We start from the raw sequence: 71,850 nt of genomic DNA, 5'->3' as shown, positions 1-71,850 counted from the left end.
ACAGCCTGTTTGCTGATAAAAGCCCTTTCTTTTTTTACTTGCTGGTTGATGAAGGTGTGAAAAGACAAGCGCCCGAGGGAACTCTGGAAGTATCTGAAATTAAAGTGATTATTTTCCACGATATATCTGGCATGCAGATGAAATGAGCGCCAGTTTATTTAGACAAAGGCTCTTTTGTGTCCCTGAAGGCAGCAGCAGTTATTTTGTTTTGTGAGCTGCAGGATGCCTGAGGAGTAAAATGGTGGAAAGCACCAATAAAAAAAACATTTCCACTGTAGTTAGCGAATGCTGGAGTTAGTGAGGGAAAGAGAGAGAGAGTGTATGTTCATGTGTGTGCGTTTGATGAAGCTGGATCTCAGTGTTTATCTCAACCTCACCGCATGAAGCACAATGACCCAGGAACATGTAAACAACATATGTTGTGTGCATGCATACATACATACATACATGCACATTTGTAAACAGTCTAACCAGCGCGGAAGAGCAAATTTTTGAAGCATAACCATCATCACCATTACCGTCATCCTCTGAACTTTTAAAGTCAAGGAATGCAGCAGAGGACAGGTGTGGCACTGTGGTATCATAGGAGATGCCAGCACCGGCTGCTGATGCCCAATATTGTCTCATTAAACTTTGATCAGTGACATGTCTGAGAAAGTGTTTCACAGAAATAACATCTGTTGCTCAGCTTGGAGGAAAGATACACCCTAAAAGATAACAAACGGACTGCTGCTCCAAGGCCTTAACGGAAAAGGGATCATCCATTTAATTTCCTCTGTTTTTCCACGATAACGACTTGATTTTAGTTTTCCATAGATAACGGGATAAATATCATTTAGGATAAAACATTTGTAAAGCACAAAACAAATGCAGAAATAGGCTTACCTGTATACATGAGCGTTCAAGTCATCCATCAGTCATTGATTGACAAAATAATTGATTGTGATCTCAAAGCAATTATCCCGTAACCTCAGGAAGACGAAGGTTTGTTATCTCGAGATAACAAGTTAATTACCTCCTTATCTCGGGAAAACAGGAAATGTATGATTCCATGTCCGTTCCGGGCTTCCGTATCCAATGATATTTCCCAATATCATCAATATCTAATATGTCAGCATATTAAGCATCATTACAAGGGTGTTTTTTGTACTACTTTTTTATATTATTTGAATGCAGAACTTCCATGAAATTTAAATGTGCTGTCCCGACATCATGCTCAATGATTTCTGAAAGGTGTTTATTAGCTATTTTGAATTGGTGGGTTGTAAAAACAAGCGAGTGTAGGTGAACTGCATCTACAGTGATGCATTAAAGAAATCTGATTACTTTATTTCAGTACTGGATTACAATTAATAATCCAGTAATCATGTTTAAGATACTTTTCCAACATTGTTCTGAAACTTTGGGCTTTGGCACGTGTTTGCATGGCACAGAGGCTGAAGGTGCATTTACTATAGAGTGTAAATAAAGATGGACGATATGACAGCTCTCCACACTGAAGCCAAATCATCTGGATTGACATCTGGTGGCTGGCTGCAGTATAAAACTAATCAAAATTCAAAAAGTAAAAGGACACGTTAAGCAATTTTTTCCCAAACATGTTTACGATTATGTTTTCTTTCAATTTAGGTCATTCTTATCACAGTGATATTTGTTCAAGTGCTTATGTTCCTGGTTTAAATCAGTAATTTGAAACATCATGAATGACAGCTGAGAATGACTCACGGTCGGTTTCGGTGGAACAGAGGTTACACAGCTCCGTTCCACGATCACTACTGTGCAGACACTGTCTCCAAATGACATCACCAGTGCAAGATGTCTGCACCCATATGTGGGATATTTTATACATAATTATCAGAAGAAAGCGGCAATGCGTTGTATAGGACAACACTTGACACTCCAAAACATAAAATGTTCGGCATAAACTTTTAAGCAACCGTTCTCTTCGAGTTGGGGGGGGGGGGGAGGGGGAGGGGGGGGGGGGGGGGGGCTGTATAAGATTTGGCCACCACCATTAACACCAGATACACATATGATCATCACCACAGTCTCTTTGCCATTTAACTTAAAGGGATATTTCACCCAAAAATGAAAATTCACTTATTATCTACTGACCACTGCGTCGACTATGAGTAGATAATGATCAAATTCGTTTTTGGGTGAACTATCCCTTTAAGGACGAGAAAGCACTACACCACACAAATGAAATGTGCAGTCTGTCTTAAGGTGAGTTTCCTCTCAGAAGTTTGCTCAAAGCCAATTGCTTCATCACTTATATCAATTGCAACACACCGTGAAGAATGATGGGCACGCTCAAGCATTGTCAACAGCCGGGTCAGACAAGGTCCACCGTTCACATAGTCGGTGTCTAGCGTTCACATAGCCGGCATGTTCTGGGTCAACCGAGGTGAAGTGCAGACATACAACCCTTTGCTGTTTTTGTTTGTGTACATAATAAAAGGTGCATGAAAGGTTCTGGCATGTATCTCAATTTGGTAATTATGCAGTACACATGTACCTCTGTCTCTTGCACATACAAAAATACTGTGAAGGTGGTGGGACGTCAAGTACTTGATGTTTGCTCTTCAGGCTGCTGGAGGGAAATAGTTTGCAACTGTCGAGACTTGTTCCTGTAAAGCTTATGTTAAAACCGCACCTGAGTGTGGAGCTGATGAACATAATTATAGCCATAAGTGTCTGAGGTGCTCTGTGTGTGTACTGAGTGAGAGGGAGAAGCTTCGGGGTTTTAAAAAACAAGGTCTCAAAGCAAAGTGGCGGGTCAGATGTGCGACAGGTCGACTTGACTCCTGCTGGATCTTTATCTTAAGACACACATCAACACACAGATCGTACGCAACTTCCTCATTCAGCAGCCGGCAAGGATAAAACTCAGTGGTCCCTTCAAGGATGTGCTGTCAAGACAGTAGAGAACAGACTGTATGTTCTGAGTCGGTGCCATTAGGCGATGAGTCATGACACTGAAACATTACATCTGTTCAGGCGTGGGAATAACTAATTAGGTTTATTCCTGTTTCTCCAACTGAACCGCCTCATAGTACGACCTGTCACTTTGTGGAGAGAAAATTAAGAATGGAAATTGTATTAAAACTACAGGTTGTGGCCGCTCCCTGCCAACACCGGAGCCCAAAACCAACAGTGGACAAATCGGTCAGCAAAGACGAGTCATCTGGCTTCACTTTGTGCTCAGTGTTTTGCAGTTTCTCATTCCTCTACATTCCTCTACTTTCGACTAACCAAATACATAATCTCAAAATCAGCTTGGCGATTGTTTACATTTTTTTGTTTTTTTTTTCTGTTTCATTTGCAGCCACTGTGCTTTAATCAAATTTGTCCTTTTATGTGAGTCCAGCTCTTCTGGTGAATTATTGGTAGCGTCTTCTGTTTGAGAATAGTTAAACATTAACATCACGGATTTTCCAGGCGTTTCCTTTACTTAGATACAGTAGATCAGCGTTGGTCTCTCTAGGAAAAACAAGCGCTGGACTTTTATTTTGTTATCACACCTTTGTGGGTTAATCATTCACCTTTATCTTCCTTTTAAAAAAAAAAGACATATTTACTTTTGTTCAGGACGGAAGGCAATAACTGGAAGTTGACATCCTCGCACGTCATCCCTGACCTTGTTCAAAACCTTGGTCTAAGTTGTGTCACTCCTCGGATGCATTATAACCAGATTCAGCCCCTAAATTGTTACATTCACTCAGCAGTTAATCAACTTTTACCAATAAACTCAAATAAAAATGAGTCATAGTATAAGACTACCCGGCTGCTATGTACCGTACACACACTTTTAGTTCATCCATTTGAGGAAGTAACAGAAATGTTTTGATCCAGACACTGTAAAAATAATGAAGGTGCATATTAGTCCAGGTATTGATTGACAGGTGTTGCTAGGGTCCAAAATGTATGAAATATTATAACGTGTCTTTCTATTTTCAAGTTGTTGCCTTTAATGGACGGGAATGGGACAGATGTTTATTACCTCTGCCAAGGTGGTTCTGTTGGTTTGTTGGTTTGTTTGTCAGCAGGATCACACATAAACCAATGAACACATTTTTTTTAAACTGAAGGATTGGCAATAAAAGAACTCATTACCTTTTGATGCAGATTTGGACAAAGGGTTGAAACCAGGACTTTTATCTCTCACTTTCTTTAGCAGAGAGATTTTTTTCACCAATTTACCAGAGAATAATGCACTGATGTACAGATGAAAGAAATCCGGCATATGTAGAGGACTGATATCAATGAGTGTGTGCAATCTGGTGCATCTTGATGGAATTTAATGGGACAGTTAGGCCTTGGCGGAGGTATACGCTCTGCTGAGCGCCATTCTAGATGTCATATGCATTGAAATGCCGGCGCTGTGTTTTCCACGCGATGGAACACAAACACTTGGTTAAAGTTAAGGAAAGATCTGGTCTGGATTAAATGAGAAAAAAAACAACAACAGTGACTTCAGACACGATATGTTTTCTTACATTCAACAAAAAACATGATTTTTCCATTTAACTTCAACCAACATGACAGAGTAGATGCCGTATACAGCCACATATGGTTGAATAGTATTGTCAAATATAAATAATATGATATCTGTTACCTGACTGTGGCAATAACACTGTACAATTTGAAATGGTGAACCCACTGAACAATAAGTCTTAAATGCTGTCCCTACTTTATATCTGCTGGTTCAGTTCAGCCGTATCTACTCAATTTTGTCCAGTTGCTTCAACAACAGCAAATACATACAAATTGTCCTGTTTGTTTCTCATCTCACTGTTCCTAACTGGACTCTGCTGTACTCTTCATTCCCCCGGTACAGCTGAAGGTGCTCTCCTCCCCCCCTCCCCCCACACACACCCTCACATCCTATCACCCGAGTTTTGCAGCCGTTGGTCTGACGTCGCTGACGTGGAAAAAACATGGATGCTTCAAACAAAATGTGTTGGATTTGTGTTTTAAACAACAGCCTCTTTCTCATATTTGTATACTAAAGAGAAGAAAAAAAGCATCAGGTGTGACAGGCATATGAATAATTTTATATACGCTTGTTGATTAGGAAAATGTCAATAGTGTCAATATTCACTCACCCCTCCATCGGCATAGTGGTGAGTAGATAATGAGTGAATTGTCCTTTTTAGGTGAACTATCCCTTTAATACCAGTTTTAGCTCACATCACATGAGTTGAATCAATTAGATAGAGAGAAATAAGTAAGTAGTGTAACATAAGTAAGCACAGGTAGGAAATGGCCAGAGTGAGTTTTGCTGTGTGTTATTTATAACTCAACTTACTTTGCAACTGACTCAGTTTAAAAGTTATTGTGTGCATATTTGCATATTACAGGGAGACTGTGGCTCAGGAGGTAGAGCGGGTTGTCCACTTACTAGACGGTTTGGGGTTTGATCCCAGCCTACCTCCATTCCGCATGCAGAAGCACACTTGGATTCAATGTATGAATGTGTAAATGGGAAGTTATCACAGATAGCCTCACAAGGTGATGACGATAAGATACATTTCTGTACTAGAATGGATAAAGTCACTGCTTTCATACGGTGTCTTCCTCACCACCTGTTTAAGCTGTGTTTACTTTGTACATGTTCGCCTGAGGGATATATCCTTCACCTCCATATCCTCTAAGCACAAATAATGCACAGCTGTACCTGCCAATTGAACTTACTGGTAGACAGTGACAAATTCAAAAATGAATTCTGGGGACACAGAGGTTATGATCATTGGGCCTGATCACCTCTCAAAATACTAAATGCAGCCACTCTTTGAGCTTATCTCTCCTCGTAACACAAAGTCAGGCACAAGAAAAAATCTGGGTATAAGCATCGAAATTACTTGAGTTGTGTTTTTAATCAAGCTGGGGAACAAATGTTATCATTTCTATCTTTAAGTAACACAGAGAAAACTGGAAATTCTCTTCGGCCCTCCCATTTCCAGTTCACTGGCCAGAACAAAACGTTTCCCAACAGTGAACACTTCATCCTGCTGCTCCCTTTCTTAACCCATTTTTAAGGACCATCAATCACATTCAAGACCAGAACAAACAAGCTATTATCATTGTTATCTCTTTTTTAAATCTCATTTGGAAAATACTAATAATCTGATGCGGTCAGGGAAATGATCTTTCCCACGGGCGCTCCCAACGGACCTTGGGTGCCCGAGCTTTCGAGGGTTCCCTTTGTCTCAAGTTGAGATCAGATTTTCACAGACAACAAAACTTGAATTACGACAGACAAAACAGAAATCAGACACCTTGTCTTTTCTATGTGTGGAACCGATGCTTCGTTATTGCTCAAGAAGAAGCAGAGCGGTGTTGTCGTGACTTGTTTCTCACTTTAATAACGACGTTGACACATGATTGTGCAGATGACTCGGTTGTCTGTGCAGAAATGTAATATGGCCTCATCGACCACCGACCAATATGACTTTGGCAAACTGATCCGATCATATACCTGATATTTTCAATCCATTTTATGGGTAATTTCATCTGAATGCTGCTGTGCTGTGATTGTGGTCGGACGGTATGTCGACTCGAGCACCTCTCCGTATCTCTTCAGCAGTTTCGATCTGATTACAAATCCTCGCCGCCTATTTCGTGCGACCACATTTCAATGTTGACATGTTGCGTTCAGATTCAGCGAAGACACGTTGCAGTGCTGTGTGTGAGCAGGACCCGAATAAACAACTGCAGGGGTTAAGAGGCATTTTGTAAGGTTGAAGCGATGACGTCCGCTGAAGCCTCTTGGTTTGTTTCAGGGTCGCACAACGAAGCCAACGCAATTAATTGTTTCTCCACTAATGTTTATCTTATTTCGTTGTTTATGGATTCTCTTTTAATCTCCTCCACAACAGCTGATCCCACTGCTGATATTACTTTCAGAATGTTCATTGGGGTTAAGTAGAGACGACATCCTTGTCCCACGAGTTCAACCTCTAACCCATGCAGCTTTACAGCACTGGGGGAGTAACCTGACTGCCCCAGGGGGACGGTTTACTCCTTATTAACGACATGGGAAGACTGTGTGGGATGTGTGATCAGCTGGAAACAGACATCTGGCCCACTCTGGGCTTCTCTAGACGTTTCAGATGGATGCAATGTCATTTCTTTCCTATGGAATCAACAATATTAACGGATTTGACAGAAGGAATTTGAGAATTCACAGATGAGAACGGACGAATCAGGACATGCCTTTCAGGGATCTGATGTTCCCTTATTTAGAACAGAGAGGAGAAGAGTTTTTGAATAAGGCTGTTGGCACTGAAGTCGGTCTGAGAGCAAAACATGCACAGTCATGGACTGCAACAGTAAAATAAACAAACAAAAAACTTCAAAAAGTAGAAAAACAAGAACACGTAAAATTAGGTGGGACATCCACACGCAGACGCACAGAAGCTGCTTTCACACATTAACTGGACACATTTTCTTGAAATTGTCCACAGGGGCTTCGGTAGGGAACTCAAAAGTCTGAGTCAGGTGCTCCGGACATTTTCTGGAACAGGCAAAGAGCCGATTGGAGAATAAGGCAGGACAATGTCTAAAACCACAGCGTAGGGCCGTGTTGATGATTACAAACACAAAGGAAATGTGAAGGGATACTCTGATAATCCGGACATGGGAGCACACCAGGGCCGGGTCTAGGCAGGGGCAAGAGGGGGCCTGGCCCCCTCAAATAAATGTTGTGCCCCCTCAAACTAAATAGGGTTAGGGTTAGGGTTAGGCACAGTGCCCCCTCAAGATTTGTGGCTGCCCCCTCATACATGCCTGTCTAGACCCGGCCCTGGAGCACACACTCACATAAACTGATAATGATCATTTTCTCTTTAATCTGAAGAAAAATGTGTCATACTCAGGAAGATTGGGAAAGGGCTTTCTCATAGTTTTCAGGAGAAATTTGTCTTTGCAGTAAGTGGTGTTTTCATTCGATCCTCGGGGAGGACCAGACTTCCAGTGAGGTTGAAACTTCTCTGGTTTTCCCAGGCAGGGACATACTTTCTTTTGACTGTTTAACTCCTGCAGAGTCAGCATTTATTCACTTCGTAAACAAGCACTGGTTCTATTTTCTGTAACGTTTTGGTTAATTATCAGTCTTACAAAAAAGACCAAAACTTCAGACCAACACTAGTATTTAAAAACTGCGGTATAAAATCTTTTATTTTTCGATAAATAAAATTATAAATCTAAAGACTTTGATATAAAACGTCAGTACAAAGCTCTGAAAATGCATCAAACGTTATAAAAGTGCGTGTTTAATTGATTATTTTTTCTTAGCAGCATCCAAGGGAGGGCATGTTTTTAATCATTAAATTGAGTCAATACCATTTAAATAGTTACATAAAATCATTTTATTTTGTTGTTCATTGTCTTTAAAATTCATCAAACTTTTAGTAGTGTCTCACTTCCATGGATCTTCGCTGTCCGCACTTGTCATCCCTGCAGTAAATCCTCCTTTTTACAAGATTCCTCTAGTGTCTTCAGCAGCATCGGTTCTTTTCCGGCTCCAGTTTTTGGTGCTGTATGGTGAATCATCGTATCCCAGAGTGCATTGTGAAAACTGTACAAACGATGGCCACTAATGGAGCAATACCATCATGCATTGCCCTCGTGGTGTTGACAGGAAGAAAAATGGAGAGATGAGAAGAGAGAGGGCAGCACGTCTCCGCTGTGTGATTTTAGAGTATGTGGCTGTGGCGATACAATATGTGTTATGAGCAGCGCGGTGCATCACAGCACAAACTGAGGCAAACAAGTTAATATCTACATTTAAACATGGTCATTCAACATGCTTTTCACCTACAAGTAGTCATACTAAAGAGTAAAATAAACGTTTAAAATGGATTATGGGGCTTTCCACTGGCTGATGTTGTTACGTCATAATCCTGCAACAATTACTGTAATTACAGTGGAAAGCGAAAATGCAATAAGCGTCCGAAAGTGTTTTTTTTTCTTTTGCTGATGAGCTCACAGTATAGAGGGCAGTGAAGGTGTGGGTCATTCTTACACAGCGCAGATGTGAGTTTCAAAATAAAACAGGAAATGAGACAACAAACTTGAGGGGTGACTAAAAAGGTAACTTAACTTAAGTCAAGGAACAAACAGCGAGACACAAATCCAAAAAAACAAAAGCCCACACACAAATAGATTCTGAGTGCACATCATGAATCAAAGTTTGAAAAACTAAAAGTCTCTAATAAGTCTCCCGAGCAGAGTCACGACAAGCAGCCATTGACACTTTCTTCCTCTCAGGTTGTGGCGCCCGATGACCTCTTTCTTCTTCTCCCATCGAATTAGCTTTCTGATTCATAATGGATATATTTGTAATATCAGGGTATCACATGACACAGTGGTAGGGCATTGCTCATTGTTTAGCGGTTTCACTCCTGCCACAGGCTCTTCTAATTTGAATGATGATGTTTTGCATTGTGGTTTCTTTGCTTTGCTCGTGTCGCTTGCCGTAGAAGTCGAGAAAAAGCTGGCAGCAAACGCACCGGCCAATCAAATCGGATAATAATAAACACTCAAATATAAAGTAATAGAGTAATTTGTGAAAGAGCCACATCAGAGATTCGGTTATTCTTCTAGTGTTATGCCACATTTAGGTTTTCACACCCTTGGGTGTTGGCAATTACTCTCATCATCTTGCCAAAAAGCCACATCAAGTGTGAATCAGAAGGCGTGTCATGGTGGGTCATTTTGTTTGGGCAGAGTAAGGTAGGTGCTGCCCTGAGGTGAAAACCATGAATAATGAATAACACAATGAAAAGAAGGCTGTATAACTAATCATAATCATGTATGGGCACAATTTCAAGTAAGGCTTCCACTCTGAGGTAAAACAATGCTCGTTTGTACATTGGCGGTGTAACTGGACGCTTCGAATATTGCTCTTGTTTATATGAAGAGATCTCGCTCTAATATGGTTTGGATGCAGGATGAATGCCACAGTTCATGTTCGGTGCATAATTATCTTTTAAAGATGAGCTGAAAGCTGATATAAGCAAATCAAGTTGGTATCTATCAATTATGGTCATTTTTGTAAATTCCTTTGTTTTCCCTTAATGCAACGCCACCGCAACTGGAAGAGGAAATACTGTCCAGGCATTTTAGTACTAAAAATACTAGATCTTTGGAGGAATTTGCAGTTCATTTGTCTAACTCAGGCTGCGGTCGCCCCTTATTTGATTCGGCTGAACTCTAGAACCCGTTTTTATAACGAACAAAGAATGCAAAGTTTGTCCCCGTCTCGTAAATCACATTGAGCGCATGTGTCTGCAGCCAGCTTTTTACCAAGGAAACATTTAGATTGAGTGAAAACTGTGTGCACATATGAACATGTGTGTATTGTATGTGTGTAAACATCATCCATCTTTTCTCACACACTTTCCTGCAAAACAGTTATGTCAGGGATTCTACATAAGAAGACAATGGTCTCAAGACAGAGCACTCAAACGTTCCTGCAAAGAGAAGGTGTTACATTAGAGGAAGTTGCACTTTAATAGAACATCTCCTGACGACATAAAGCCGATGTCTCAGCAGATTAAACCTTTCACTTCCTTCTCTCTCGTGAAAAACAAACAGTCAAAGAAAACTTGGTGACCCCACAAGTTAAATCTTGAATCAATATATGTGGCGATTATATTTCCCTCCACTGAGGACATGTCAATTATTCAATGTTACTGAATTATTAAACAGAAGAGATTTGCATGAAACTTGGGTCACTGATGAATCATGAAAGAACCAATAAAGAGTTGATGTGGATCCAGACATGAGGATCTAGTATTTTCTCTTTCTTCTTATTTTTTTGAAAGCTTCACAGTTTTCCAAGTCAATAATTCAGGAATCTTGATGAAAACAATTTGGCAAATTTAAGGGACTGGAATATGTGTGCAACACTCGTGCAGCTTGATTGTATTTAAGGCAACTGTTGGCTCCACTGAGTGCCATTTTGCCCTTTCGATTAATCTGGATTGCAGATAATGACATCTAATAAGAGCAGCGTACATTCCTACTGAGGTTCAGGTGCAGGGACTGGCACTGCTGATTCTTAGAAACCTCACAACACAGGGTAGCTCTGTGGAGAATCTGACGCTTGGGAGGAAAAAGCTGTCAGTGTTCGTATTCACAGCTCCAGAGATGATTACTCTGATAACAATACAGATACGGATCAGACAAGTTTTTTTTGCCGTGAAGGAAATAGAGTCGGAACAGGTGGTCTGGAGGAAGAGGATGAGAATGATATTTTGATGAGAGTTGTGTTCGCAACTGTGTTCTCCTGCAGCCCTGTTGACATCAGTCGCACAGGCATTGTGTTATCTTCACAGCTGAGTGTGGTTTTTACATCCGCAGATGCACTTTTGATGATGGTGTGTGCGGTGAAGGATTTCGTCACGAGTCAAACATGCGAACACAACCCACTCGGGGTCAGGGCGTGTATTACCTTGCAAAAGTCTGTGTGCATGAAAATAAAACTGATAGAAGAAAAATTCCTTGTTTGTGTCGACGTTAATTTGACTGAAATGATGACGTGCACAACAGATTTGGACAGGAAGTCTCTTCTGGCTCACACCAGCCACCTGCTGCTGCGCACACATGATCCCACCGATCACCCCACCTCTTGTAATGGTGTACCAACACTAACATCCTGCTCTAAATCATCATGTTTACAGGCCACAGACGACATAATTCATTCGTTAGTCACCCTCGGTTTGATTCAGCGTCGACTTCCTTGTTGACTTGGGTCCTAACAAACATTTACATATTTATCGGCTGCAGATGTTTTGGCCGAATTTCAATCCAATTAGCAAGTAAAACAGAACCAGGGCAAACCTAAATAAATAAATAAACGCAATGTCAGACATGCATTGAAGGCGCAGGAGGAAACAATGTTTATGCTTTAAAGTTGTGCTTTTACAATAATTTTAACAAAGTGTGGTTTTTATACTCTGGCACTTCACGGAGACTCGAGGCGACTCTGCAGAAGAGGTACACGCTGGAAACGGAGACGTGCATTTGATGCATTTGTGTGTTCTCATGTTGCTGACGTTGCGGTAAGAGTGGTTAAACTAAAAGAACTCATAAGGTACTAGTCACGTTTATCTGTGGTAATTTGCTTTGATGCTCTGAGGACAACCTGAAGCTACACAGGGCGTCACTGTCATGTTCTCAGCATCACACCTTTCACCATCATGACCTGTCGACCTGATCTCTTTTTTAGATGATGAGCTGTGAAGTGCAGCTTCGGTGTCTTTCTTTGTCCTGTATGCATGGACTAACATGCATTGGTAGTATAAGTACTCAGACCTTAAATGCAGCAGTGATGCAATGAAAAAAACGAGTACAAGTAAAGTTCCTTGATATAAAATGTCTTTTCAGTAATGCCCAGATGTATTAACATGAAAGTTTCAAACACAAAAACTGCCCCTTTTAATGATGTAGTGGTAGCTGTAGTTTATTGATGGCTAAATCTACTCGATTACTTGAGTGCTCCCACTTTGCATTTCTTGATTCTAGTAATATTTGTACATATAGGCTAAAATATGACCTGTTGTAGATTAAACTATCCAACAAAATAGATAGTACCCCAAAATGTACCTCAACTGACATAATAAACAAAACATCGTAAAATGTTACCAGTCAAGTGATTTTAAATTATTCCATCAAGTGATTGTAGAATGGAAGATGATATACAAATGTTTTGTTCTACTTTACACTTTAACATAATGAAGTTATTTAACTCTACTCAACTTCTTGTCTCCATAGATTGCATAACAACCTAGACAATATTATAATGATATGTTAATCTCCACGAATACTTTCACTTTTAATACATGTATATCTAGTTAATAACTTGCTTTAACTTAATAAAACTTTGAAGGTATGCTTGACTTGTTTTACCCTGGGATATTGTTCTTTTTTTTTTTTTTTTTTTTTACAGTTAATTCAATTATAAGGTTCCTAAATAAGTAGTTTCAACTTCTATTGGACTAAACCTCAGAGATAAAATATTCGGACCCTTTACTCCACCATATTCATCTGACAGCAGTCGTTGTTATACTTTTCAGATTTTGCTGACTTTTCTTTTAAGTGCATATTACTGGTCTTTGAATGAATCACTATCCCATCTCATTTTTGTTGCTGACTGGGCGGATGCATCAATGTGCTGGCAGCCTTTTACACCAGTAACAGCAGAGGTGGAGCTTTAGTTCAGTCTTTAACCATGCTTAAGAAACTCTTACTTTCTGAAAATAAGTGAAATAATCTGTGTTATTTGATGCACTGTACCGGAATGAATAAACTGAAATATAAATTAAAACAGGCTGGATTTTTCACTTTTTGAAAAAATAAAGGGATTGTACTCGATTAATGACTAAAATGACTTAAGAACAAGGAGATGGGAATATAGTATTCGAACTTAAACATGTGTTGAATGAAATATCTTTACTGCTACACACCTAGCCAGAAACAACTTTTTTATGTAGAGGAATATAAGAAACGAGAAGCTAAGAAATGCAATTAGGTTGAGTACAGTTCTGGAGTTAAAGTGGTTTGTTACTCTCATCCCTCACATTTTAAAAGAAGGTTTATTATTAAGGATTCATCAGTTGTCTATTGGAGTTGATGACCGTTATATGGCTGGTCTCTGACATGATGATGACGTTGCTGATAAATTCTGAGCTTCGACAAGGTGTGAGAAATCCAGTGATAAGGAACTGAAACTGGGACTGTGACCTCAAACACTAGCTGCTGGTGCGTGCGTGCGCGCGTGTGCGTGTGTGTTTGTGTGTGTGTGTGTGTGTGTGTGGTGCTCGGCGGCGCCAACAACTCACTGGCTGCACGATGTGCAGAGGAGGAGCTGCAGCCACAGGCCCGAGAGGAAACTTCCCTGTCAGTTGAGAGTGTGACAGCAGCGTGAGGTGCAGCTCGTGGTCTCGGAGCATCGTTTGCAAACAAATAAAAAACCCACCAGAGTAAATATCTCCCGTGGACTCTCGTCGTTTTCACCAACTTTTTTGCGGAGTTTGGGATTTCACCTCTGCGTCTGAAAGAGACACTTGGACACAATGGATGTGTTTGCAATTGGAGAACTTTGGAGATTATTGGAAAGTGTCACTGCCTCGGACGCAAGAGGAGAGTTCCGGCTCGGTGGGAGACAGTGAGAGACTTTCCCCGCAGGCATGGACAGCACGAAATTCCAGCCGCCCACCATCCCAGTGATCATGTTCATTTTCGGGGTGGTGGGGAACGTCATCGCAATCGTGGTTCTGCGGATATCCCGCAAGGAGCAAAAGGAGACGACCTTCTACACGCTCGTGTGCGGCCTGGCGGTGACGGACCTCCTGGGCACCCTGCTGGCCAGCCCGGTCACCATCGCCACCTACGTGAAGGGCAGCTGGCCCGGGGGCGAGCCGCTGTGCCAGTACTCCGGCTTCATCCTGCTCTTCTTCTTCTTGGTGCAGCTCAGCATCGTGTTCGCGATGTCAGTGGAGAGATACCTGGCGATCAACCACGCGTATTTCTACAACGAGTACGTGAACCAGAAAGTCGCCGCGCTGACTCTTCTGGCCGTTTACATCTCCAACCTGGTGTTCTGCGCGCTGCCCAGCCTGGGGCTCGGCCAGGTGAAGCTCCAGAAGCCGGGGACGTGGTGCTTCATCGACTGGCAGAACAACCAAACCACGGTGGCCGCTTTCAATCTCATGTACGCAGGTGTGAACTCGGCCATCGTGCTGGCCACCGTCATATGCAACGTGATGGTGTGCGGGGCGCTCATCCTGATGCACAAGCGGTTCATCCGCCGCACGTCCTTGGGCACGGACCAGCGGCGCATCGCGGAGTTCCGGCGCCGACGGAGTTTCGGACGACTGGCTGGAGCAGAGATCCAGATGGTGATCCTGCTCATAGCCACCTCCGCGGTGGTTCTCATCTGCTCCATACCTTTAGTCGTGAGTATTTGGACAAATGCACCAGCCACATTTTACGCATGGCTCTGTGCGTAATAGTTTGTTTTACGCACATATCTATGAGGCATAAAATGCACTAGAAGGAAAAAGGATTAAACGATATTGAACAAATAGGGATTTTAATGAATTAGATTGCTTGTCCTAACAGCCCAGAGGAAGTTTTACATCTTGAATTGAACAACAACATACACTCTGGCATGAGGCCGGTAAAAGATAGTGATATGCAAGCTGAACTTTGTGTTCCAGGTTCAGATTTTTGCGGTTAGATGACACACTTCTCGGAGGCATGAACGAGGTCGTTCACGTTCCCTCATCGTTTCAGCTGCTTACAGAAACAGCGGTAAAGTAGTTCCGAACTTGTCACAGGAGGAAGCCCCTCAGTCTGCAACCGATTATTGCATAAAGCGCTCGTGTGTTGTTTGCAAACGGTTTTCCAAAAAGACAGTTTGCGCTCTCGTCTCCATGCACAGACCTCAGTGCTCAGCGCAGAGAGGATCAGTGGAGACTTGAGATTCCGCTGCCACGCAGTGCAGAAGCACAAGCAGGAATTCTTGCATCTTTGGGACGAAGCCAGTAATAGATAGGATGAGTTCAAACCCTTGTCAGAGAGGACTGTAACTCTGCAGGATGCAATCTCAATTTTGCTCAGGCCTCATATTCACTTCCAACTAACTTTGGGGTATTTTTTGGAACACAACAATGACTTTTCAGACACAGCCTCTTTCCATTTGAAAAGGCACGTCTTCCTGTCAGATACAGAGAGGAGTGATAACAGCCAGCACATAGCGAGCCCCACTTTTAATTGACTAAGTCTTTTGTGCCTCTTGATTGGTGAAGAGATGTTTATGAGACTATGGGGGAACCCAATGGCCAAAGGCTCTGGCGTGATGAATGACAGTGAGTACTGTTGCTTTCGTTGGCCTCTCGCCCCCTCGACACTGCCACGGTTGCACAGACGTTACATTCAGCCAAATGTCTATTTAGATATGACTTCTTCATGCCAACCTTTCTGGAATATGTAAACTAAACAATTATTTTACCCTTGAACATGAAATGTAAGCAAGTTTGGGCTTGCTCACAATATTTTTCCTCTGAATTTAAAATGTTGTTCCATGTTGCTTTGTGCGACATCCAAACATTTGTGGATGCTCATTAATCTAAATTTATCTAACATTGTTTCCACCCCCCCCCCCCCCCCCCCCCCCCCGCCCTTCTTCTATACTGTCAGTTGAGGATCTTTGAGAACCAGCTGTACGGAGACCAGAAAGAGCAGCCGTCTGGACTCAATAAAGACCTGCTGGCCATCCGCATGGCCTCTGTCAACCCCATCTTAGACCCTTGGATCTACATCCTGCTCAGAAAGACAGTGGTCCTCAAGCTAATGGAGAAAATTAAGTGCCTGTTCTGCAAAATGGGCGGAAGGGGGCGAAGGGACGGCCGTCAGTTCCGCTGCACCAATGGCCCCCTCTCCTCCTCCATCATCTCCCGGGACTCGCCGTCGCTGTGTTCGCACGAGCTGCGGGAAATGGCGAGCACCTCACAGACTTTCCTGTACCAGCCTGAGGGGAACAGCGGGAGGTCCGGGTCGTCTCAACAGGGGCCACAGGCCGGCTCCAGTGCACCAGTGGTGCAGACACTGACATTACCGGACCCCCAGGAGGTTGAGGGGCCACAGAGGGAGCTTTCACCGGGTGATTTACAGGACACAGCACCGGGCGGGCCACTGAAAGAGGTGCCAGTGTGCGCCAAGGACCCGGCTCTGCACGTGACCTTCACAGACGAGACCGCAAACACACAGGAGAAATGCATATAGTGGTCAGCATTAGCTCAACAAACATTCACCACTGTAATAGGACTGTCTATGGACAGAGGACACGGACTAACAAGAGCACCGCAAAGACACGATCGGAAAGGAAAAGCCTCTGAAGACTGAATCCATCGATCTGTAGATATCTTATCTGCTAGATAAAATGACAGACGTGTAACTTACCTAAACACCCATTATCAATGTATTACTCCTCGGGCGTAGATCACCACAAACACCACATAACTCAATACACTTCAGCACAGTCTGAACAGCTATATCAACACACCCATAGAGAACAACATGACACCGTAGAGGAGCTCTTCTGTTGCACTTTTGAATTCTGAATCCACTGCGAGGGCTGTTCGTAATTTCAGTTACGTAGCATTCTGACAACCTGCACAGTGACTGTAAAGAATTAATGCTAAAATGTGATGATGTTTATTTATTCTGAGTATGAAATGATACTTTTATTGTCTTCTCTGTGAGAAGGTCCAGATAGTTTGGAGTCACTTTAAATTGGTACAAGATGGACATGTTCAAAGTTTTTTATTTTTTTTTTCTTCTTCTTTTTCTTTTCTGTAGGAACATTTGCAAAAAATTGGGTCATACTGGTTGACAGAGCAGCTCAAACATCAAAGCTCCACTCGTACCAGCCCTTGTGTTTCAAAACAAAAAGGCAGCTATACTGTGGATTTTCCACAGCTCAGATACTGGAGGACGTGTTAATATTCAATTGTTTTTTTTTTTACTTCAATCACCATTTACACTTTGAGGATTATGTCGGCGTAATCTCATTTACCCTTAATGTGACGTACAATGCCTCTCATCTAATCAGTTTATACTGCAACGTTATTGAGAACAGAAGACACCGAGCTTCCTTATTGGTTTTTCTATTTCTTCAAATGTATTCAAGGTTTCACACAAAACTGATGCTATTGTTGCCATAACATAAATATCAAAACATTTCCAGATTTCAAAGTTAAACTTATTTTTTTCTTACATCAAATTTAACATGGCATGTTAATTGTTTTCTGAACAAACCAATGTTGTACCAAACTCAAATAAATTGAAATTTAAGTTGCTAATTATTCATATAAATCAAAGAATCTCTGTCACTAACTTAATTAATTACCCTAAAAGGTTGAATATAACAGTGAAGTGTGTTTTGCAAGCTGCTGGTTTGAATGTGAATAGTGAATATGTGATGTGCTGTATGTGTTTAGAGCTGCAATGCTCAATATTTGAACATTTACAAAAGTCTTTTTGAAGCAAGCATGCAAAAATTTCATTTCTGCTTAAAAAGTCATATTTAGGAAAAGACCGAGGAATTTGAAGAAAACACTGATGCATGTTTTTTTCGCTGATTTAGACAAAAGGTTAATTGATAAATCAAGTAAATAGTTTTGATATTTATGAATAATGCAGATCATCCTTTATTAATGTGCTACATGCATTACATCTGCACCTTTCATTAGTAAATCAATGTTGAGGCCTCTACCAGCAACCGCCTCTTTGAATCTTTGCTGAAAAAGGAATATTTATACTTCGTCAATAGAGTGAAAATGATCTTTATGAATCAAAACAACTAAACATACTGGAGATTAATGTGCAAAGATTTTCATAACACTTATTAATAGTATTTACTGTTTAATTAATTTCCATGTAAAAATAGGTCTAGAGATAGCATGAATTCCAAACCTGTCCGAATACTGTTCTTGAGCCAGCATGTTCCTGTCAGTGACGTGTATCTGTACAGAAAATACAGGTCAGACTCCATTTCATTCTACAGCAGCGTTGATGGCTGAAACATTTCTGACCCAACAGCCGCTGCGGATGCCGTGTCACTGCTCACCTGCAGACAGACACTGTCTTCGGCCCTTTCCCAGGTCCCGCGTGGCCGCCGTCCAGAGCCTTCCCAGAGCAGTAAAAACTCCCTCCAATAACAATAAGCCATTAAGGAGAGCTGTGACCTCAGACTCCGAAATCTGTTAAAACTCGAGAGTCTCTCGGGAGGCAGGAAATAATGATTGACAAAACAGTGGTGATGGGATTTAAACGGAGGGCAAAAAAGAAAACCAACTCTTCCTGGAAACTTGTCCCCTCTTTCCTCACCTCCTCGCCTCCTCGCCAGAAAAACACAACAGAATATCGGACCGGCTGCTCTAGAAATTCAAACTTTTGTAGCGAGAAGCATGTGAAAACAAAAAGCTTGTGAAAACAATTGAAGGTGCCACTTATATAAACATGGCACTGAAAGCCCGTGTTGAAGCTGAGGCCTCGTGGCACAGCAACAAGGATATTATTGATATTAAATTGTCAGGATCAAGGTTAACTTTAGGGTGGAGGTGCATTGGGATAACATGTCATTTAAACACCCCCATTCTGTACCAATGTTCATGGAACCTATACTAACAGCTCAATATATTTCAGTAGATTGGCACTGAATGTGAAAAAATGAAATTTGAAAGAAAGTGAAAAGAGAAATGCGGAATTCCTGGATCCGGATCCGAAACTAAATTGAAAGCATTCTTTCTTGGGTTATGCTCCAACCCTCCACAGACTTTGATGGAAGTTGAGTCGTTTTTGCGTAATCCTGCTGACAAACAAATGCAGACGGAAAAAAAGACCCTTAGCGGAGGTAAGACTGTCAACCTCATGGTGGAGGAAACGTCAGCTGATTTACCAAAGTCTGCTTCTCATGGGGAACATCCACGTCTTCACCAGATTTCATGACCATCCATAAGTTGATGAGATAGTTGAAAGGCGTCAGTTAAAAACATTGAATGACTCCATCGAAGAATTCCGACAAGCCAGGACAGAGGACATTCCAGATGCTGTCAGACAGGGAAGGTACGAGGCTAACAATAGAAACAGAAATACAAATGTCACACAGAAGCAGCTGTAAGGTACGGATGAGTATAAACAGGCGAGGGAGTAATAATCATTTCAGTTTCCATCGATGTGATTGACTGACTAGTAGCTGGACCATCCCGATACATGTGTATTTAACCTAAATTCCCTTGGCACACCGTGATCCCACACAGAAGCCTCCCATTTATCGTATTATGCAACTTCCAAAAACAACAACCGCTCCGGCAATGATCTGGGTGTGTCACAGACAAGGGTGCGTTTATATGTAATTATGTTTTTTTTTTGTCTGATATTTGTTTTTCATTTAGAAAAATTTGTAGAGATTTGTCCTTTTTGTCTGTGACATTTAAACTTTAAAACATGAATAAATGAGCAGCGGCACTTTTTGTCAGTCGAGTCCAATTCACTTGATGACGATTACCTTTCCGAGTCACCTGCTCAACTGCCACAAGAAGACTCAGCTGAAAGAAAACCAAACCACTGCTGATCTGCTGTGTTTTCCTCAAGTTCCGATCACCATCAATAAATAAAGTTGAAAAAGGCTTTTTAATAAGCATGACCATTCTTGGATTGAAATAAATAATTGGTTGGCGTTCCTGTCTGTTGTTGAACAACCCTTGCTCAAATTAACACGAGAAATATCCAGTTCCAGTTTTTGGACCCGTGTCATCTCGGGACTTATAATGACCCTTTGATAGAAACCAACAGTGACATAAGGGGGCGAGCGGATGATGCAGCAAAGGACTCAAACCCAGGACGCTGCAGTGTGATCTCTCCAGCTGAGTTACTAGGACATCCAGTTCTCGTCGTTCCAAAGACACAACAACTACGCCTTCAGTTGAATTTGGCTGTTAATTGCATAGTTGTGCAACGTGGATAACACATGCATCTACTTGATATCATGCATGTATTTGTTTTTGGCTTCAAGCGCTGCATTTGGTAATTAGATTTCCTCTGATGTGCGACAAGGAATGTCGCAGTGACTTTCCTTTTCCCTTGAATGCTGCCATTGGGAAAGTCTTGTTTGCCATCTACACGGTTCCAGGGAGGATATTGGATGTACTGTCATGAAATCTTCTGCAGACACAGATTGTCTTCTTTGATCCTCCGACTTTTCCTCCGGCGCCAGGAAACAGTTTGCGTTTACACGACTACCCATCCCTTACATACAGTTGTGGTTTTGTGGGGTTCAACTTCGGAAAACCTTCAAAAAACATTCTATATTAACAATACCGACTCAAAGAAAGACGCATGAAAAAAGGCCAAATATGACACGTTTGATTATTTATTCACTCGCTGACAATTTGTTGAGCAAGTTCTGGATGCCACACCCTGTTTCACAAACAGTTACACACACTTGATGCACAAAAGATGCAGCTTGTTTGAAAGAGGCCATCATCCAGAGATTTTCGGAATTTTCTATTTTCAACAGTCAAATGAGTCGGCTGCCAATTTCAACCAAGCGCTCTTTGAAATCCTGCTTTTATTTTCTGAAAAAGCAACAGAGACATCCGATATTTTCTGCATCGTAAAGTAGATTCTAAAGTAACCACAGGGAACATTAGCAGCTATTGTGCTACTAGGGAGAAACACTGTTTATTTTATAATAAATTGAGAAGAAACAGATGTTCAAGTCTGTGTCAAGATGCATCTTTGTGAGGCATGGCCTGTTGTTAAGTGATGGATGGATGCTAAAAATATCTTTAATCTTTGTGTAGGCATGTCAACACTTGTCATGCATATTGAACCCAAACAACGTGGAAAATGTAAAACAGGACAGCACAGTTGTCAATTAATTATTGCATCACCCTCTCACCAGAATTTGTGAGTTCTCATGTTGCCTTTTTTTGTGTTACAGCCTCACACACCCACAGCAGTTTAAGGAATAATCAAATTCAGTGCTAAAATAAAAATAAAATGAAAAGAAAACCTTGAACCAGGACACTGGATTCCCACCGGATCAGATTAAAGTCCTCTTGCTTTGATAAACTGTTCGTTCGACGGCGTGGCCGCGTCCTCTGATGCCCCTTCTCCAGTGACTACGTTTTTAACATTCCCCTCAGAGTCCACCACCACCGCGGTCTTCTTCATCTCCTCGTAGCGCGTCTGCCGCTCGGCAACGGCCACGCAGGCGGCCACCACCTCATCGGACTCAAAATCATAGTCCTGCTGGAGCTCGGGGGCATTGAGGATCTGATTTTTGGTCTCCTCCTCTCGCCGCATCTTTTCCTCGGTCGCGACGTTTTGCTTTTGCAGTCTCCAGGCCCACGCCAGGTCTTCTTGCCACAAGGTGCTCTCCGAGGGGCACAGGTGGATCGCAACCTGGAAAGACCTCACCGCCTGCAGGGACAGTGCCGCAATCAGCAAAGGGATTCAAACATGAGACGAGATGGGGGAGGGGGTGAAAAACGGCAGCGGTTAATCTGTCAGCAAAGAGAAGTTTATTGTCTCCCACAAATTGAATAGTTAGAGCTCCTTCAGGCCCGTTTGCGGGTTCATCGTAACTCTCACAGATTGAACCGTAAAGCCACCGGCATTGGTGCAGCTGAATAAGCAGGTGGCCTGTTTCATCGCGGTGTCAACAAGCGAGGCCATAATCTTCCTCGTGCAGTTTTGGAGGCGGATTTATCGCGTCATTAAGGAGTCGTCAATATTTCTGCGCTGACTTTGCCCTTTGAAATCAAATTGAAATTGATGATTATCTCATTGAACAGAAATAAAAATGGTTTGCCAGTATTTAAGGGACCTGATATCAACCTTACGCTGTGGCGATTCTCTGGAGATAAATTCACTCTTGCACCAGTTCTGACGAGCTCATGGGCCAGTTCTGACAGGTGTCTGAAACCAGTCGAGCAGTTTCAAAAACCGACGAGCTGAAAAATTGATTTGTTACGTGCGGTTTGTGTAAAATGGTATTGAAGCCAATAGAGTAAACTTGGCTCCATCGTCATTAGAGTGGGTTCAAATTCTATAATTCTATATTCAGTACGTCAGAGCTCAAAGTGATTAATCATTCACTCAGAATGAAGTGAGTAAATGACCTGCTTTACTCGTCGATATTGTCTAATAACCTGTCCAGGTTTGATTTAATACTTTGAGGACAGTGTGTCCCTGGCCCTTTCTTGTATTTATGACACTTAGATTCTGAAACTGATCTTTTCGATTTTAACGAGATTTTTAAAAGGCCTGGATGAACTTTTTTTTTTCTTTTCTTCCTTGTTTTGTTTGGCAAGATTGGGTTGTAATCTCTTCAGAAAAACCTTAAAGGTTCAGTGTGAAGTGTTTAGTGAAATCAAGTGGTGATGTTGCATGTTGCAACTGAACGCCCCTCACCTCACCCTCCCCTTCCAAACAGGAAAGACAACCTGTGGTAGGCAAAACAGGGCGGCCTTCGTAGAGAGGACCCGCTCCCGATGTAAATATAAAGTATTTAAATATAAAAGGCCAATTCTAGGGTAAAGAAAGCAACAACTTTTACAGCTGGTATTATATTATATATATTATATACCTCAAGGGTGAAATGGTGAAAATAAGTTAATTGCTACAAATGAGGAGATATATCTTGCTGATAAGAGGTCCGCTTTTCAGTTGCACTTTTCCTCAGTGACACAATGAGCCAAACCTGTTATGAAAATCCAGTCCAGTGACAGCTCTAGAACAAAGTCATGGCTAGGAGGCGTGACCGAGCCACCAAACTCCACAATGGCATCAACGATCTTTTCTGTCTTGGCTCTAAACAATGGTTTCTAACAAAACAGGGACATGTCACTACACAGCCAAAATATCCTCTTCAATTAACAATTTGTTCTATTTTCTATTCTATTTACTTTCTTTAGAAATAGGAACAAAATGGCATTAGCCTGCTGCTTTCGCAACAGACTTCACCACCTAAAGGGAGTCTCACTTTAGGCTATATTGCTTACAACTTCATGTCCCCACCTGCGACATATATAACCTGCACAGTCAAGTTAAACTGAAAAAAAGGTCTTTGACACATGAAACGTTATTGATCTTTGACAAATGAAAGTGTCTGTTCCCAAAGCAACACCATCAAGTTATATCTTGAACAGACCCGAGTGTTATCGAGGGTTTATTTTCGAAAGTACGTGATCCTTCAAAGGACAAAGTGCCGCTGCGGGCTGATAACTTCAGGGAAGAAAAATGCTGTAACGTTAATGAGAAGAAGCTAGATGGGAACACAGCTGTCAATGTCAGTATCCAATATTGTTCTCACAGAGAGAGAGAGGTGACAAAAAAAACAAATCAGAAGCTACCACTTTGTTTTCTTTGGGTATTTTCCAGTTTCTCCGAACGAGCTGACAGGAGTGTAATTTTTAAAAGAAGACACTTAAAAAGAGAACATGAGGAATCACAATTGCGATAACAGGCGCTACTAAAACATGTTGATGCACACACAACTCTGAAACTGGACTGAACAAGCCTGGCTAAAAATAGATGTCCCCCCCCCCCCCCCTCTTCTCAATGGCTTCATTACACAAGGAGGTGTGTCTATATTTGGGTTAGTTTTAGGCTTAAGTAACTTTCAACACTTCCTATTGTCCTTGGTGCTGTAGGACAGGTCTATCGCTCCAGGACATGTAGCAGCGACACCCGGTGCCATGAGATGAAAGCTTTCCTCAGTTCAGTCTTGCTCGCTTGGCTCCGAATGTGCGAACAGTGGGACTGGGATCCAAAGTGTTTCGTACAAAACCCACACGTCCCGGCATGTTCTGGGGCAATTTAAGCAATTGTCCCAGCCCCAGGCACCTGGGTGTGCTTTAGAAAAGGCACTTCATCTCACAGGCAGGGAGATTGCATGGAAGTATACAGACTGACATATCTTAACGGCTTCTCAAAAACAAAGACACAACTGATTTATAGAAAGCTACAAAAACAGGTGGTTCATTGCAGAATCAAACACCTGAGTGGGAACATTCCATTGAAGGACATTAATGACGGATTGAGCAAGACCCCATCAATCATTAGCAACATGACAGGTTGAATGTTGGTACAGCCGATATGTGCCAGCCTAACTTTTGATGTGTTAGCTTAAGCAAAGTGGCGCCTTTTTGACTACAGCCTAACATTGTACTTTACTACGGTGAAAACAGCCTCAGCCCTCCATACAGCTGGGGACATGATTTGAACCCGATATCTGAGGATCAATGTGTTCGGTGAGCTTTACTCACCAGGTCCACCTCACCCAGGTTGAGCTGGGCACGGCCCAGGGTCTGCCAGCCCTCCCACCACAGTGGGCGGAACTTGACGGCCATCTCTGCAGCCTTCACTGCTGGGAACACTTCCTGCAGAGTGGTCAGTACCTGTGGAGACACAAACATGGATACAGACTCTATGGTGAGCTGTGGTGAGCATGGAGCAACGTTACCAAAGCAACAATGTGATCCGCTTTGTTAAAACTGTCCTTGCAAAATAAAGAACACAATTATATTACATAACTACTATTCTTCGACTGGAGTCCTAATGTTTAAACTTCTACATAACTGCTGTGTAAATACTGAATCATTATTCATTGGAAGAATTGGTCCGTTACAGTTGCTCAACAGAAGGTTATAAAAAAAGAGGAAGTAAAACCCTACAGAATCAGTCTGCAACTGACCTTAGACCTCCCTTCAATGGAAGAATACAAGACATTTATACTTGCCAAAGCATAAAAAACAAATATACACCCAACCATCTACATACGAGTGTACAGTGCATCTCACTGACAGAAGGTATGTACAAAAGCCTATGACCAAGAACTACAGCTCTTGAACCGGATATAAAAAATAATCCAGGATGCATTAGAAATGGTAAAAACTACTAAATAAAACAGGAGCAGGTAAGTTTATATATATTATAATAATATATTTCTTTAAAAACAGGGCAAATTTAATACCTCTTTTGACATTGAATGATGGAAGAATAACAAATATGGAAATGTGTGTTAATTGAAACCCTGAACAAGACATTTGATATTAATCCTGAATTGTACAAAGACAAATTGTTGACTCAGAAATTATGACTTCTTTAATCTATAATGTAATTAGCTTGGTTGCATCCCTGCAGGCTGACTGAGTCATTGCAAAGTCATGATCACAAGATGACTCTGTTATTTAATTGTTCATTGATCTATGCTCACATTTAAAAGCATCATACTTTACCTTTTCACCCTTATGAATAATCTTTTTATTCGGATGCTATAATTTGTAGAGGTAATTTTGCTTTGCTGATATTTTTAGACTGTTATTGTTGATTACCTGCATCGCCAGACTTTTGCTTTTTATTGTCCAGTACAGTGCAGAAATTTGCCTGAGGCTGTGGCTGTCATATAAGTGCCTGGAAAACTCTGTAATGCAGCCAGAAGATTATAAATGTGTTAGGTTCAAGTTTTTGTAAAGGTAGCATACTTTGCCGGAGAAGCTCTCTGCTGGAGGGAAAGTCTATTACATTTATAATCAGAGAAACCTGGAAACTTTGGACCAAAGAAACCACATAAATAAAGGGAATGTGACCAGTGCCAACCCCCAAAACACTTCGACAAGAAATCAAGATTCAAACAATCTACAGCACAGTCTGATAAAATTAAGTTCACAGGGGTAAGCTGCACCCAAACCGGTTCTGAGATCTTGTTCAAAGCTATAGCGTTGTTTAAATACCTCTGCATGTCCAGTAATTAGCATCTATTAGAGCAAAGGTCTCTGCCTCAACACTCAAAAGCAAAACTCCATAAGATTGAAAGCTATTGATATACATGAAAGATAAAACCTCTATCTTTTTCTTCTCTTCGAAGGGAGATAACAATTATCAGTAAAGCCCAGATAAGTTTAACCTCCAGGACTGATTTGACCTCTGGACTTTACGACTAAATCTGCAACATTTGAATGACCAACAGAATCCCTTCTCACTCTCAGGGAGAGCTCCTTCATGTTGACATCTTTCACATAGGCAGACGGATGTGGTGACAGTTTCACAAATGGGGGCCGATTTCCTCCAGAGCTCACTCCAGTCTGCTGCGACTGACAAACAGACGGACAAAAGCTGATTGACTTATATTGGTGGGAAAGTGATGAGGGGGAAGTGAACGGCCAGCGTCAGCGTGACCACCCTCGTCATCGGGGGAAGTGATGGGAAAACGATGAGGTCAAGCCTATTTTCGGCCTAATTATAGAGAATAGCGTCAAGACTGATAATGGACGCTAATAGCTTAGATGTGTTGTAGTCACAGCTGAAACTTAGTAAAAACAGATGTGTATGTCATATTTCAATTTAGGCATGGAGCTAAAAAAAATAAAAAACGTTTGTGGTGGTGTTCTCCAGGCCTGGTCCTCTAATGATTTCTTTCTCAAATATCCTACACTGGATACTATTATATTAGGCATACAATACTCATCATGTGATGTAAATGATGATGGCTACAAGCAGCTATGTTATTGTGTTAGTTGTAGTAAACGGATAAAGAAGTAATGGAGCTGTTCTTCTCAGTAACTTGTCTGGCTTCTCCGCTCTTCCCACAGATATATAGGGACTGTTTTCTCAAACATGTCTACTGCATGGTAGAAGACAAGGAGAAGTCGCAGCCGAGGAACAATGAGACAAACGGAATCGATCAACTCGCAGTGAAAGGACCAAAGGGAAAAGAAAAAGAATATTGAGCTAAATCTCTAGAACATTAAATCTGTTGGAAACATGCTGCAGACGTTCCGCTGTGTCCTCTCAATGCTGATACCACTTATCTGACTTAAAAGCATACCAACATGAAAGAGGGACTATATATGTGGCCATGATGTCTGATAAATAATCGCATACACACAGTAGTGATATATACACAGAACTGGAGGCTGTTATATTCTTGGTATATCCTGAACACAACCCCCCCCATTCAGATATACAGTATTTCTCCGGCCAGATGTAAAGCAACTTCCCCGAACTCTGGAGGCAGCTGTTGGACTGCATCAGGTTTTAGACACACTTGCATTGTACCAAAAAACACAGTGTTATATCAGCCATGAGGTCATAGTCCATTTGAACCACCTTATCTAAAGAATGGCCGCTTAAAGTATAGGTTTACATTTTTACGTATTTCTTTAACCCTTTGGAATCTGAGGATATTATACAAACACTGACATCACTTTTTTCTTTAAAGTTGGAATGATTTGTTGACCTAGAGCTATTGTTTTAATAATCGATTCATTGTACATTTTCAGGCAAGTATTGTGAAATAAAAACAAATATTTGAAGATTTTAACTTGTCATATATTACACTAACATTTATTTTAGGGTGTTTTGGGGTTTATGTTGAGTAAAACATGACGCCTGACAACATTCTTTGGCTATTTCTTCCAAAAGAAGAATAATGAAAAACAGATGAAAGTGCTTAAGTGGGGCTATCAGACAGTATATTCTTCATGACCATAAAAATACACCATTAAAACAGACAAACTAAAATATTGACCTATCCGCCAAAGGTAGGGTTGGTGATTTGTTTCTGAAACAGTCTTTATTGTACCTGTTGAAATCCTCTTCACGTCCCGATAGCCATCAAGAGTTGTCATAAAATAAATAAAGAGAATAAAAAGCAGATGGCCCTCACACGACTGTAATAAACACAACACCATTGGCTGGTGTACATGTCAGTAAACGACCTGCGTTCACCCTTCAGACAGAGAGACATACACAGCCGAAGTATAGACTTTCCCAGAAGTTTTAAGTGCGTAGGTTTGACCAGAGGGCTGATAGGGGATTGTGGGATGTATCACTGATTGGAGTCTGCTTGGTAGTTTCTCAAGAATTACCAACCCTAGCTTTAAACCACAAGAATAGTAGAAATGATACAACTGGTGTGAAAGCTTGAGTAAACAATAAAATATAGATGTATATTATACCTGAGACTTCATCTCATACAATAGTGGGTTGTCTGGGGTCAGCTGAATGGCCTCGTCCCACTTCTTAATGGCCTCCCAGTGCCTGAAGAAAATACACAGGGTTAAAAAAACAACAACACATAATTCCAATCCGCCTCAGATGACAGAGGGACTGATTAAAAAAAAAGAAAAAAAATTATCTGGCCGCTCCAGATACACTGGAAAAGACATGAAATGAAATGCACTTCTAAAAAGCTAGACACATGAATTATATTTAGTACATAATTGTTTGTTGGCTACAGATTAAGTTACCCGGAGCAATCAACACCCTACACAGGGAAGCAGGGCACCCACTTATATTGTCTCCACCCTGAGATTTGATGTAACCCTACATGGCCCAAAATGTTTGCTCAGTGTATAACATGAAGATGTTTTCCGTGTTTATTTTGTTGTTGCTTATTAAAGAGACATCTCTCCTACCACTGGAAAGCCGTCCTGATGAGGTTTTTCCATTCTTACATACGACTTCTCAAAAGCAGAGGCTACTAGACTTTTATGTAACATATCTGAGTCATATGTTGTTTTATTCTTATTTACTCTTTATTTAGTCGGACAGTCTCACTGTGATTAAAATCTAGTTTTCCGAGAGAGACCTGGTAACGCAAATCAAATCGCAACAACACAATCAACAAAACAAAGACAGAACAAAAACACGACGCAAGCAACTAAGAAACAAGGAATTAAAAAAAAACAGTTAGTTTGAGGACATGTTACAGTTCATTTCATTAAGATGGTGAATTGTAGCCGAAAGCATATCTGCCAACATGCGTGCGCACAGGGGTATCTGAGGCAAAGTGGCTGCTGGATCAAATTCTGTTGATATTAGATTTAACTGGGAGAAAAGACGTGAGGTAGTTTGGAACCTTCAACAGTAGTTTTATAAATGAATAACTTGGGATGACAAGAGTGAAGGCAGGTCCAACCCACTGTGTGACACAGAGAAGAATGAAGATTACGGAATTTGTCATTTATAATAAAGCATAAGGGTTTAACTGCTGGCATACCTATGGCAACAAGAATATGTTAATTTCTGAATTTGACTGTTTTACAATGGGAAGAAGTTACATTTTTAATTTTGGAATTAATTGTTGAGCCTTGAACTATACAGACATAGGTGTTTCTGTAATGATTAAGTGAAACCACTGGTCTGTAGCTTTATCCGGACGAGTTGTTCTCAAACCTGTTTCTGGCATAGGCTTCTTCAGAGGTCGCAAAATGCTTTAAACCCCTGACCCCACAATTATGTATCAATCATTAACAATAATATGGGAAGTAATTAGTGAAAAGATTAAAATGCAGTTGTAGTGAGGTAAAGGTCCACACGACCGCATCAGCCAACCTTTTTTGTTTAATTTTTTCATACATAAATCATATCACTGCAACTTGGTGCCACGCTACATTTCTTTCCCTGGTCCTCCATTGACTAAAATGAAGATTTCCCCCCCCAAAAAACAAATTATTTTCTCTACTGGCTTGTTACAAAGAGAAGAAAGAGTTAAGTTGCAAATGTACTCAACAACACCTCTCCAGCTGAGTGGTAGATTGGCAACACAGGCCACTACAAGTTAAATAAGCCCACGCAGGTAAACTGAAGTTAACATCATCAATCTGTCGTGTCTTAAGCGTCACTGCAGCCACACTCAAAGCAGACGTCACCAACGAATGTCCGCTAATCCGCTCCGCATCGACTCGTTTACCTGGTTTTAACATTCTTTATGCTTCTCACAAATAGATCCTCCCCCGTTTAACACAGTGAATAGACTCGTGAGTCTGTTCATGCACTCTCCAACAGGCCCTCCTCCTCAAGTCAATATTAACTCAACAGTCACTAGGTCCTGATCAAGACAAAGATTCAGAGAAGATTATGAGGTGAAATCCTACATCTTTTATAGCCTGGTGGAGGAGGAGGAGCTACCTAAAAAATCTAAAGTAATTAAAACCAAACAACGAGAGCATAAGCAGAGACTAGTTACAAAATTCAGATGATAGATGATGAGCACCCGGATCAAGCGTGAGAAAAAGACAAAACATATAGTTCTGCTATTTAACAATCAGAGAGTGGGGAAATGGAACTGTGGTGAGGACATCTTAAGAACAGATGAGGTAAATGACGCTGCCAAATAATATGAGGAAATTAGGTAATAAGAAATACACCACATGAAGCCTGGAAGATAAAAATGGCCCCACTACAGTTAAAACAACCCTGTACATAAGTCAGCAGCCAGGACAGAGACTGGAGGAGACAAATCAAGGACATTTCAATAAAAGAATACCATTCAATATATTTGCAAGATGTTAGCGAAAAATTGTGTTGAGTTTGAGGACAGAGTAAATAAATAAGAAACTAACTGGGATATCTGAGGGACATTTCTGTCTTTAAAAAAGTAATATTGGGACATTATCACCACGTCACACAGTGCTGTCTAAAAGAAGGAGACATGCCAAACACATGGTTTCACAAACCAAGTGTAACAACATTAAACCAATACAGTGAAAAAGCTAATCTAAACCACGAATCTTAAAATGCTGAACATTTGAAATGCACTATTAATGCCAGATTTCATCTTGCAAGCTTCATTTTTGTCCCAAAAAACCAGACTCAGCATGGCAGCTGGAAGCCGGACAAATCAGTAAAATATGTGCAGTATGTGGATGATGTGACTTGTTGCCTAACAAAACCTCCCACACCTCCCCAAAACTAGCCATTCAAGATATAAAGTCAAGCGCAACTCAACAAGTGTATAACCTATTTTCCACCTCTTTTTTTTTTTTTTATTAAATAGGATGATAATAATTGCAAAACAATTATCATGTTTTTTTGCTTTTCATAAAAGCGCTCATGCTGACGTCTGATTGAACTGTCAATCCTCTTTTGCGCTTCCTACAAACGCCTGTTAGACCTTGCCAGAGTCTTTGTGAGGCTTTATTGCAACTGTGCACAAGTCTAAAGGCTCTTTCAGTTTTCAACTCTCATTTCAAAAGCAGGCAACAAGTAACTTTATTAACTATAGTTATATATTACAAGTGAAGATTCACTCCACATTTAATAATGCATTTTGTTTTTGGTTTCCCTTATTTAAAACTACACAGACAGACAATGGATATGTCTGATTTGCATTTCTTTAAAAAAGTTGATGAATTAAAGTGTGTTATGGCATTATGTCTTAGAAAGACTCATAAAGGCTAATAAATCAGTTGGGGTCTGAAAGTAAGGCTATAAATTCAAACAGCCACATCCTGTTAAACATTGTCCAACGATGGTAAGACATTATTTAATGAGGGAGTATAGGAAACTGTAACTGGCAAAACTTGTGACCCTGATTAATTCCAAGAAAACCATATTGGTTGACCTTCAAATACAGAAAGTCACACAGAACGCATCTGCAAACATTTTGACTCAGGCGAACCTAGTTTACCAACAGGTTCTACATGAGCTCTTCAGTTACCTCAGAAACATTTAACGTTGATAATGACACACTGACATCAGAGGTCAATGTGGTTAGAGGAGAAAAAAAAACTCCTGGCTGACATCCCCTGCCAGACACCATCTCAACCCTCTGAACAGCCATTATGGAGCAGCAAGACATCATTTCCCCCTGCAAGATTCACTTTCTCCTCACAAACACAATTACAGGCAGTAACTGAGGCCAATGGCTTTACATCTTCTGGACTAAGGGGTTTACACAAAGTGATTGTTGTTTGGCTGAAAGGGTCAATTTTCATGGAGGAAATATCAGGTAACATACTCTCCTGACGGATGTCTGTTCTGTTTTCTAACAATGGTGCCTATAACAATATACAAACGTCACGCATGAGCAAGCATGCCACATGTGTTTTAATTCAAAAGCAGAAAAATATCAGATAAAATCGGAGTATTGGTGACCATTAACCAGGATAACATAAACTCTCCAAGCGTTTACTTTAAGTGCTAGAATAGACTGTAGGAGTAAGGCTCACTTCAATTAAAAATGTCCTTTCAAAAGTTTCTGTTTGAAAAGCTTTTATTAAATTGCTCCATGTGTTGTTAATGTTATGGTAAATACAGATTGACAAGCCTGAAGAGCAGCTTCTCCCATGACCAAAGTATAAAATGTGTTTTTTTTGTTTTTTATTAACTGATCTCATCCTGAGAAGGATAAAAGCTTTTTGGCTTTTGAAATGGAAATCTATACAAGGCCATGTGATTACAGACTTTCAGAGAAATTAAATCAACTAGAGAGAAATGGAGGGAAAACCTCAAGGTTGGATTGCTCTAAGTCGACTGTGTCGTTGAAATATAGGAATTCTTGAGTGTTTATTTTCACGACAATGTCAGAAGTATTCTGTTAGTTGTGTTAGACATACATGTGTGCTCTGTACAATGGCGCCCTCCTCAGGAGAACTTATAACAGCTCTTCTCCTTATTGGCGCAGTTGAGCTCCTTATTACTTCTGTGTAGATATATTCATCTTTGGAAAGTATTTCAGATCCTGACTCGGCTATCCCATCCAGCAACACACCAGATATTAAAACCCTCAGAATCACACAATAAATTAAGATCAAAGTTGTAATCCTGCTTGCTATAAAACTGAAATTGAGTATGGAAGCAGTCAAGCTTGTAAAGCTTATTTCTGAAGCACTGGTCGTTTTTGTTTAAGTGACAGCTGAGCAAATATCCAATGTCTGAGATTTAAAATTACGCTTTGAGGCTTTCTAATAATTAAGAATAAATGGTCTCTCATAAAAAATGTCTCTCTGTCCATTACTGACACAATAATAATTTGTTCTGTTTATATCTGCAAGCAATTTAACAACAAAGCTACATAACTCACCCTGTAAGTGAAGATGTTATGATTGTATACATTTATTTTTAAAGCTGCCGTTGGCATGATGTGCACACAGTATTGACACTGACAGTTCTGGTTTTTCCTGAAGGATTATTAATTGTTGATGCCCTAATAAGTGTGTGTACTGAGCAGGTGTTATAATGTACTTTATTTATTTAGCATATTTAAATCAAATTTGGTTGACAAATTAAAGGTATAATAAGAAAACAGCAGTACCCATTATATCATAATACTTAGGATAATAAAATGAAATCTGCTGGGCTAATAATTTTCTCAACTGGAAAAGAAGGCCAAAGAGAAGAGATGTGTCTTTAACAATGATTTGAAGTGAGAGGGGGGCAGATGTAACATGGAGAGGTCAGATGTTGCAAAGGCTCGATCGCCTCTGTACATATAGTTTTAGGCAGATCTAGGAGCAGCAGACCTCAACTCTCTAGCTGGAGTGTGAACATCAAGTAATTCAGCTAGGTTAGGCGGTGCCAGTCCATTAAGAGATTTAAAAGTTAACAACATATTGTGAAAAAAAGTGAAATACTGACACTGTGTTTGTATGAAAAGTGCTGTGTAAATAAAGTCTGTCTGCTGGATTGATTGTCAGATCACCACCCCTCACCTGCCCTCCTCAGCCAGCAGTGCTCCCTCATCCTTCAGCCTCTTGCTCTTTGCAGAACAGTCCTCCAGCAGGATCTCCCGCCGTCGTTTGATGGCTTGGAGCCAGTCCACCTCCTCGTCCTCCTCTTCATCATGACCTGGTCTCTTATTCTCAGCCTTCTCCGCCTCGGCCACAAACTGTTGCACCACAGTCTTTGACACCTTCTCACCGACTTTCCTCTTCCAGCCAAATGAAGCCATCCTGCGGGGATGAGTGTGGGGTCACATGCTGTCAATTCTTCCTCCTAAAATAACAATATATAGTGACGAGTGTCGTGGTGATAGACTTTTATTTTTAATTTTTTAAACAGAAAACTAGCTTAATGCTAGCATCGTTTTTATCAGATTTTCATGTTACTAGTGGAGTGGACGGGAACGTTTTAGCACGTATGTTTAATTAGGTAAATATCTTTTAAAGTAAATGACATATTGATAATTATCCAACAGCTACAACTTTAAGACAATTAGTAAACATAAACAAACTCAATCACATCAATACTACCTAGCTAGCAGTGGTAATTTAGCTAGCTAACACGTACATATTATTTTAACACTCCCCTGTCTTTGCGCACACACAATGTCCTTGACTTAATTGTTACATTACAGTTTGTCATATTACTATTTAAAGACAGCAGGGGACGGTATACGCACAGATTCCTGTAGCTGAACAAGACTCAAACAGGCTAACGGAAGCTAACAGTTAGACATATTTGTTGACCCTTCACGCTGCGTTCAGGACAAACGCTTAAATCGTAATTTTGGGAAACCAGGTCGGGGAGGAATTTTCCCCCTTTTGACAACAAAGATATCTCCCTAAAGATGAAAAGTTATGGAGTCGTTGCAACAACCTGTGGCTCGTTTCATACAAACTACACGTACACTGGTTGTTTGTAGCTTATATTTTATTTAGTGGGCCCTCCCAAGTCGGAATAGCAGGTGGTTTTCTTACCATTTTTTCCCGACAGGACATGAATGCAACGTAACCCGGAAACTGTGGAGATGTTTACACGATCTCTTAAAGGAGTACGACCCCTTTTTGAAGTTCAGAGTTTAGTTCAATCACCTAAAAATCTGTATTTATTTTTCTTTTCTGGGATATCCATCCATCCTTCCATCACATTAATATCATTTAACACAGACATACACCAGTTTTGCCCCACAATGATAATAACACAGAGGACTGTATATTTCTAACCCTTTCATGTTTGACATTCCTGGATTTGTTTACAACTAAACAAATTAGTAAAAGTAGTAAGATTTATGAGTAATATTGCTTAGTATCGTTCCTAAAGCAACAATACTATTAAATTCGTAAATCTTGAGGGTTTGAATATCGCAAAGGACTGGAGACATACAGAGAAGCTTTGGCAGAATTGTGTGCAATTTAGCAGTTTATTAGGCAGTTGTGTACACAAATGATTTCAACACTGTCCATTCAGATTTACACTGGTCGATCTAGTAGGGTCCCTTTACACACCAAACAAAAATAGAACAATATTTCTTTGAAGCACAGACAGACTGACAGAGTTCACCTGCTAACAGTCCTCTAGGAAACTAAGCTGTCAAAAAGGTCACTGTTTCACACATTCATCTTTTCCACAAAACCCACCATGTCAGTCATGGCCGAGCTCTGTATTCAGAACTTGCAACTTCCCTTCCAAACTAAAACGGTTTAGGTTTTCAAGATCTTCCCGAGACCATAGTGTGCATTTCTTTCCCAAAATCTCTGTGTCATAAACTCTGGTTTAAAAGTGAAAAATGAAGGTCAAATATCAACTAAATATTTAAGTCCAAACCAAACCTGTAGGACAGCAAGGAGACAACATGATCAATGTTGTAGTCTTTTTTGTTGAAACATATCTTTGAAATGTAAAGTTGTTTAGGCAAAGGGGATATTTTGGATTTTTAAAGCTGTGGAGAGCGAACACTGGAAACTTCAGCAACTGCTCTTGATAAAAAATAAAATCTTTCTTTTAGGTATCTGATATTACATGACAACAGACTAAGATCAGAAACAAGGTTAATAATTTATGAAAAAATTTATGAAATAAGTTTGATTGTTTTTTTCCTATTGTGGTTAGATGGAAGTAGTTACTGATGTCTACAGCATTTAGCAACATCGAAACTTAATTTCAAGTTTTACAGTCAAGATATTATTCTTAAATGTAAACACTTAATAATTCGTGTATTTCTAATTAAGTCAATTAATACCGTCAATATAAATGGTGGACTTCAACCTTTATAAATGCAAAGAGGGGCCAATAATTCGGATCAGCACTGAATTTGTGACTTTTACTGACATAAAAACGGATGAACAGTACTGATAATGATAAGGCAGCCAAACAACAGACACCACTTCAAACTTCAGGACTTTGGACAGGAAATGGAGGGAGACACTTCATAATTTTCAGAAGACTTTGAGATTGTAAACATAAAGTTCCATCTGATATTTTGTTAAAAACTATAAATCGGCCACACATTCATGATCAATGCTCGTGTGGTGTTTTTTCATTTTTCAGAATTTCAACGTACACAGCACGACTTAATGACAAGCTCACAAGTCTGTTTAAGGTTTAGATATATGTAAACCTTTTTCACCCCAATGTCAAGTTTCAAGCAAATAATCTAAATCAAAGACATGAAAAAATGACAATATTTAGGAGGTTTTCTCCTGCCAATACACTGTCCATGCATTGTATGCTACTCATTTTCAATTTGAGCGCCAGGGCCTCTACACTTGTGATCAATTGGCATTTACGAATTGAATGTAGGCAAAAGGCATTTCACTCAGTAATCATTCTGAAATCCTAATAATTAATCAAAAAAATAAAGAAAAATACAGCAAAATAAACTTGTTATTGTTATACATGATGCTGAAAGTGATATTTCTATATTTTGACTGTCATGGCAAAATATCTCTTATATGGTAGAAGCAGGCTATATTTATCTGGAAAGACAATCAAGTATCAGAATAATTGTGATTGAAGGAAACAAAAGTGTGATATTGATTTAAAAAACAAGACAGTAAAAAAGGAAAATATATACCATCCAGCAATAGATCTTAATGCAACAAAAGAAAGAAAAATCCATTTCCGACAGAACCAACCGTCTGTCCACTTAACGCACTGATAAATATATTCACCTCTTTATATATAAAAATGTTGGGGACAGACAATTTTCAAAAAAAATGTTTACAACATGGACAACACTATGAAAATTTAGGTTTTGACAAGTCAGATCCACAAAAAGAAGAAAACCAAACATAAATCTGATGATGCATTCTTTTATCCCTGACACGAGACAGAAATACAGGGGTCATTGCACTTCTTCTAGTCCAATGAACAACGGGCATGGTGACCCCAGTTATAGCCAGTGCAGCACCCCGATACATCTGCACCACCTCTCTGATCCCTACTGAAATACAAGAGCAGCGGGAGAGAAAAGGAACTTGTGCAAAAGTGCTTCCTGCATCCTACACACGTGTCTGCCACCCAACTACTTCGACCCTCAACGTGTGGCTTCCTTCTCTGCAGGCAAAGTCGTGGTCTTGTCCTCTGCACTGGAATGCTCACTGGCTACAGTACAGAAAATTCAGTGTAATCACTTACACATTTATGTGTAGGTGGAACATGGACTTTTGCTTTTAAACTGGTCAGGAAACTGTTGCTCTGTCTTAGCTATTACGTAGCTTGTCAATCATCTTTTTCCAATAACCCCTTACATCCCCTGTCAGCTCAGTATACATCCCTTCAGCTTAGGGAACATCAACCTGCATCAGTGCCATGGAACAATCACTTCATCCTCAGCAGGGATGAATTGAGCCATGAATCGGTTGCATGCTTATTGCTATAAAGACACTCAGAGAGGATAAAAGGCTAGCGATTGTTTTGCGAGTTATCGTGCAAGTAGTTTAATAAGATTCGCGCACATTTCAAAGAACTCGATGGTGTGGCTCCCCGGTCGTGGGACAGGTGCGATGTCCCCGCCTCCCGCTGAGTCAATGGATGATGTTAGCGACGACGCTAAGGAGCCCTCTGCCGCCTTGGTGGGGGCCACAATGCTAGATGTAGGTGGAGTGTCAGCCCCGTCAACATCGTTCTTGATAGTGGTGCGGTAGTTGCCCACTGACCCAGAGCGGAGAGGGGTAGCAGTTCCAGATTTTACCTCCAACATATCATCTGAATGACACAAGACACAACATGTTTTCAGAATAAATTACACAGCAGTTTACGACAAACTACCTGTTATTTCATTCCATATCAATAGAGAATAACAGTGACAGCCCAGATTTAGAACAGCTCTGGTTCTGGAAGTATTTTCCCAATTGGGCTTTAAGAAATCCTTATAATCCGGCTATGAGATGAATTGTGACCATGAAACATTTGATATAGAGCTAGAAATATTGGAAATCGGAAAAATAAACAACGTTATAAGGCTATGAACATAATTATTTTAAGAGTGAAGTAACTACGCATCCCATAAGCCATTGCAAATGATTCCATGATTTCCCGTGCTTCCTCTTGAATTTAACCTTGTGTTTTTGTTGTTATCGCCCCCGTTGGACTCTTTCCCTCACCTTCAAAAATAACTGCAGAAAGGAAATCATGGTTATTCTGTGGTTAATGTGATGTAACACAGATCGTAGCATACGTGATTTTCACAATTGTGGTAAACATTTCCATGGAAACAGCGAGCTCCACCAATCAGAGGTGTCACTATTACACCTGAGACTTGTGGTTAGATATTTTTCGTGACATTGAGAATAAGAAAAAAAATTATATCATAGAGACATAAAGCAAAAAACACAAGAGCTCGTAAATTGTGGTAGGTCTAAATGGATGGTTACAATATTATGGCTGCTAATCAAAATCTCTGTTTTAGGTCCAGAGCCACGCCTGGTAAGAGTGATAGATATTTATTCTGAGAAATTAATGTATGTAATAAATAACTATAGGCCCAAACGGATTTTTCAATTTTACTCATGAAAAATGTATTTAGAGGTCATTCATGTGGTAATAATAAGCCTTGTTTTTGATTTGGTTAGTTGATAGAAATACAAGGTCACAACTATCAGCTTTCCCTTCTGGTGAAACACAGACTTTGCTTTTACAGCCTGAACACAAATTTGGTCTCCCCCCTGTATGTAGCATTCCTTTGCTACGTTAAATGGCCCATTACAAAACTCTTATCTCAGTTTTTCCTTTGATCTGCCGCTCAGTACCGACACAGTGTGTGCAAAAAGCCAGAGCCCTCCAGTCTGAGTCAATCATTTATGAAGTCAGCACTGACATTGAACTTCCTATTCTACAGGACAGAATCTAGGCAAACACATCCTAGAAATGAGGAGTTGACTTCAGGTCTTACTAATTTTAACAGGTTAATGTGGTACAAGACGAGTTTAGATCATAGACCTGTTTTTTTCAATTTCAAGTTAATTGGAAAAGTAGTATTACCCATCTTTCTGTGATTTTCATACACATTTAAGTCAGGGAAATCCACACAGTACTTGTACAACTTACCGTCTATGCTACGAAAGTCAAGGAGGTAGGTTCTACTGTCCACCTGGTAGAGTTGAAGGCTCATCTTGGTTTGCATCCCAGTGATAGGGTTCTTCCTTCTCACACGTAAATAATATGGATTCCCTACCTGAACACAATGAGTGTATAAAGCAACATATTTACTCTGGTATCACAAATAAACTTCAATTACAGATAATCTTTGTCAAATCATCACACTGTTGGGCTGCACTGTCCCAGATTTTAAAGACATTCGGCATGTTGATCTGGTCACATGAGAGAACCATGGAACTGAAATCTCATGTGTCTGGAATGCTAATCAAGGTAGATTAACAGTCAGCTTAAAATCATGATTCCACAAATGTTGTTTTTCTTTGAACACAATATCTAGAGGCCTAAGACCCCTTAAAAAACAACGGATCACTAACTGCTGTTCAACAACATCGGAGGGCATCAGCAATGTGATGTCACTTCAAATAAGTCCCATCTCAGCCACAACTCTAAAACCAAAGACCATACTTTATGGCGGTCTTACTGACCTTATAAATTTAAATTTAACTGTTATATTCACTAAAAAAGAAGATATTTTTTATCTTAGGCATAGTATACTGCTGGAAAAAAGTTTAGCTTATTCCTTACCTTCCACTCGTAATCCAGCTGTTTCATGGCACGACACACTTCTGACATGATATCATTTGGTCTACTCTGACTGCGGATTCCCAGGTGCCACTTGGCCCTCCTGACACCCTGGTGCTTGGACTTCTGGGGGTTCAGTTCATCCAGCGTGTGCCGAGGCCTGGGAGGAGTCTCTGCCAGGAGGAAGGGTACGCGCTCTGGGTGGGGCTTGACAATGGCGGCCACAGCCCCACCAGAAGAAGTCAGGAGCTGGTCGTCTAGAAAAGAGTCGGGTGGGCTGGACGCCAGGTAGAAGTCCTTGGCTTCATTCATGATGCGACGATTGTCAATGATGAGGTGATAGGCGACGGCCAGCGGGTCCTGATGGTTGCGACTGTATATGCAGGTCAGGACCTCCTCCTCTGTGCACTCAAACTTCTCACACACCTCCTTCAGGGCCTCATCGTCAATCATGTTGTTGCTGTAGGAGGGGTCCTCGGGGAACAAGTACTTGGGAAGTTCCTGTTTGAACCAATCGTCCTCTCTGTAGGGGAAAGGGACATTATAATGTAATGCACTTGATTTACATCATCACTCGTCTTAAAAAAAGACAGGATTGTTAGAACAGTAATACGTCTCCTTATGTATTCAGTCTACGCCAGCTCACCTGATGTCTTTGATGGTGGCTCTTTTCATGGGGTCCACCTGCAGCATGTGTTTAAGGAGGCTTATTACGGAGGCGTTCAGATACGTTGGTGTGAAAAAGATCCCGTCACAGATCTTCTTAAAGAGTGTTGGCACGTGGTCGTCATCAAAAGGAAGAGTCCCACACAACAAGGCATAGAGAATGACCCCACTGCTCCAGATATCTACCTCCGGACCAGCATATAACCTGAGGACGAAAACCAAGAAACCATTCTGTATTCGTGAAGGAAAAGTTTTACTCAGTCTGTTAATTCAGCAACACACGAAGACAAGAAAAACATTACCTTCCTGAGATGACCTCAGGAGCAGCATAGTTTGGAGATCCGCAGCTTGTTCGCAGGAACTCTCCATCAGACATCATGTTTGATAAACCTGCACAGCATTGTACACAGTTATAGCACACATTTCAAGAACTTTGGTAGGAATAATAACACACTTGTATCATTATCTTGATGATATTTCTCGAGTTGAGGTTTTACAGGTTCCTTCCTCACGTAAAGAATTATCTGTCATACAGCATTTCAAAGTACAAACAATTGAGAATTTTTTTGTGCTCCACCCCGTAATGCTTCTGCCACTAGAATCCATTTCTGAGCCAGTGCAAGATGCATATAAAGAAGCAATTTACTCTGTTGATTTGCTAAATTATTCATTATAATCATCAATATCATTCCATCTATGTCTCGTCAATTTCCGCTTTTATGATCTGGTCACTGCAGCTCAAACTAAATAAGGGGCAGATGCTCTTTCCTCTCAAATGAAATGGCTCAAAGAGAAATCAAACTGCTCTGACAAAATATGAATGAATGGATCCCATAAAAGATAAAAAACGTTATATTATTGTACTTTTTAGTATTAAAAAGAATGTGGAAAATGTATACCGAAATGGATTGGCTCTATTTAAGACAAAAAAAATACACTTTGCATAACTAAATGCGAGATTCTGAGATCGAAAATAATGTGTGCTTGAGGGGATTTATGCTGTAAACTAATCTGCTGGGTTTTTCTTGTAAAGAAACAAGTTGTTTAAATTGAGTCGTTCTTAAGGCTTATCAAACATGTTATGTAATATCTCCTTCATAAAGCATTTGAAGCGCTGAATTCTGAAACTTTGATTGGTTAAATCAATAAATACATAAAAAGCATTGCTCCCATTTGAGTTGAAAAACTCCCAACACTGACATACAGCCATTCACATCCACCTGTCACCTGCTGACGCCCTCTCGGTTTAGGACAGAGGCACACTCACCAAAATCGGCGATCTTGGCATTCATGTGTGCGTCGAGTAGCACGTTTTCAGGCTTGAGGTCCCGGTGCACCACCATGTGTCTGTGGCAGTAGTCCACAGCTGAAATAATCTGCTGGAACAGCCGACGACTCTCCTTTTCATCCAACTGTCGAGGCAGAAATGATCGGTTAGGTGTGATCTCAGTTCGCACCTCACAGCTGACTAAGCTGCACTTCCTGTGTTTTCATTTCTGTCCCAATCTCTGTTGGTTTTTGGTTCAAAGACTTTGCACAAGAGGCTGACAATGAGGCTGCGAACACATTACACTTCTGTCTTCTAGTACCCCCACTGATAATAAAATATACATGTGCTTCATACAATACAAGACCGAAAGAGAGAAAATATGAGGGACATTACTAAACCTGACAAGACATTTTGTTTTACCTTTCCATTTTTGCAGATGTAGTCGAACAGCTCTCCTCCTGAGACATATTCCATAACCATGAAGATATCTGTAGGGGTGCTAATAACCTGATACCTGGAGAAGGGAGCACAAAGTTGAAATTAGGATCATAGCAAGTAGCTGATATAACACAATATTATAACAGAAAAGCATCTGTTATTTTATCAAAGAACACAAACAAATAAATAAGAAATAGGAATGTGAGCTAATTCATTTCCTGGATTTAACTGTGGAATACTGGGAAACATAAAAATGCGGACAGAGGACAAATGTTTTTGTTCTCACAAACACGAAACACCACTCAACCCATGACGTGAGTGTGGCTTTGCATTTGGTAACATATCAGAGAATAACAATATAACTAAAACATCTTGTTATTTTCAGGCTTGATAATATAAACAACACTCCTTTACAAAAAGCAATGTAAGGCATACTTTACAAAAGTGTATTTCATCTATTTTCATTGTTCTCATGCAAGCCCGCCCTCTCCCTTGCCATCAGTTGTTCAATACTGCACAAATGTAATAAAAAAAAATATCCAACGAACAAACTACATGGTGGGTTTCTGTCTATGCTTTCCATCCAAGGCTTAGTTACAAATTCTTGCATTTGAAGCCAAGTTCATGCCACATGATTTTTAGCCCAATTTGCCAGTAGCAGATGAGTTTAGCAAATCCCCTGATTGGCAGTCGCCCGCTGCAATTTGTCAACTCTCCAAAGATGTAAATACAGAGGCTTGCCTAAGAGTCAGTGACGCGTTAAAGATCAGATTTCCAACCAAATCTTGCTAATCAGAGTAGAACCCCACATCGCCAGTCTTGTCCTGTAGCCTGAACTCACAATGAATGTAAGATACCCAATCACAAGACTGTGTAGTGTTAACTGCACAGTGATCTGTGGACACCGCTTTCTTATCCACACTGGCACCTATCAGCCCCACATCTATTTACACTACAGTGACTCTGTGGCTTAACTTGCAAATAGGTCACATTTTCATGTAATGTAAAACATCAAGCAGCATAAGAAGCTACAAGGACTGACCTTCCTGTCGACTGGACAGAAACCACACTGTAAACTCTGCAGCTCACAATCCATGAGTTTTAAAACAGTGAAACGACAATGTGACAATGTCGACCTATTTATCCACTAGCATTAATCCACTAATCACAAAACAAAAAACACGTTTGCCTGAAATTAAAGCCGCCAAACAAAATGCATTTCCAAGTTTAAATTGCCCAACTTTTATCAGATGTGACAGACGTTGACTAACTGCTCATCTCTTGTGTCACAGCTGACACAAACATCCTGTAGACTAGATGAGGCAGGTGTAACATTTCTACATGTGTCTTTACTCTACAGTATTCAGACGAGACAGGCGGTGCTGTTTTCTCTGCCCCGGTATTTGTGCACCGTGTAAAAGATGGCTTTTACAAACACAAACACATGCACACACACACACACAGTTTACATTTTTTGTGCATGCATAACATGGAGCTGGTATTTCTGGCAATTAGCCACACCTGCTGGCCAGTTTAATGAGCCCTTGACTGTGGCCTTGCCGCCCACGGACATTCACATACCAGACAGGAAGTGCCTCTGCAATTTTCAAACTATATTTTTAGACCGGCGACAGTTTACCACTGCAGCGATTTGATGTTATCAGATGGAGCGTTTATTTCAGGCCAGCGGGTGTTAACTATCACTGAATAAAGCACCTGTGTATTAAAGCAACCACAGCTCACAGAGCTGGCCTCTAATCAGTATTGACTCAGTCATTTCATATGTGTAAAGTTAACAATAATTTGTTCAAAATTTTACACCTATAATTTCTCTGTATAAACTGAGTAGATGTTATCTGTACTGTTATAAATAACTTGAAACGAGACAGACACTGGGTCTGCTTTGACGAAAATAAATGTTGACAATTACTCTCTGCTGAAATGCAACTGCACTTTCAAAAGTCTAACATTTTCTAGTTGCTGAACTGAAAAAGAAGAGGTTGTAGAGCAAGACAATGATGAAGCACTTTAGAACACAGAGATCAAAAGAGGGGGATAAACAGACAAAGCAATAATGCGGACTTGGCAGAGGACGACTGATGGGAGTGGAGACTGGCTCAGGCAGATATCGTCCTAGATGGATACAGTCAAAAACCGCACCATTAAAAGCCCAGAAATAGAATAGTGGGTGGTATTTATGGGGGGGGGGTTATGGAGTAGCGATCAGGGTGTAATCTAGGACTTACAGCTTAATTATGTGAGGATGCCTGAAAAGCTTGAGGTTCTGGATCTCGCGGCGAATCTTTCCCACCACATCCAAACTGCGGATCTTCTGTCGATTCAGGATCTTGACTGCCACTTGGTGTTTGGTCAGCTCATGTTGGCCCACTGTGGGATAAAAAAGGATGAGAGCATATGAGTGACAATAGAAACAACCAACAACACGGCAAAGATGAAACATACCACAGCTAAAGTAGGAATATTATGCAATAGTGCTAAAGTACTGTCATAAATGAAGCAGGAAAACCTTGTATTCTTTTCCAGGAACTCAAGAGAGCAATTTATAAACAGGAATTAACTGATTTCTTTGGCCACTTGGAGGCAGAATGAACAAGTTACACATCTAACTGTGCCTCGGTAGAGTTGATTTGGTGAACTTGTTGGAAAACAATCAAAAAAACCTAAAATGCTCTGTTGACATGACTGGAACTGTGAAGACACATGATAATTATTACCCCGGGTTATGTTTTCTGTTTGTTTGTCTATTAGTTTCCAGGATTACGCAAAACTACTGGATTCATTACCATGAAACTTGGTGGAATGATGCAGTATGAGTCATGAGATCAGGGTTGGATCCAGGATTGTTTTTCACTTTCTTGAACATTGTGAGATCGGGCGTTTACCGACTTCCTCACTGATTTATCAGAGAATATCAGACATGTTTAGGGAATTATGTTTATTTGTCTGTGCAATTTGAAGCTGATCCAAATAAAAGTCTGAGCCTTGACAGAGGTATTCACTCCCCATCCACCTTATAGTTGGTTTGTAAAGTTGATATGGTTATTGGCATACATTTAATGTGACAATAAAATACTCTATAGAGTATTCTTTCCACATACAAGTATGCATTTGACCTGCTGTTGATATAAATACATGGACTATAGCAGATCTAAGTGTAAGGTGCGCTCTGTAAGCCAGGGAGTGGTGAACAAGCTACAGGTGCCTCTGCAAAACACTTAAATATACATGCAACTGTTCCCTATTGCAAAAGACTCCTTTTGGTTACCACGGTTTGGCCAAGGGCTCGTGAAGTTTGTTTTTAATCTGAGCCCGAAGTGTTATCCTTCGGCTGAGGTGAAAACAACCTCAACAGCAGCACAGTCAGAAGAAAGGTATGCAAAGATAACCCAAACAGATCAGGACATACTGTACAGAGAGGAATACATACAACATGGGACTGGGTGGGTGGTGGGAATACTGGGCTGCTACAGATCCAATTTAACTACCAGTTGTGCTAGTACTTGCACTATTTACCAAGTTTCCTGTAATGATACAGCAAAAACTCCAGATCTGGGTGGTCCTTTTTAACAACAACCAAATTTAAAAATTTAAAAAACAGCAGGGAGATGACTCACAGGGCTCTACCTAACTTTTAGTAGAAAGTCTGATTTGTTATTTTGGGGCTTGGTCGTATATTCGTATGAGACAGGATGTACTGTGGTGTCAGAGTCAACAGCCTGTAGACAAGGTGAGGCAAGTTCAGAGAACGTTTCCTAAAATCGGGTATTTCATCCCCATGATGATTCAGATAAACTGATATATATATATATATATATATATATATTGACATTAACCATACCTCCCAATGGAGTGGCGGCTGGGTTTGTCTCACTGCCCCCTCTCACGGGTGGCATATACAACTCACACGGAAGAGGAGTTACGCCCAAATATGACACCGAGGTGTAGGAACGTCCATTTAATGTGTTTGAATGTGCGAGCAGGAGAGAAGAGGCAGCTACAGCTAGCGCAAGCGGGGATGGTTTACTTCCCGGTGTCAGACTTGACCAGCGACTTGTGGCTCTGTGGTTAGCTCACAACGCACCCGACGCTAACTCTGCTCGTCTGCAGCGAATGAAGTGTCAAAGTGTCGCGGCGCCGCGCCGTGTTGGTGAACAAAAGTCGAGTTGAGACGAACTAGCCGGACAACAAGTGTGCGCTTCCGTCCCCGGCGCTGCGACAGGTTAGCCGCCGCGGCGGCAGGCTACGCTAGCAGCTAGGCTAGCAGCTCCCACTCATCCACCATCTTCCTGTCGGCAGGATCCACACACACACGCAGGCAGACATTACCTTTAACCTTCCCGAACGTGCCCACTCCCAGCGTGTCTCCCAGGATGTAGTGTCCGATCTTCACTCTTCCTTCATGCTTCGTCTTCTCCGTCGCCATGTTCCCCGCGGTGGCCTTGCAGCGAGGTGAGCGGGCTGCGGGCAGAGACGGGCCGGACTCCTCTGTGCTCCGGCGGCTCGGCTCCGTGCGGCGGCGGCGGAGGGAGGAGGCGGAGGGAGGAGGGGGCGCGGCTCCGCGGAGAGTCGTCACAGGCGTCTGTGATGTAGTGTGATGCCTTCAAGTGCACCCGGTAAACTCCTAACTCGGGCTTTGATCACCAACTTCTCCTCCGTACAACTTATTAATGAAAATATTATCTATACAGCACCTTGCATATGATAGTACATGTGAAATGGAAATTCAAAATATGTTAAGTTGATTTATTTATTATTTTTTCATATTCTATCTATCTATCTATCTATCTGTCTGTCTGTCTGTCTCTCTGTCTCTCTGTCTCTCTTTCTCTCAGTCTCTCAGTCTCTCTGTCTATCTATCTATCCATCCATCCATCACCTATTGATCTATCAAACAAATACAAAAATATATGTGTGTGTGTGTGTGTGTGTGTGCAGCAGACCTCAGGTCCAGAGGTGCGAGTGGGTCTTTAATGACTGCCAATAAATTGCTATATACACAGTTTGTGTTAGTCTAAATTCTTGAATGGACATTTTGCTGAGACATAATTTGACAACCCAGATCAGCTCTGAAAGGTGATGTGAACGGCTCACATCCATCTCCTCTAGTTTCAGTCACTTGTCCATTCTCTGTCTTTTTACTTCTTTTTACAGAACAGAAGACTCCAGAAGCAGCAAGAGCCTCCTCTGTGGTCTCAGCGATGATTCTGGACTCTGCACAGAGCCGCTCTTACTGTATCACAAGACTCCACAGACTTAAAACCCTCATAGACACCTTGAGAATAACAATGAAGTGGTCAGCATGTGAGGAGATGCTAAGTGGCCATAATGATTGACTTTATTAGTAGATACACGGTAAGGAAGGCAACACATAGCTCCCTACATTGCTCCCTAAAGCTCAACGTCATCGACCTCATAGGATGTCCACACAACTTTTGGCTTAACCCCAAAGTATGGTTCAAAGTACAGACTGAACAAATACACGTTTCACTCACACAGTCAGTGAGTGATTATTAAAGAAGAGAGGCCTGGTCAAAAGTAACCATGACTCCCTTTAGACGCCTTGTAGGAATTAACAGTTTGTCCCAGTGATACTTTTCAGAGTATGTTTGTGTGGGTTTCTGTTTGCTGCTCTCTGTATACGCTCTGCCGTTAACAGGACCACAAGATTTTTATATATAGTCTCCTTTTTTTAGTCAAGTTAAATCTGACGGAAATACAAACAATCACAAATTCAACATTTAAAATGAATACCCGCCAAACGACAGGGACAAAAAACACAGTATGTACTATACAGGATCACTACACAAGGAGACAAAGATGTGCCAAAGTCCAAAGTATCAGGAAAAGTGCGCTAGTCGCATCATTTGTGCAAATTCAGCATATTAATACAGCCAATAGGGGGTTGGAATCTTTTAGTCTTATGCATAGGAACCATAGAGCTGGAGAAAAAAAAAGATATATCTATAATTACAACAACATAATCAATAGCAATATAACAAAGGTTCATTCTACATATTTCTTATGCATCGTGCACAGTGATGAGGTGTAATATATAAATGATATGCCTCAGTTTTTAAATGTTAAATGTTTATCATTGTCTGTCCATAAAGCAGAATTTATAACTTAAATGTTCACTCAGGAGCAAAGAGAGCCTTTAAAAGAAACATTTATCGTGATAATTATCAACATCCCCTGTACCTTCCTTCAGACATGATGGTTATAGAGGTTGGAAAGCCCATGATCAAAATTAATCCTGTCTGGCGAATTCAAGTTTCCAAACCATGCAGGAATAGAAAAGACCATAAATGATTAATTTAAAAGCCTGTAGAACCGAGATACCGTTTCAGTGTTTTACAATATAAGTGTAATTCTCAACAACATCCAGCTCCATTACTGTGGGTCTGGGAGAAGGTGCTGACTTGCTTTAATCAATGTCAGTGACTTTAGTTCTGGACACTGTCAGATTACAGAACAGGAAGTCAATATAGCAGGACATATAATCAGCTATGGGTGATTCTGTTTCTTTGTCCTCTTGTTAGCTTGACATAACTGCTCTCAGTTAAATACAATTAAATCTATAAAAAGTCTATGATGCAGACGTATTAACCTAAATTCCCTCACTAGTGACATCTTCTGGCTGCTTGTGGATCATGCAGTTGGAATTTGCCCCCAGTTAAGTGTGCTTGATCTTTTTTGTTTGTTGTCGAGTAATAAAAGAATGAATTCCCCAGGATGAGAGGAGCCGCTTCATTTCCCCAGACAGTGAGTCAAAGCTCTTGGTCTATAAAGTACTTAGTACAGGTACAACTACATTGCCTGTTACAGTGATTGTTGCATTTATCACAGAAAGGAGAGGTTAGTCGAGTTGTAATGACTAAACTATGACAGGTTAAAAAGTCATTCAAGCTTAATGATAAACAGGACACTTACACCTTCATAGCCTTTCATAATACACCAATCAAAAGCTGAACAAATTTGCAGTGACTGGTAACAAGTTCTCAGATGTGGACGACATACATTTGTCTTCTCTCTATAAGAAAATATTATAGATAGAAGATAAGTGCGATAAACCAACATATACAAATTATTCTTTATATTAGATGAATAATTGATATGACATAAATGGCATGATGGATTGGCCATTGTCTCCTCCTTGCCACCCACCTGCCACCTTTGAAATCCATTCCTAAATTTGTGATGGAGCCTTTTTTTTAAAGACCAGAGATGGAAGAGATGACAACCAAAGTATGTGACTCAGATTGTGTTGTATCTTCACAACCTGAGTAGTTGTCCTTTGATGATTAAAGTGAATGAACAAAAATATCAGAGCAGTGCCCCTTATAAAAATAAGCCATTTGTTTTATTGAACTATGATTTATTTTAAAATGTTATACTCTCTCTCTACTATCAGAATAAATGTCAAAAGGCATATGAGCTGTTGTTCTATGTACCTTACAAATGCCATAAACTGCCGATAGTGATCTGAATAAAGCCGGAGTTCTAAATATTAGGATTACTTATGGAAAAAAACGTATTTAAGGTTTTTCTTAGTTGATCATTCTTTCACACGTGTCGTGACTTTGGATGTCCAGTAGATGGCAGTGTTGATGCAAGAGAGGACGAAAGGAGGATGATGCCCCAGGGTGCATTGCATTGTTGTACATTAAACAACAGAGGGAGTGGGAAGGTTAATGAGAAGCATTACTGTGAGTATCCTCCGAATGGCAGCACTGCACCAGATACTGTTATAAAATAATCCTCAAACAAGCCTGACACACCATCAGATGAAAGGCAAAAAGATGGAGCAAACATAAAATTGATGTTGTGGAGTTGAAGCCTGAGGTATCGCCATCATCCTGAACTGGATGTTTCGAGTTTCCTTCCATCCAACTCTGTTCTTCCTCCACTGTGCCATCATAAGCTCCTGGCAGTTTGTTACACGGGACACTGATCATCGTTTTAATTACAAAGCTGCTTATTATAATCTAGCTGGATCCGTCTGTTAAAGAACTACCTCCACACACACTGCCCTCTCGATGAAACACGATGCATACGACCTCCGCGTTAATAAAACCAGACACAATAGAGCCCTTTCATGGGAATGCTTGCACTGAAGCAGCTATTTACCTTTTTCATGAAAAACCATTTTATTGCTTCAGGGTGTGAATGCATACAGCTGCACGTACATTACACAACATGAAAAATTTGATGACAAGAGAAAAACAAATATGGAATGAAAACCTCCACGTAGGAGGTACAGCCAGATTTTCTCACACACGCTATCTTTATATGAAAGAACTGGATGAGTGTCATAGTTGCTGACCTGCAAAATGAATAATGCAAAAGGTTGTATCAAGGCAAATGTGCCGCAAGATCTTATTAAAAACCCTGCAGCTTGACGGCCAATCTCACCTTTCTATACAAGACAAGAGGCTCCAGTACATAACCTGGTTAGGGTTAGGGTGGAATCTGCTATAAGCACAATAGACATGTGTTTAGTACCTGACATTTTTCACCCAAACATGAAGTTACTTCGGTTTACTGCAACAAACGATCCGGAACTAGGCACGTCGCCAGTGTTACAAGAATTTTAATTCCTTTGGTGTCTGCAGACAATGTGCACCTTAACAACACAAGAGTGGTCTACCTACAAGACTGAAAATTACAAAAATACTTTAAAACATGTTATGTGTGTTAAACGACTACAAGTAGCAAATTCACAGTAAATAGAGTGTAGAGGGAGGACATTTAGACTGAAGAGACAAAACACAGAGGCACCAAATACAGAATTCACAGGACAATGAACCCAGTTGAACAGAGAGAGATGGAGAGAATGGATTGGGAGCAAATGAAGAGAGATAGTATAGGAGTTGAAAGACAAATATAAGATGAACTTAGAAGTCAAATCACAAAATGAGCAGGTTAAACGATGGAGTGACATAAAAAAATTTAACAGGAAAAAGGAAAGAAACCGCACAACAATCCACCACATGTATATGTCACGCACTCAAAATTATGTTGAAACAATAAACATTATAGTTTGACAAATAACGTTATAACTGTCAAAGACATAAGAGGACTGCTTGAACTGAACACCTGTGTGCACTCCCTCCTTTTTCAATCTGTGTTTAAGCTCTACAGTATCTGCATGCTGAGGCACTTGGAAAGAATATGATTGTACTGTGTGGAGTGTATATGTACATATGCTCTGCTCTTGTGTGTGCCTGTAAATCACACTCCTTCCAAATCTAACATGTGCTTAACCCTACAGATCTAAAAGTGAGTCGACCTCCAGCCATATACGGAAACTGAAAAGACCCAACCAGATCGCCAATTTGTGTTTCTCAGCTAGTGCAAGTAAATATTCCACACGCATCTTTTAAAAAATGATTTTCAGATCATGAGGCGGCCACATTAACCTTCTCAACGGATTCCAGATCAGTATTTGGGCTCGAGGGGCCAGTGACTGTGACCCAGAGGAAATGGGCTGGGCCTGTGATCTCTGGCACCTGATCTAAAGTGAGACGCTGACTAACATTAGCCCGGCAGGAATCATTTCAAGACCACAGAGGACAGTGCAAAAAATGGGTTGGAAGAACTGCTTGGTTTTCCTTGTGCTTCTCCAAAAAAGCATCCTTCCCTCACATTGTTGAAATGAAGTGCGTTCCAAAAAGGAAACAAAGAAACGAGGAAGGAGGGAGCGAAAGAACGATGACATCTGGAGAATATTTTGTTTAGTCTTCCCTTAAAATATAACCATGATACACACACTACAAAATTTAATTCATCAAGCAGATTACATGAACAACTATAGATGCTACATTGTAATTAAGGGGGAAATAAAGGATGATAATTATATTCACAGTCAAACATTGTTTAGTGAGTTGTGGTCTCAGTCTTCCAAATAACAGACACCTTGCACATTATTCACAAAAATAACCTCTTCACTCACTGGTCCCACACTAACACAACACTCCACATGTTATGACAACGGTTCAATTCCAGGCAACCGCCAATGGTCCCTCTGCTCCACGAGCAGTCCCAAGACTGACAGCTACACTTAAGGCAGGCTGGAGATGTCCCGCTTCGGAGGGGGTCCATCTGGCTTGCAGGCGGCGCCGTTGGCTTTGTCTTCAAAAACCAGGACACTGCAGAGAGAGGAATCAGGAAATGGAAAAGAAACAAATCTAAGTTAAAAACAATGGTAACAATTAAAAATATACAACGCTTATCTATATTTTTCATAAGGACCGGTGTGAGGGATTTAAGGGGAACCACAGGCAGGAATTGAGTTTCATACTCGTATTACACGACACAGTAGATTTTCATTAGTGTAGAGTTACCTGAAACTAAGAGTTGACGGGTTTGTATTTTGCTTCAACAGAGCCCCTCACAGAATCAATGTCAAGGCACATTGAAGCTGTTCTGGCAGCACTACATGTGCTACTGCACATCAAACTTCACCCGTGCTCCTAGTCCCAGTACACTGAACTTTAACAATTTATATTTCATTAATATTTATTAAATAATTAAAAGAAAGAATTCAAGTACAAAGGTTGCTGGGGCATTTTGGGGGGAGGGTGTTGCCGGAGCTGCTTGGGACGTAGGAGTCCGTTGTTTTGATGCATCTGGTTGAATATCTGTTTTGATGAAGTGTTTACCCAGGTTGAAATCACCTTGTATCAATACTAGACAGCAAATACACCAACTTACAGGATTTCTGCAGGTTTCAACAAGTTCAAATTAAGACTTTTTATGAGAATAATGAATGAAATTTAAAACTTATATCAACTACAACAGATATGAAGGAATAATATAATCGCAGAGTAACTTACTCTTCCCCACAATTGATAAGGTGATGCATAATAACCCTCAATAGGCCTCGCAAACGACAGACTATATGTATCATTACTCTTTCCTACAGTAATGTACAATTACCTATCAGTTCTACAATGGTCTTGTTTGTGGTTTCACTAAAATAAAACATGCTTATATTAGTATAGCTGAGATAAAACAACAACCCACTGAAACATCACAAACTAACGGTTAATTTCATGTCAATCTATAAAAAAAAAATTGCTGGAAATATTTAAACATTATATGATGATCCAACGTTCAGAACAATGGAGAAAGGCATAAAGGAAACAGGCTCTGAGGCTGGAGGACATCAAAGTAAAGAGTAAAAGAAGTATGAGTATGAGCAAAAGAGGCAGGATGTATGTGTGTGTGTGTGTGTGTGTGTGTGTGTAGGGGGGGGGGGGACGGGACAATCAGATCCTGGAGGAAAGAGAGCGCCACAGTTACAGTCTGTGTATGAACTATCTGAGCTGTTAAGTGAGAGGAATGAAGGGAAACCACAAAGGGACGGAGAGGAATGGTGATTCAGTCCGTACACAGTGGAGTGAAGGATCTGACAGAAGCTATTCAGAGCAAATGCCTGTCTTTAATTTCCTTTTTTGGAAAAGTCCGCAAAGCTCCGCTAAGCCCATAAGGAGCAATGATGAAACCGGCACTCGGCCACTCAAACCCTGACACATCTCTCTGGCAGCCGATCTCTTCCCACTACCGACACCTCCTCCGCTCCACAAAGCCGAGTGAAGTCGGTCGAGTCAACCCCCCTGACAGACGTCAATCAGCTAACACTGCTTCACCCCCTAATCTAGTGAAAGGTTAAATGTCTTGTTTTTGTAAATATGTGGATTGAAGATTTGAAGTGATCGAAAGTGATTATGATTTGAGAGTATCGCCAAACTGGGTTAGTCAGCCCCGTGTAAACAGAAGAGCGCAATAGATCAAGTGACTGAGTGACTTAATCTTGTTACTGGGTGAAAGTCTGACCAAAATACACACAAGCACTCAGTCGAAATAAGTCAGGAAAGGAAGCTGTGATAATCTAATTTAAAACATAATCCTGCTTTATGGAGTTTCAAAGCAAAAAGTGGAGTTTTGGTTTATGTAAAGCTTAAAAAATAACAGTTTTATCAAGAAAGATTAATCACAGCTAGTGCTACTTGACTGTAAAAACATCAAGCATGACTGACTGCGTATTTCTTCACTTGTATTGCACTGATAGCGTCTTCATTCAAAGAGCTTTCACTGCATGATCCAAATTGTGAAGCCTGACCTCAATCATTTCACTCTAATTGCAACTAAAACAATTGTTTTGCTGCCAAATGCTTTGAATAGCACTGATCTAAAGCGGTTTTGTTCTCCTCGTCTCTCCCCTCCCCTTCTCCTCTCCTCTCCTCCCGTGAGAGACAAACACAGCAGCATGGGAGAGAGTTGTAGTTATCAGAGTGCAGGGGGCAGTAGGCTGCCACGAGTTTTGGAAAAGCCAAAATTATTAAGAGACAGAAATATAGTAATTGTAAACATTAAAACTAGAATGGTGCAAGGCCAAGACCAAACGGTCCCCTTATGAAAGCCCCTTTTAATTCACTAGATCACATTGAAGCTCACTGCCATACACTTTAAACAGAGACGTCTCTCCTGTTAATAATTTCCTAAATCTAAAACCTTCTGCATAGCGAAACTAAAGACTTCACCACACTGATGAAACAGAATTAATGTTATCAAGAGGAGATTTCAGCTTCTGCAATGATCTCCTGAGTGAGCACCTTAGCCAGGGAGAGAGCTCGACATTTATAAATAGCGGCTGTGGGATTATGGGACACACTCTCGAGAAACGGTCGAGGGCAAAGGCGGAAGAGTTATGAATTTTCTCTCTGCTGGATGTTTCTGGGATTATGAGATTTATCTACTGAATGGTCTAGCCAGCCTAATCCAGCAGAGCTGAATTGCATCAGCCAATACACTCGGGCTCCTGCAGTGTGACCAGAGCAAGACTGCTTTAAAAGGCTTACACCAGCTATATCAACCATTTTTAAAACGGCCTTAATTACTGTGTGTCACCTTATCCTCGAGGGGTCATCGAAAAAATTATATTACTATATTTGAAGTAGCGGGAGAACGTACAAGAGATATTCTCCATCTTGTCCTATGTTCTGATATGGGACAATGTTTAGTTTAAATAGGCATAGAGGTTATGATGTCCTGATCTACTGAGCGAGCCTTGGTGCTGCCATACAAACCAGGAGCCAGTCGGATTTACCTTCAGCCTCAGAGTACCCTGAAGTCCGGCCAGTATCGTTGATTACGAGGTCAAAACACTTGAGGGCGCTAACGTGCACAACTGAGGTCATGTCCTTAACATCTGCTGGTGGCCGCTGACACCTGCTAACATCTACTGGTAGTCGGTAACTTAATTTGTGCAGAAGACCTTCAAACGTACATTGATATTCACAATCTAGCCCTATATTCTAAAATTAAAAAAAGTTATGGTACGAGAAGAATCTCGCTGGAAGAATCTGATGAGTTCTGTTGTTTGTTTCTTGTGAGCACTACCTGACTCTCAGCGGTTACTCAGCCTATAATCAGTGATCTAAGCACATGATCCCAGCTAAAGATAAGGATGGGTTGTCTATAGATAAGCTACAGAGATAGGTTTTGTTGCCATGGCGATTAACGACTAAAGTAGCATGTGGGTGGTTACATCATCGCTAGTCATCCCCCACACCCCCTGCTGCTGGATGAAACAATTGGCTGACACAGCACATGACTCACATCCTCTCTCTCAGAAACACAATGTATCGGCAGATGGCTTAACGACGACGTGTGTAAAATGACACACACACGTGCACAGAGGCGGTGTACTCACAGTTTGAGCACAGCCGAACGCTTGCCCAGCATCATCTTGACAAAGTCCCTGTAGTTGATGGTGTTGCTGCTGCCGCCCGTCACCTCCACGATCATCTTTTTCAACTCCAGATGGGTCTTGGGCACCCCCAGCTTCTCCATCATCCGCTTCAGGCCCATCAGCTCTGAGACAAGACACACGAGTCAGTCAGATCAGAACGTGCACGGCCACGGTCACACACACGCAGATGCAGCAGTGGTGTGCCCTCACCTTCGGTTCACTTCAATTCTGAGCAGGCGACTTTGGTGAACTTATTCTTATCTGAACATTTGCCTGGATTTGCGCATGTGTCCCCATGCCTTAAAATTGTTTAACTTAAAACTGAAAGAAGTAGTAACACCATCTAAATACTTACTTTCATATATAATTTAAGTATTTTAACGAGGCACACTGATTTAACACATGAAGTTTACTTTATTTAGTAAAAGGTATTCAACCCCTGAAATTATGTGGGTATAATATTTCATGTCATCGGGGCTATCTCAGCTTGGTAGCCTCAACCCTGAACTTTTATGGAATTTGAAATACGGAAGCATTTAGGAAACAGGGAGGCTCTAATGAAACGCTTTGGAGGTGCATTATGGGAAAAGTCGGCTTTGGTGCATGACTCATTTTAGGGATTAAAAATTAGGATCTCTCAGTCTCTGCTGGCTCAATTTAGAGCATTTTTTTTGTCTCTTTTCCACATTATGGATGTGCAACACCAAATCACTGGAGGACCAATCAGAATGGTCCTTTAGAAAATGTTAATCAGCAATAAATGACTCCTGTTTTTCTAGTTTTGGACTTTATGTACCAGAAAGTGTATTCAATATTATTCAATTAAGATCTTCAAAGGTTCTACAAGAAAAGGGATTCCCAAAGTTATTGCATTTCATCCTGTGGGAAACAGGATGTTCGTATCAAATTTCATGGCAATCCATTGAGAAAATGTTGGGATATTTCAGAATCTCTACCAAATTCAGTGCAATTCATCCAGTAGTTGTGACATTTTAGTCTTGATGAAAAGTAAACACTTCTGGAGCTGCAGACAGGGGCCACCTCTCCTGTCTGACTCCTCACCTCACATCTGCTCAGGCCTTTCCCACCGGCGGACAGTGAGGTCTCACTTTACATTCAGGACGCGGACAAGACACACGAGCCCGCTCTAACCCTGTGCTCACACCGCTCAGACAATACACACACAGTATTAATTACTGTTGCCTCATGTCAACAGCCCTCACAGGTCCGCCGACAGTTGTTATCTGGGATGCAGTTGGTGCTTTGGTGGTGGCCATTACTCACCAATGTCTCCTTGGTCGTTCAGGTCAAACTCAGCGTATTTATCTGCAAAGCAAACACACACGGGAGATGATGACTAACACTGGTATTCACACTCATCACGTTCCTCAAACACACACACAAACAACTTCTTTAACATTTTCATAAACACCAGTTCCAGCTGGCTCCGAACATGTCAGCAAAACACACTGTCCACTGATCTCCCTGACTTACGCTGCTGACAGCTGCACCGTCTGAAGGAAAGGCACAAGCAGGTGACAGTGACAGGTGTGTGTTCTCCCGAGAGTGTGTTTTGCATGTGTGTTGGAGAGCAGCTGGGTGCGGCTGACATCAGAGACAGATGAAGAGCGAGAGGGTCACAGAAGGTGACAGGAAACTATAAGTGTAGACCGAGGAATCAGGAAGGAAAACAAAGATGCTGCGGCTGAAAATGGGAAAATGTCAGAATTCAGATCACACCATAAAGTCAAATTAAATCGGATTCTGCTCGTAAGGTTAAAACACAGACAAACTAACCGATCCTTATTAAAACACACAATTCGTCATAGTCGGCACTTTGTTTTTTTATTTACTTTATTAATTGGACCAATTCTAAGAGTGAAAGGGGTGAGTGGGGGAAGACATGCAGAAACACAACCTGCGGACGCTGCACTGGACGAAACGTCAACACATACTTAGGACAACCCAAAGCTCACCTGGTTAATCTGGCATAAATGTTCCTTCGGCTTTTTATGATCACAATTTAGAGAATATGTAGATCCATCTAGCATTAAGAAAAACGTTGGCTTCAGAAGAGATAATCAATACCAATCTCATATTGATCCAGTAATTTATAAAGCTGGAGGGATACTGGAATCAGGGGAAACCAGCAGCCCAGCTCTACCCAAGGGTTGAAACCAACCACACAGCTGGTCAGACACATGAGTTGCATCGATCTTCACTACTTACTCTCAACCCTTTGTAGTAGTCGGCTGTTTTGTGTGTTTTTGAATGGTTGTGCATTTTGCTTTTTTAGAGCACATTTATTTTGTCTGCTTTTGTATCTTTTGTTCCAGAAATAGCATTTCCCATATGACCATATGACAATAAGTGTTTCACTTGGACAAAGTTGATCAACACACTGGACTTAAAGACTCAAAGGAGTCATGATTTGGATTGGTCAGTCTGATCAGCAACTCGTGGGAGTGAAGAGCGCATCTAAGCATGTGGAACTATTCCTTTAATGTCTACTGGGTTTTGCTAAGATATTAATTCATGATTTTTGGGGTTATTTATGACAAGTTGTTGAAGTCTAAAGGTTAGCTAAATATTGAATAAGCAGTGTTGTTATTGTGTGCAACGATTGAACCCTAGCCCTGATTATAATGTTATTGCCGTTTATGATGCAATTTGCACAAATAAGATAAGGGGTTATCACCTGTCGTCTTGTCCGATGAAGATATAGATTTAAAACCCCAGAATGATTTAAAATGTTAATATCAAATACTGCAATTTATAAAAGTTCATAATGAAGATGCTACTGTTATTAAAGACCAAAAGAAAGACAATTTCCCGCCTTTCCCTAAATCTCACCATTCTCTGATTTCCAGAAGACCTCTTTAGTCCGATTACACTTGCTATTTCTGTCCCACAATGGGAGCTCTGTGTGTGTGTTGGGAAGGAGGGAGAGAGCGAGAGGGAACTGTGGGAGCCTATTGGGAATGGGACAGGACAATACCAACACTGTTCGTAAACTCTGAGGAGTGGGCCTCACACACACACACGCGTGCAGTTCTTGAGTGGGCCACTTGTTGTAGCGCAGCCTGTTGATCATCTGCAGCCACAGAGAAAGACTCAGCTAAACAAAACTCGAGTCCTCAGCATTTCCTCCGGACCCACATTCCCTTAACGAGTGATGTGACGAGACCACTGAGTCAACATCAACAAGTTAGGAAGCGCCAGACATTTTCTGCTGACATTATTCATACACATAGATAAGGAGGTCAATGGTTTAATCTGAGTTTGTCCATAAAAGCTCTAAGGAGGAAACACTATCATTTGAAGGTGTGTTCCATAGTTAAAATAGAAACCGTCTGATAAAGTAGTTGAAGGGGATGATAAGCGAAGAATTTCACATCCTTGAAAAAGACTCTGGACCTAAGGGCAGATAACAGTTTCACTGTGAGGCTTCTCTTCATTCCAGAAACAATGTGATTTCTGTTCCGTTTCCTGTCTGTCTGGAGACGAAAATGAAAAGAAAAGCAGTGTATCCCTGTGTAGTTACTGACCTATAAAGCTCATTCAGCAGATGTTAAATGTGCTACATAAATAAACGTGTGCAATGAAAGTCCAACTGGAACTTAAGCATCTGTTTATGACCAAGTATGTTGTTTCTTTCTACTTTTACCAGCTTCACTCGTTTGCTGTGTCATGTAGCATCATGACTCCTATGCAACGCTCACAATTCAATTTGTTTGCTCCAAAATCCTAATATACATTATCTCAAGGCACTTTACAAGGTTGAGACCTTTTCATTCAATTTCATGATCTATATACCACTTATGATTTGAGGGCCGCAGGGAGACAGTCTCAGCTCACATAGGACGAGAAAGATCGTAATTTACAAATCAATGCATTCATTGGAAGTCGCTTTGGATAAAGGAGTCCGTTAAATGGCATGTAGTGTAATTTAATGTAATACAAATCAACCATTCACACTCAGTTTTCAATTAACCTCAGCTTCATGTCTTGTGGGAAGAAGCCGGACGCTGTGAGGCCAAAGTGCTACCCACTGTACCACCGGGCCATCCACATTCACGTTATATGTCCTAGAATATTAGAAAGAAGCCATTCACATGAGGCAAGTTAATTATTTATAAACAAGGGCTATAAACTGTTTATCTTTATCATAATTTTCACTGTTACAGACGTATAACTATAAAGCTATAGTGCATTATGTTAAATGCTGTTGTTGTTACAGTTAAACAATACTATATCAGTGCATCCTCTAAAATGTCCATAAAGTTTAATCCATACCTCTTTAAAACTTTAATAAGAACTGAACATTAAAACCTTCATAACAGTAGATTTGACTGTTCACGTTGTACCTAATAAACCGGGCAAATTCTCTGCAAATGCAGGATTCATGAATTAAATAATTATTCCATAAAAATCTAATAATTATTTCAATCAGTGAAAGCTCTCTTTATTTCAGGTAAGGTGGGGCATGCTGTAGGAAACCCTGGTTTTTGGTAAAAATACTCCCATATTTTTACACTTTTCTTTAAATTATCCTTTTTTCAAAGCTTAATGTAGAGACGACTATCAGTCTTGTAATAAATAACACCACAAACATAATTCTAAAGAATCAAATCATGCACAAACAATGAACAAGAAACTTGCTGCAGGCTTCATGTGAACATTAACAGAGGAAATGTTTTTTTTTTATCCCTCAGCTCACGAGTTGCATTAATGTGATTTGATTGGTAGTTTAGATGATGACCTCTGGGTCACTAGGACAGCATGGAAACAGGCGGGAAAAGAGATAAAAATAAATAAAGCAGCAATACTCCCCGGACCTCGGTGTCGGGTCCCCGTTCAGATTATGCATATCTGCTCCATTTCCTCCAGCAAGCACGGGCAGTATGTAGGACAGTGGAGCATCTTTCTCATTTCAAGACATATGCCCCCTGTTAGAATAAACAGCTCAATATTGCAGATATAAAACTGGCATCAAGAGAAAAAGGCAACATAACCGCGTGAACCCAGACCAAAGAGCACATGTAATATCTGATGGGGAGTGCTTTGGTAAATCACGCAATTTTATTGGAATAAGCTCCAGCAGCCGGTTCTCCTATACCCAGGAGGTTTGAGTTTGAGCAAAGTTGGGAATATTGTAACAATAAGCTGAGGAACGCCCACGGCACATTCCTCCGAGGCCGCTGAGGACTTGGCCTTGAAAGCCTCTTAGAGATCTCAGCAGTCCGTCTTTCCCACAGAGAAAAAAAATGCTGAGGACTTATGTTGGTGTCTGCAGACTGCCAACAAATAGATAAACACTGATGGTGAGACAAAAGCCAGGAAAAAGGAGCACACCCTCAATAAAGCTGATTTCAGACATGAACTGCACTCTTGATTCTCCCGCATGTGAAAACACAAATGAAAAAGTGAGAGGCTCCAGACTTTCTCTTGAGTTTCTCCGGCCAGTCCCCTAGTGAGAACTCCGGAGAATGTCCGAATGAGCTGATGGGATGTTTTTGAAAAAACTAAAAGAATACAAATATCTCTGCACACACAGAAGACGCCAAGATGTAGCAAAGGGCTAACGCTGGTGTCAATGTGCTGTAAACAAAAGCAAGTGATCTCCTTAGCTGAATTTATACATCATGTCCTGCCTCTGCCTGCTGCACCAGCATCTCACCTGAATGCTCCAGAGACTCTCTTGCTCGTGTGTGAAAGGCAAACTCCGGAGAAAGCCCAGAGCTAATTGTGAGGACATCCTTTGGAGTTCATGTCTGAAAACGGCTTAAAACAACCACGTAGCAGCAGTAACTTTTTTAAGAGGACTACATTTTCTTACTTTTGAGACCTTCCAATTTTTCCGCCAGGTCTTCTTCATCCCTGTATTTCTGGTCTTCCATGTATTCCTGTAGGAGGGAGAGGAGGATGAATAAAATGAAAATGTTCAGAAAAACAACTTTCACAGGCTTTAAATGAAATTGGAACTCCCTTAAACATCCTGAGCCCATTTCTTAATTTCCCTGAGGAATCCCGGCAGGCTGCTCAGCATCAAAGAGGGAAGAGGCCCACACACAAATTACAGCTTTACAGACTTTAAGATGATAGCGCCCTGTCAAATGTGTCAAAATCTACTAGAGTGATGACTCACAATCTTATCATGTTCCCCCCCCCTGGACTGTAATTAGTTATCAGAGTGATCATTAAGTGGAACACCTCACAAGGGTGCAAAGCAGTGGAAAGAGCCTGTAGGAGGGAGTTGTCCCGATGAAATTCTAATGACGCAATCTGCCGTGATGGGATCCAGCTCCGGTCAGAACAGAGAGGGGGGGGGGGGGGGGGGTGTTCTCCGCGCTGACCTCGGCGTCTCGGTCCAGCTCGTAATTAAGGGTGAAAAGGATAAACACAGCGGCCGGATGTGTATCAGGGACACCTGACTCAGCGCTGCACGCACAGGAATGTCCTTTCCCCCTCACTGTGTGTGCAAGAATGTGAGGAGGTTTGAACAAGTGCAGTGCCAAGTATTACAAAGCATGAACCCCCTCTGTCTGTATCAAAGAGTAGTTCAAAGGTCAAACACTGTTTATCCTCAGCTGAAGAGTCGGAGTTTGTACGTGTTTTATGCTCAAAATTATTAATTATTCAGCAAAACATCAAAAAATATTAATTAAAAATTAATTTTCACCATCCATATTGATGTCTTCATTTAGTTTTTCTGAAACTAACCTAAATATTCAGCTTGGAAAAGGAAAGTGATAACGTTTCTGTATAACATAATGATTAATTCCTTCATTAACACAATAGATTTGGTGTTGGCCGATATACGAATTGGCTAAACATTGCATCTCCAGTAGCAAAGAACTAATGTATCTTTAGTTTTTTAGATCACGGGTTGACAACTTAACTTAACAAATACATGTCCCCTTCATTACCTGCCTCACCTCTGTCTGTTTATGCGTTTGTTTGTTTACAGTATTCGCAAAAACTACTCAACTGATTTCCATGAACTTTCGTGTGGGAGCGGGGCTATAGCACTGATGTAGTTACATTCCTTGACACTTATTGGCTGACATGCACACCTATAACAATATATCTGAAATGAGCCAATAACAGGCCATCAATTGGTCAACACTATTTATTTGTGTAAACCAATTGTTTTCCTCGCTAAATCAAGTAGTTGTTTGGTCCACATATCGTAAAGGATGTTTTTAATCTCTATGGGACGGCCAGGGACAAGATATGTGGGTCAGAAGTCTTCTGGTTGTTGTTTGCAGTTTGACCAATCACATTTAAACAGGCTTTGGTTGCCTGCAGGTAAACAGTCTGTGTGGAGAGCTAAAGATATCCACTGTCCGCCCTGGAAGCCCCAACATATTGGCTATTGCGCCCGTAGGCTAAAGCATCATCTGACGATAGCCGATGGGATCCCAGGTCGGGAAACGGTGAACATGCGGTGTCCATCCCAATCACCGGAGATGCCGAGCTGATGTTTTAAAAATACTCTATGATAGAAAATGTAGAAACTTACACATTTGTATTAATGAGGCAAGGAACCAGTGGATTTGAGTCATTTCTTGCAGAATCAAAACATAATGCTGGTTGCTCAGCGTTGAGGAATTTATCATAAGAAATATCCATAGCTGAAAAACCAGCCTCAGACACAAACCAGTGCTGGGATCCACAGCTTCATTCCCACTGGATCCACTGATGCATACAGAAGAGATGACCCCCCCCCCCCTGCATTTAATCACAGTATGGCTGTTATTTTTAGCCCTACACCTCCCCTACGGAATGTGGGAATCAGTTCTGTAAAAGCACAAATGAAAGACATCCACACGATGTGAATCTGAACGCGGGAGCAGAGAGTGTTTTGGGAAACGAGGTGTCACATGAGCTCCGGGCTGATCTCTCGCAGCGACCTGGTTTCTCATGTGGCCGCAGCAGGCAGCAGAGGCCAAGGGAGGGAAACGCAGATTAGACACACAGGCACGCACATTCACACACGCACGCATGGACACATACAGATCGTGTGTGGGAGCTGCTGCTTGCGGAGTCATCTGACGGAACGAGGCCTGCTGTGAGACAAAGGGCTCATTTAGACACCTGTGATCTGAGGGGGGTGAGCACCATTATCACCAGTTAACCACGTTGACGCGTCAGTGTGATCAGAGGGGGGGGTGACAGCAACAAGTCGTGACACGAGCCTGGGGGTGAAATCAATAAAAATGCACCTGGAGCATCACTGCAGTACACGTGTGTGAGTGCGTGTGTGTGAGGCATTTTGGGAAGCTGGTTAACCACAGCCCTGTGAAAGCACATCAACCTGGCTGCAGGTAAAGGGTGAATCACTGATGCTGCGTTCACGAACAAGGCCAATGCCGAGTCAAGTGTGCTCCTGGGATTCAAATCCCCCCCGAGGAGGCGTTAGAGACGCTGCAGGCGGATAACAGACTCAGTCTTCTTACCTTGTTGATTTCCTCCAGCTTCTGTCTCTGCTGCTCCTTCAACACTCCGAAGGTTTTCCCTCCTGGAAGAAAACAACAGTTATTTCAACACCCAGCCTGTTCACAGCGACACGAGCTCATTCGAGCCCCGGAGCCGCCGGTCGGCCTCTGATGCTCCATTGTACAGCCTCGGTTCGAAGCTAGCGGTGCACGCAGCTGAACACACGCTCAGTGTTTGGTCTTCACCTTGGACGTTCTGACTTGCAGGCATTTTGTCCGCGTTGTTTAAATCCAGGAAAATGAAAAAAAATATATGTGAATCCGGGCCAGAGAGGCTGCCACTGCCGGGCGATGCTCCTGTTCTCCGACACTGCGCGGACACAACGGACCACGGCACCCGGGTCAAGACGGACACATTCACGAGAGGGGACGTCCGGTCACTCCTTTCAAAATAAATGTTTTGATCGTGCCGAATTTGGTTCATGTAGTGAGGGGGGTGTGTGTGTCCATGAGGAAATGATGTAGCATTTATACTGTCTCAAATTAACATTCAATCTTAAATTGACAAAATGAAAATAAGATTGTTTTATCTAATCAACAAACAAAAGCTAAAAGTGTGTTGGCTTAACTGAGAATTTGAAAATTGTTTTTAAGATGTTTGAGAATAATATTTAGAAAATGTTCCTTGGTAAATTACTGAGGCAATTATTAAATTTTGTAAATTTTGTATGGAATTCTTTTGGATATTTGATCGACGAATCAAGTTATATTTTCAACCCTAAAGAATAAGAGTAGGTACGTGTCGTGCCAGAGCCTATGTATAAAAAGATAATTATAAGGTTAGCTTATAATCTCTAAAGGGTGTAAGTGTGCTGATTGTCGATGATTATTTATTTTATGGTTGAGTGCACAAGAGTAGTTTGGTTTTAAGAATCTATCATTAGGTTTATTTCAACCCTGGTTTAAATATAAGATCTTTGTTCGAATTGCATGTTCTTACTTAATACTTGGATTTGTATGTTGAGTGTCTCTATAAACGCAAAAATTGTAAATAAAACAACCTTTTACTGCTGAAATAGAGATTTTATAAATGTTCTGAGTGGAATCTAACAATCCACAAAATAATTGGCTTGTGGATGCCGCTTCCCATTCAATAGCTTAACCTAACAGTGTATCTGCCTTGTATTATTCTGATGATGCAGCCTGCTCAACTATATTTACGTATACTGTGTCATAAATGCTTTGTCAAGTCACAAACCAATATATTTTAAGCACTGATGATCATTTTGTTTCTTTCAGCAACATTCCTCCATTGTCATAATTTGTATCATAACATTCATGAACATTAAAAATAAGTTACATACAGCGGCCACAATTTAAAAAATCTATAAATTCACATTTTTCCCCACAATATGTTATAAACTCTTATTTTGAAATCTGAAACCCCTTACTCCGGTATTATCGTGTAGAAACATCGGTGAATGATGCTGATGGAATGAAGCATTGCTTCTCGCGGCTGCCATCTAGTGGTTTATAAGTAGACTGCACAAATTAAGAGTGCGTCTTAGAGATGAGTGGACAGAGTGAACGGAAGTTCATTCTATGGAAGAAAAGTGAACAGTACTTTTATAAAATATAGAGAGAAATATACCAAAATTCTTGATTGTGAGAATTTATTTACACAGCTGTCACCCTGGTGAATAAGTAAATAGTATATAAGTATCGACGAAAGAAACGATTAGAGTTACTTGAAGTTTAATATTATCAATAACTCAGAAAATATTCAATGAGAGACACATTTTAAAGATTGTAGTTTTCTGTTTATTCTATTGTAACTTAACATGAAACACATAAAGAACTATAAACAGAAATAAATATAATCCATTACTGTGCTTCTGGGGGTAGAATGGGTTTATCAGGTCTTCAATGTCCACCATCCACTGCCTTGGACACAGTCCCCTATTAGGGCCAGTATACTTTCTCCTTTTAATGAATATGTCCAGTCACTAATGTCCTGAACTCTCAAAATATTTCGCGCCTGAATGAAAACAACAAAAACAATTAAGGTCTTTAAGCATGCATTTATTCATTAATCTATCTTTTATTCATCAACCCGTTTAGAAGACTCTTTTACCAATAAGTGCATTAAATCAACGTTAAAAAACATTATTGTTTTTTATCCACAGAAATTCAAAAGCAGCTAGAAAAAAGTAAGTAAAAAAGTACCTTGAATTCAGCTGTTGTGAAATTACTACCACACCGAGTTGAGTTTTTATGACAACTGAAAGCTGCCACTTGTTCTCTCTCATGTTTGGAAGGGGAGGGTGAGGGTGAGGTGTATTCAGCCGCAATGTGCAGCTTCACCACTAGATGTCACTAAAGTCCACACATTAAACCTTTAGGCATGATTTCACTGTAGTATATTAGTATTGATTTGAAGTTTGCTTCGATTACTTTGAAGAGTTTTCCGTATAAAGTCCATGGTTATTCATGACCAGGCTCCAGAGTTTATTTCCTCTCACTGACAATTTGTGCTGCCTGAAGTTCTCAGACAAAAACCTGAAGGCTGTTTAGATTGTTTGTATCTCTTTGGTCTGCTGTCGGAAAGTTCACCACCTGAGAGGAGGACTGAGGTGGAAGGTATGAAATCAATTCCTGTCTGAAAACAGTCCTGATGCAGAACGGAGGGGTGTCACACGGTGGACTGCAGGGGCTCCGAGCTGACACCATTGGGACAGAGTTCGATGACTCACTGAGTTTTTGATTCCCTTCTTTATCGGCATCTTGGGCGGATGTGGAATCGGCTGCTGTAAATGATAAATGTCAGTCGGGGATGGATTGAGAATGTTGAATGTTGGACGGCATAGAAAGTGTCACAGGCCAGATGATTATCAGATAATCAATCGTCAATCAGGTTTATCAAATCAACTGACATTTGATAAATGTACTCTGTGTTTTTAATGTTTTTCATCAAGATGGAGAAAATGATGAAACACGGGTTTGTCTCCATACCATGGGTGCTTTGATCAAATCAGCTTCAAATGAGTCACACTACTCGATAAATCATCACTCCATTTTCTTCCATGACACATGTTTCACTGCTCTGTTTTTTAAATTCACACACATTTTCATCACATCGATTCTAATCAGTTAGGTTTTGTAACTTCCGCAGCACCTTTGTTCTCCTACAAATCCAGGGATCAAAGTGGTGCACATGGTTTTGGTGCAGCCATGGAGACAAGACAGTCACCAGTCATGTGCAGCCTCAGGTTCAGATCTGTGGAGACTGTGTCTTTGCTGTCAGGACTCTCCAGCTTGAGGGGACCTGCCTGAGGAGGTCAAGCCGAATCAATGCTTGACATTTTGGTTTTGTTTTACTGTGTTATTCAAGTCCAAAGCTTGCCAAAAAATTCCATTCCAAAATTCTGAATGAATGACACTCAGTAGAGCACACACCTCTGTCAAGGCCAACATTTAAATTCATTAGAACCTGATATTTATTAAGATCTGCGTCAAATTTCACACATTCATAAATATCAGTCCCCTAGACATGCAACATTTTTTATCCAGATACATAAACTAATCTCTGAAAGATCAAGGAAAATTATGAAAATGCTGTATCTTGTTGTTACATGAGTAAGGAGAGGGACCAAATGCAAGGGCTACACGACAAGGCAGGTCATTATGGATTATTAATAAAAAGCAAAGTCAAAGTCTGAAAAACTCAAAAACTTGCAAAGCAGCAAAACCAAGCCTCAAAGAAATCAAGTGAAAAGTCCAGTAAGAAGCACGAGGGATAATAAAAGAAAGTGAAGCCCAAAAGGAAACAGTGCTGACCTGTTCGAATGTGACACATTCGAACAGGTTCAGACAACCACAGGAGCAGGAACCAGGGGTGGACTGGCCATCTGGCATACCGGGCATCGTCCCGGTGGGCCGTTGACCCAATGTGGGCCGGTCTGGTCCGATCTGTTTTTTTTTCTTTTTTTTTCTTTCTCTTCTTCCTCTCTAAATTCCCTCCAATTGGGCCGGCCAATTGGCTACAGAGGGCTAGCAGTGTGTTGCCAGCATCGACACATATTATTGGTCTATTGTTTGTCATTGTCAATCAATCATGGGCTGACAGGCTCAGAGAGCCCTGACAGTGCTGTCAATCACAAAACAAACCAGGGTGGGGCGGGACCTCACGGCATTGGCGGGGGGAGTCGCGGGACGGGCTGCTGCTGAGACAGAAACTTAAAATGGATAATAAGAGTAAAAAGCGCCCGGGTGGCGCTGAGAAGCATCGGGAAAAAAAGCTGAAATCTCTGGAGGTGGAGGCTGCTACATGTGGCAAACTGACGGACCTGTTTGGTGCCGGGTTCACCAGCCCAGCAGCAGCAGGTGCGCCGGGAGACGAGCGAGGAGGACTCGACAATGATGAGCGAGTGGAGGCAGACATGGTAAGTAACGTTGGCCTGGGGCTGGCTAGGCTACATTTTTTAGACATGTCCAAAACAAAGTAGAAAACGTTTTTGATTTTGTTTTAATATGCCGAATTGTGATATTATGGGTTATTATTGTTCAGATGATTTAGCTAAGCTAGCTAAGAGCTGCTAACACCGTTTACTGTTGCCATAGCTGAGCTGTAAATAGAGATGCAGAATCAAGCTGTATTGAAAACAGAATACAAGTAAACCTATAGGGAATAATTAGTTTAATTTGAAATATTTGCCATTGAATTTATTGTAATCTTTCAATTAATTTATTGTTTACTGAGGTGATAACTATGATCAATTATTCTCCATTACAGGTTGTTATGATATATTTGAGGAGTCGTTCTCCCTCTGTTTTATATGTGGACATTTGGGACCACTGTTAGAATTTGGTAAGTTTATCATGTATTTTTTAATGTATAAATTCATACTTCATAATTATAATAATTTTCAAAAGGTTTTAAAAGAAACACACATCCATAAAGTTCTCAACTCTAGGTGGAGGAAAGAGGAAAACATTTTCTTTATTTTTCAGACATTATAATGTATCCATGTCCTTCTCAGGTTGACCACTTGACATGTGAGAGCCTGAGGAGTTGTTTTCCAGACACAGGTAGAGCTGGCAGGGGCGTCACCCTGGGCCTGCCCTTTTGGGCTGGGCTTCAGCTGCAGATCTAAAGGCTGCTTCCAGGGGCATGGGACCCTCAGCCTTTGTTTTTCTTTGCTTCTGCACCTTACAACATACATCACACCTTATTTTCACACATCCAAACACTGTTAACACCACTGACGCGTAACATATTTTACACATCCCACTATGTAGTGTGATGGAAATCTGGAGATACAAGAGGCTAGAAACAACAAAGTTATCTACGTGTATTTAATAAGGGGCTTTCTGCAGAAAGGATCAACACAGGGAGACCACAAGGATCTCAGAGTGAGGATGAAGAACAGTCAAAAACACAGATCTTATATAGGAGGATTTAGGGCTGTCCTTCTGAACCAATCCAGGAAGGATACATGGGTGGGGGAAGGAGAGGAATCTAAACATTAGCAACTGATTCACATGTGTTTCCTTAGGTGATAAGAAGACATCCACTCCTTCCTTTGATGGGTAATTAAGTAACAAATGGTCTCAACGTATTTCAACACTAACAGTCCCGACCATAAAACAGCTCAAGTCATAAAAGTCTCTTGTCAAGGCTTCAAATGCTTACTATCTAAATACAAAATAGTTTGTCAACCTTGCTTAGTTAATTTTTCTACTACAGTAGTTAGAGCTATCTTGATTTGGAGTTAAATAAATTTACTTTTGACTTGAGAGGTTTGTGTGTGGCCTCCCTTCTTGTTGCCATCTTTGAGATAGGTGGTAACAGTAGTATGCATGAGAGAAGACGCCGCGAGATTTGTGGACTTCTATGTGGTGTCCGCTGATAATGTAGTGGGCTGGTCTGGACAGACAATGCCAGGGCTGAATTTTTGTCCCAGTCCACCCCTGGCAGGAAGTCAAACAAAGACGGGACGAAAAGTGAGAGAGAGACACAAGGTAAGAAGTTTCATCGTAAAAACTGGAAAACGCTGGAACAGGGATGAATTCCAAACTCTATAACATAAAAATGTCCATAGTACAGAATGAGTCACAAAGCTAAACCAATAATCCATCTAAAAGTAAGAATACAAGGAATCTCTTAAACAGTTCAAAACGGGACCGAATCACCACACTCTTTATGCTGAAGAAAGTGAAAACATTTATCCTGGATCTGCTCATTTGTCCAGATCTGCACCAAAACAGAATCTTAGCCAAAGCATCAGTTGCTAGTAATCTAAATAAAACAACAACCAACAAACAGACAGGAGTGAAAATGTAAACTGTCATTCCCACTCACTAACTGTCAGGTCACAGCTAAAATACAACAGCTCCATGCGACTGCATCATATCATATAATGAGACTCTGCTCGGGAAAGTTTTTTTTTTACATTTGCTAATTCAGTGTCAGATCGTTGGGATGCTTGGCTTTAAATAAATTATGACCTGCTTAGTCGACACTGATAGGAAATAAAGCAGACAGCAAAGCACTTTCAAATTAAAATATGTGCCCCGCCCAGTCGTTTTCCTCTTATGTCATGTTTCTGTTGATGATGAGAAATGCGCGGCCTGCAGATGTATTTAAATATTTTATAGTACATGTTGCCGACACGCAGACTTGTCACGAAAGCATCTCCATGGTACATCCTGCTCATCCTTTGCTCTCTGGAAAGAAAAATGTTGACCTCAGTGAGACCCAACACATGTATCTGAGTTATTTGCTGATTTACATCACAAAAAACATACATAACACAAGGGAAAAGTTGAAAAAGCATCACGTCTCCTTTAAGTAAATTACAGTTCCAGGTTACAACGGGTAGCACAGGATTATGTAAAGACTTAACAAGTGTCACCAAATGAGGAGAATTAGCAGGTTTTGTAAAACCAAGAGTTATTAAAACTCTCTTTACATTTATCTATTTTTATGAAACTATCCACCTCAGATAAGAAAATAAAGGCAAAATTCAATGTCATATTTCAGGTTG

At 40.9% G+C, this 71,850-nt stretch overlaps 4 protein-coding genes and 1 long non-coding RNA gene across 9 annotated transcripts; 1 reads left to right on the top strand and 4 right to left on the bottom strand.

Moving 5' to 3' along the window:
- Positions 1-13,844: 13,844 nt before the first annotated feature.
- Positions 13,845-17,879, top strand: ptger4b (prostaglandin E receptor 4 (subtype EP4) b). Its single transcript, XM_053411537.1, has 2 exons — positions 13,845-14,966; positions 16,213-17,879. Exons 1-2 carry the CDS (start codon positions 14,199-14,201, stop codon positions 16,795-16,797), a joined length of 1,353 nt encoding a protein of 450 aa, XP_053267512.1. The 5' UTR covers positions 13,845-14,198; the 3' UTR covers positions 16,798-17,879.
- Positions 17,880-18,061: 182 nt separating this feature from the next.
- Positions 18,062-19,798, bottom strand: LOC128425050 (uncharacterized). Its single transcript, XR_008333085.1, has 2 exons — positions 19,475-19,798; positions 18,062-19,384 (listed from the first exon to the last, which is right to left on the bottom strand). It is a non-coding gene; the product is annotated as an uncharacterized LOC128425050 (long non-coding RNA).
- Positions 19,799-20,929: 1,131 nt separating this feature from the next.
- ttc33 (tetratricopeptide repeat domain 33) lies at positions 20,930-34,848 on the bottom strand. Of its 4 annotated transcripts, none has more exons than XM_053411679.1 (5): positions 34,712-34,848; positions 34,023-34,262; positions 28,545-28,626; positions 24,852-24,983; positions 20,930-22,002 (listed from the first exon to the last, which is right to left on the bottom strand). In XM_053411679.1, exons 2-5 carry the CDS (start codon positions 34,259-34,261, stop codon positions 21,628-21,630), a joined length of 828 nt encoding a protein of 275 aa, XP_053267654.1. In that variant the 5' UTR covers position 34,262; positions 34,712-34,848; the 3' UTR covers positions 20,930-21,627. The 4 variants fall into 4 exon arrangements, with proteins under 4 accessions (XP_053267654.1, XP_053267655.1, XP_053267657.1 ...); XM_053411680.1 differs by having other exon boundaries at positions 34,023-34,305; positions 34,712-34,803; XM_053411682.1 differs by having other exon boundaries at positions 34,680-34,782.
- Positions 34,849-35,433: 585 nt separating this feature from the next.
- Positions 35,434-47,114, bottom strand: prkaa1 (protein kinase, AMP-activated, alpha 1 catalytic subunit). 2 transcript variants are annotated; one of them, XM_053410805.1, is made up of 9 exons: positions 46,934-47,114; positions 44,833-44,974; positions 42,569-42,662; positions 42,146-42,290; positions 41,181-41,268; positions 40,859-41,083; positions 40,216-40,735; positions 39,580-39,706; positions 35,434-38,238 (listed from the first exon to the last, which is right to left on the bottom strand). In XM_053410805.1, exons 1-9 carry the CDS (start codon positions 47,028-47,030, stop codon positions 37,955-37,957), a joined length of 1,722 nt encoding a protein of 573 aa, XP_053266780.1. In that variant the 5' UTR covers positions 47,031-47,114; the 3' UTR covers positions 35,434-37,954. The 2 variants fall into 2 exon arrangements, with proteins under 2 accessions (XP_053266780.1, XP_053266781.1); XM_053410806.1 differs by lacking the exon at positions 46,934-47,114 and adding an exon at positions 46,446-46,573.
- Positions 47,115-51,181: 4,067 nt separating this feature from the next.
- aif1l (allograft inflammatory factor 1-like) lies at positions 51,182-65,211 on the bottom strand. Its single transcript, XM_053410926.1, has 6 exons — positions 65,051-65,211; positions 64,826-64,887; positions 62,203-62,269; positions 57,648-57,689; positions 56,325-56,487; positions 51,182-52,755 (listed from the first exon to the last, which is right to left on the bottom strand). Exons 1-6 carry the CDS (start codon positions 65,073-65,075, stop codon positions 52,668-52,670), a joined length of 447 nt encoding a protein of 148 aa, XP_053266901.1. The 5' UTR covers positions 65,076-65,211; the 3' UTR covers positions 51,182-52,667.
- Between the last annotated feature and the right edge of the window lie 6,639 nt (positions 65,212-71,850).

Source organism: Pleuronectes platessa, chromosome 19 (genome assembly GCF_947347685.1).
Source record: "Pleuronectes platessa chromosome 19, fPlePla1.1, whole genome shotgun sequence".
In the NCBI taxonomy this organism is placed as follows: domain Eukaryota; kingdom Metazoa; phylum Chordata; class Actinopteri; order Pleuronectiformes; family Pleuronectidae; genus Pleuronectes; species Pleuronectes platessa.
The sequence above is the reverse complement of the archived record's forward strand: the minus strand, read 5'-3'. Positions and strand labels throughout refer to the sequence as shown.

Coding starts and splice junctions, on each gene's coding strand:
- ptger4b (XM_053411537.1), top strand. CDS start 14,199: ATGGACAGCACGAAATTCCAGCCGCCCACCATCCCAGTGATCATGTTC. Junction 14,967..16,212: donor TCTGCTCCATACCTTTAGTC/GTGAGTATTTGG, acceptor CTATACTGTCAG/TTGAGGATCTTTGAGAACCA.
- ttc33 (XM_053411679.1), bottom strand. CDS start 34,261: ATGGCTTCATTTGGCTGGAAGAGGAAAGTCGGTGAGAAGGTGTCAAAG. Junction 24,984..28,544: donor TGTATGAGATGAAGTCTCAG/GTATAATATACA, acceptor GTGTCTCCACAG/GTACTGACCACTCTGCAGGA. Junction 22,003..24,851: donor ACCTGGGTGAGGTGGACCTG/GTGAGTAAAGCT, acceptor CTGTCCCTGCAG/GCGGTGAGGTCTTTCCAGGT.
- prkaa1 (XM_053410805.1), bottom strand. CDS start 47,030: ATGGCGACGGAGAAGACGAAGCATGAAGGAAGAGTGAAGATCGGACAC. Junction 41,084..41,180: donor CCTGAGGTCATCTCAGGAAG/GTAATGTTTTTC, acceptor TTTCGTCCTCAG/GTTATATGCTGGTCCGGAGG. Junction 38,239..39,579: donor TGACTTTCGTAGCATAGACG/GTAAGTTGTACA, acceptor TGTGTCATTCAG/ATGATATGTTGGAGGTAAAA.
- aif1l (XM_053410926.1), bottom strand. CDS start 65,075: ATGCCTGCAAGTCAGAACGTCCAAG. Junction 64,888..65,050: donor TGCAAGTCAGAACGTCCAAG/GTGAAGACCAAA, acceptor GTTTTCTTCCAG/GAGGGAAAACCTTCGGAGTG. Junction 57,690..62,202: donor AAAATTGGAAGGTCTCAAAA/GTAAGAAAATGT, acceptor TTTGCTTTGCAG/ATAAATACGCTGAGTTTGAC.